Source organism: Eublepharis macularius, chromosome 1, assembly GCF_028583425.1.
Source record: "Eublepharis macularius isolate TG4126 chromosome 1, MPM_Emac_v1.0, whole genome shotgun sequence".
NCBI lineage: Eukaryota > Metazoa > Chordata > Lepidosauria > Squamata > Eublepharidae > Eublepharis > Eublepharis macularius.
In genome coordinates this window covers 202,287,888-202,359,976 of record NC_072790.1, presented here as the reverse complement: position 1 = coordinate 202,359,976, position 72,089 = coordinate 202,287,888, and the positions used below count along the sequence as shown (strand labels likewise).

Here is a 72,089-nt window from a genome sequence, read left to right as displayed (position 1 = left end):
TAGGGAAATAGTGAGAACCTTCTTTAAGGAGGGGACAGGATCTAGTCTAAGCAAGGTGGATCCCAAGGCTCTGAGAGGTATTTTCTCTTTCTCTGCTACTCCTTTGGCTGCATTCTTAGGTCCTGCAGAAGACAGCGATTGCAGAGGAGTCACGGAACTACTTTTACTGGCACTTGCTGAAGACTGCTAAGCTGAGGAAGATGACACTTTGTTCCGCCATAATATGGTATGAACATGGTTCCTTATGACACAAACAGAAGACTGTACTTATTCCCAGCATTTCAAAGAGAAGGAAGCAGATCATCTCACAGAAGCTGTTGCATCTAATTGAGGGGGGAATTAGAATGCAAATTTATGTATTGATTTTTTCCAAGAACCCCTTTCCCATATATAGGTGCTTCTGGGGCAGGAGGGCTATGGGCAAACTTTTTCCAGTGGGGGCAATCCAATTTGTTTATCATCTGCCTTGCACAAGAGGCCTATTTTTTATATCCAAGGTGGCAAGAAAACCAAAGCCTTTACTGTCATTTTACTCTGGTCTCCATACTCCTCCAGGCTGATATGTACGCCTTAGTTTGTAGCTATCAGCCGTCATAAAATATTAGTGATAATTTAAACGGTGATCTTCTATCTATCAGTGCCTATTCAACAAGCACCTTTTGCTATTAGCTGAGCAAAAGTCTAGGCATGATCCTCTTTTCACTTATTTGGATGAATGGTTGCTGAATCTTCTGTTTGCTTTTCAGGTTTGGTGTAGCATTCACGTACTATGGCATCACTCTAAATATCAGTGGCTTCAGCTTGGATCCATATTTGACACAGTTTATGTTTGGGGCCATTGAGATCCCAGCCAAAGTGAGTGTCTATTTTATCTTGGATCGGATTGGCCGCAGGCACTGTCAGGCATGGACTCTGATTGGGACTGGATTCTTCATTGCACTGAACGCGTCCATCCCTGCAGGTGAGAGGTTCATTTTGCCTGGTTTGTAGCCTTGTTAAGCATTTACTCCTAGCTTTATCTGTTATCCCATTTTGTCCTCAGGTGAAGGAAGAAGGGAAATCATCAACACAAATTTGAATATAACAGCAGCCTTGCAGACAGTTATGTACTTGTGGAGAGTCAATGGAATTTAAGCAGGTGTAACGGTTGCAGGGCTGAAGCCTTAAAATATATGCAAATACGAATATAGCAAATGGATCAGCTAAAGATCAACCGTTTTCTGACAACATTCTACCAAACCCTCTCTGATCTCCGTAACTAATTTTAAACTATTATTAGAGGATTAAGATTAGGAGTGTGCACTTCAAAAAATGCCTTTTAATTTTTAGTATTTCAGAAAAAGTATGATTATCATTATCCCAAAATTGAGACTGACGATATCATTTCTGGAATCCATTTCAGGTGATTTTTTCAGGTTTGAAATTATTGGGTATCAGAAGAGCTGGTCTGTCTCTGGAGGCAAGGTCTACCACTATAGTTTTCAATGGTTGGTTGACCTGGCACCCAGACTCCAGAAGCCTGATCTATTCCCACAGTTTGTAAGGGTGGTAGGTCTGGAGTCTGGAGGTCAGAGGTAAGGTCTACCACCCATTGAAAATCATTGTGAAAGACCTGGCATCTGGACTTAGCTGCAAGGTCTACTCCTGTTGATACCAATGGAAACCAAAATACGCCCCCATCTCAAAATTTGTATAGTTCCTGCATTCCTTCATCCCTTGACCTTGCTGTCCCCCCTCCAGATCTCCTCCATAAAATGAATGCAAAGTGATCATTCACTGAGAGTATCTGAAGAAGTGGGCCCTAGTGCCTGAAGACTTATACAGGAATAAAATGTTATTAGTAGTCTGTACGGTTTATTGTAATGACATCACACGACTTGTTCTTTCCTTTGTCAGAGCATGGGCATGTTCGATCTGCTGTGGCCATACTGGGGAAGGGTTTCTCGGAAGCTTCCTTCACTACAGTCTTCCTATACACAGCTGAACTTTACCCCACTGTACTCAGGTAAGGGGCTCAGCCACTAATTGAACCAACAGACCTCATATTACAGAATAATGGAGACAGAAAGAAACAAAACACACTTTCTCAGTTAAATGGGATTTTAGGGGTTCTTTTTTCATGCTACATTTTGTAATATATTGCATGAGTGGAACAGTCATTCCAGAGTCTTTAATGAACATGATAATTCATTACAATAGTAAGTTACATATCCCTGCCCTAGTTTGGATGTTATTGGGAAGTGGGTTTTTTTCCTCACAGGAACTTCTGTGCATCTCCCCAGTTTTCACTGCCTTTCCTATGACTTTTCCCAAACCTGCTTTGCTGCAAAGTTTTGGGAAAGTTCACAGGAGGTGGCACCCATGTGGACAGGAAAGTCTGGATCTCCCTAGTCCTGCCCACATTGGCATTATTTTCACTGACCCACCCCCAGGTTTTTTGTTTAAATTAGCAATTCAGTGTTGTTATAGTGTTATAACAATATGTCTGTCAGATTTTCCAGATTTCATTTTTTTTAAAAACATAGTCTCTTACATTGTGGAAATATGCCTTTTCCCATTCTGTCTCTAAAAGGAAAGGGGCTAAGGACTTTTTAAAAAATGAAAGCTGAAGATTTTATTTTAAAAAATCCTGAAAAGCCCCCCTGGTGGTGTCATCATCGTCGAGGTGGAGCTTGGGCTTGTGAGAGGGGCGTGTGGGAGCCAGGGCAGCTAGATTCCCATCCCTGCTCGTCTGTCAATGTGTGTTGTTCACCCCTTTGAGTTGATCAAAGATGGGGTCCTTGTTAGGATTCTGAAATGAGACATGTTAGCCACCAGCCATGGACTTCACTCTCCTCCTTGGGAGTTAGTGCTAGGTGCTCCCTCAGTGGTGCTACATGCCCTCTCCGTTCCTCTCCCACCACTGAAATGCAGCACTGTACTCTCTAAGTGCACACGGCAGAGACCTCTGAGACCGAAGCCCATGCTGTATGCCAGACCTAATGAACCATGGGGCTTCCTGGCTGGGGGTTATGTAGTGCTGGAGGGGAGGTTGTGACTGGGTGTGGGGCAGGGTGGTTGGCTACCACTGGGGTGGGAGTTGTTGGTTGCAGCTGCAATCAGAATCCTGTGCTCCACTGGGAATTTGGGGCAGGCCACACAGGTGGGGGGGGCGGCATTCGGCCTTTTCCTTTGCATGGGTGCTATGGGCTGTTCTGTAGTTTTTGATGGCACAACTTTCTGCTGGTTTGAGGGGGGCGGTCCTGGGCTGGGACACCTTAGGAAACTGACTGACTCTAGTCACACCTCAGGGTCTCTGCTTTTTCTTTTTTTTTTATATAAATTTTTTATTTTTCAAACTACAAAACACTACACAGCACTACACAAGACTATCACAAGGAAAGGGGAAAGGGAAGGGACAAAGGGGGATGGAAAAAGAAGAGGGGGGGATGACCTACAAACACTAAACACTACACTTCAATGTTTTCCCTTCATACTGTCATAATACAAAAATAGCTCCATAGGATAATGATGGAGTGGTTAATCATACAGAGAATAGGCATTTCAAATTCTGATTAAACTTTCCTCCCCCTTCTAGGTCCCGGACGCAATTCTCTCTGTGCAACCGCTGTTGCGGTGCTCTCCTCCTCCCCCCCCCCTCCGGCTTCTCCTTTTCTTCGTTCTCGGTGCAGCAGAATTCCGGGTTTTTCTCCTCAAAATCCTTTAGTTGATCTTCTGATAATATCTTATAGGCCTGATCTTTATATCTAAACCATATTCCTTCCGGGAATAACCATTTGTACTTTATTTCATGGTCCCTCAGAAGAGCTGCAAACTTTTTATACTTAAAACGCCTTTTCCGGACTAGAAATGGAACGTCCTTCAAAATCTTGACTTTCAAACCCATAAAGTCCAAATCCGCATTGTATGAGTTATATAGGATGGTGTCCCGAATCTTTTTAAATGAAAAGTCAATAATGATCTCACGAGGCAACTGTCGCTTTGTTGCATATTTTGAAGAAGCCCGACGGACCTCCAAAATGGCGCTTTTAACCTCTTCTTTAGTCGTCCTCGCGGGTATCGCCAATAGTTCCGAGACCACCTCCCATAGATCCTCATTGTCCTCCTCTTTCACATTTTGGAGACGCAAAATTGTCTGCGTTCGTTCCATCTGTAGCCCGATCAGCTGGTTCTCAACCAACTTCAGCTCCTTTTTTGTAGCCTTCACAAGTGACGCACTTTCCAGAGCAGACTTCTCTGCCCCCCCCGCTACTTCCTTAATGGTTTTCACTTCGCTTTCAATTAAGCCCACCCTTTGATCAGTTTCGTTCAGCTTGTCAACAAAGGGTTTTATGGCTTCCACCACCGCCCTGCGCACCAACTCTTCGAGCGACTCTCCCTTCAAGGTAGCCGAGATTGACTTACCGAGAGCGGGACTTTGCTTCTTTGCTGCCATTTTGGGGGGGGGGCAACAAAATTCTGGAACTCACCGAAGGGGAAGAACGAGTCTTCTTCAGATCAACCTCTCATTCATGAACGCTTGTAGAACAGAAGGGATTCGCTTGTTTACGGGCTTCCGCCTGTTCCTTTTATTTGCCGTTTCTCGTTGCCCGGCGGCACTCGAGGCGCCGCGCACGTCTGCCAGCCTCCATAGGGACAAACAGGCAATTCCCCCCCCCCCCGCATTGATTTCGGGGAGTTCTTCCCGCAGCGTCCCGGACCCTGGCTCCCTCCCTGGGAGTCCTGGGGGCTAATCCTTGCGGATCAGCCGCCCGGTCAGGGTGCCCGGTCGTTTCCTCCCGGACCGGCCGAGAGGAGCGTCCGGCATGGCTGAGAAAACGAAACCGAATCAGGGTCTCTGCTTTTTCTGATGGTCCAGCAACTTGCATAGGTGCTGCTCTATAGTGTTTCCATGCTGGAATCAATAAATAAATGGCACCCAGTGCTGGTCTTACTTGCAAACCTTTGAGATTTTACTAGCAAACCACTGGCGTTACTGGTGCCAGTCTTACTTGCAAACCACTAGTCTTACTGGTGCATGTGCATGACTGCATCCCTGGCTGATGATGTCACTTCTGAAATGACCTGGAAGTGACTGTGTCATACCAGGGCAGATTCTTTAACACTTGATCCAAAGTACAGTGAAAACACTATGTTTTGGGCTGAGTGTTAAAGAATTGGCCCTGACGCAATGCTGTTCCTTCTAGGTCATGCTGGAAGTGACATCATCAGCCAGGGATGCTATTATGCAGTTCCATTTCCCTGGACTACCTCCTCCCACCAATCAGCATAAATTGCCCTAAGCAGGCACCTGGCAAGGCTATCTCTCATGCTCTAATTAGATGAGCTACTGGGAGGTTTTTAATTAGATCTTTCTTAGCATTTAAATAGGGAATAACAGCTGTGTGGGATCCCTGACTTGGATTGGGATCATGGTGCAAGGAGAACAGGATCTAACTCTTCTCCACAGGTATTTTCACAGATCAAAACTGACACCTCCTCCCCAGGGGCTATCAAGTAGAGATGGGCATGAACAGCAATATGAACAAAACAAGGCCACAAACAGCCCAATCTGCTGTTCGCGAACAAGCTGTTCATGAGGCCCCATTTTAAACAAACAGGTGGTCGTTGCAAGCCTCGTTCATTGCTGTTCGTCTTGCTGTTCGTCAAGCCAGACAGTCTGGCACCTGCAATCAATTCCCTTAGCAACTTAGGCAGGGATTGTCTGAACTCTGTCTGAACTCCTGCTGTTGCCCTGGAAACCCCAATCCAAGCCCAATTTAGCTTGATAGGCAAGTCTTCTTTTCAAGTGTGGAGCTCCAAATTTGTTACAACAAGGGAACAAAGACCAGGGGGGAGGGGGTCTCCCAGCTCCGGCTTTGCAGACAGTGGAGAGGGAGAGACAGTTGCTGTTAGCATTTTGATAGAGAGAGTGCATTGGAGCTTGAATTTTCTTTATGTGTGGTGGGATAGGGATCTACTCCTTCAAGTTCCATGGCTGCTGCCAGGCTCTGGGCCAAGCTATTATTTATTATTGGTACCTTTCCTGGTGCCTGCTCAGGTCAGGTTTCTGGGCGTGGTGCAGTAGGGATCTTGACCAAACTTAGATGATGGCTGGAGGAGAGCCTGCTGGCCCCCATGAACAGCCAACCAGTGAATCCCTGTTCGTGGATGGCAATGAACAACGAACATCATGTTCATTTTTTTTCCTCTTTGTGCCCATCTCTACTATCAAGATGTGAATACTCAGAAAGAAGGAAATAAAAAGGATGAGGGGTTTTCTGAAAGAAAAAATGACAATCACCCTCACTTGCTTATCTTTTTCCTTTCTAGAGCAAACAGATTCAGTTCTGATCAGCAGTGTCATATGAGGGAGGAAGATATATGCACATCTGCCCCAATACAAATCTAGACCTTGGTCTTTTTTGCAAAGGCAATTTTTTGCTGCGTTTGGCCCCATACCACTTCAGGTTTTCTTCCAAATTCTGGACAATTAACTCCCCCTTCAGATTTCAATGCGGCATTTTAAGAGTTCTTTTCTGGGTTTTCTGCCTGTGCTTTTTCTGCATGGAGAGAAAATTTGGAAGAGAACCCTTGAAATGCTGCATTGAAATCTGAAGGGGGAGTTGATCATCTAGAATTCAGAGGAAAACCCGAAGAGTTATGGGGGCCAAATGTGGCAAAAAAATCGCCTGTGCAAAAAAGGCCCTTGTGTGGCTGATATTTCTATTTCTTTTTTTAAATCATGGGAAGATCCAGTAAAGGATTTCTTCCAGCTTGGCTGTTAGATTTGGGTATGTTGTCTAGAGTTGCCAGGTCCCTGGGGGGTGAAATTGGAGGATTGGGGATTGAAGGGGGGGTTGTTATGGGAGGGACACTTACCTTGTATCCAAAGAGCTCCCACATTGCACTAGGAATGATGTCTTTCCTGATGTAACACAGAAGTAATGGGCTGTGCAAGGGGCTGACTGATTAAAAATCAGCTCCAAACACTAAATTGGGGGCTGATTTTTATGCAATTCATCCCTAGAACGACCCATTACTTCTGCGTTGTGCCAGGAATACAATTCCTGGTGCAATGCAGGGGTGTTCTGGAGTGCGGGGGTGCCCTTAGCCCCCCACATGTTCCCACACCTCCCCCCCGTAGGCCAAATGAGAAAGGGGGTGGCGGGTGGAGGCTGGGGGGGGATTCCCCCCACACTAGGGGACTGGCAAATCTAATGCTGTCCTTGCATGCCCTTATGGGAGAAGGCGATGCTTCTTGCTTGTTTTTTCCCTTTTTCCCCCTCTTTCAAGGTACACAACACTTTTCAGAGAGAGCTTACAATTCAAATGTTGGGAGGACAAAGCAGGAAAAAGTACACAAAGGGCATGATTATGCGCAAATGTAATTGTGTATTTTTAAGTTTTGCTTCAGCTGAGAGTGAGAGCTAAAGGGTTATTTTGAGAGATCATTGAAAAGTTTAGAGAAATCATTTGAAGGGGGAAAGAGAGAAAGCGACAGAGATGGCCTCATATTTTGATTCATAGGCAAGGGAAGTCCGGCCAGTGTAGGGGGCAAAGCTAGACAACCCCAGCAGCAAGGTATTAAATGGGGGGAAAGGCCAAGTTCAACCCACTTGTAAGTATGGTTACAAAGGAGGCTTTTGTAGCATTGTAATGTTGGTTCCTCTTCTCTTGGCAGACAAAGTGGCATTGGCTGCTGTTCATTTGTGGCACGGATTGCCAGCTCCTTAGCTCCTCTGATCATGTTATTGGATGACACCTGGAGATACCTTCCTCCTATGATATTCAGTGCAGTGGCAGGTTTGTCTGGAATGGTGGCCTTTCTGCTAGCAGAAACTACCAACTGCCAGTTACCAGAGACTATTGAAGATGTGGAAGATGATGGGTGAGTGTCTAAGACTGATGATACAAGGGTTCCTGGAAAGTAACTTGAATTTCCCTATGATATCAAGCGGGTATCTGTTTATTGTTATCCTTTTCACTGTAGGAGGATGATCATATATATTGTATATGTAAAAGATCAATAGGCAGAACTATATTTTCAATTCTGTTTTTGAACCTTTAAGCAGTGCATTTCCATGGACAATCTATTCACTCGTACAAATTTTCACAATACCATTTCTTCAATTGTTTGCTTCAGTTGGACTGTTGATATTTTTGCACGTGCATGATTAACTTACAGAACAGAGTCAAATGGACATTAAGCTCACACTGGTTTGTAAATATTTTCCCAGTGAACTAGAACTAACAGGAACCATAAACCCAGTTGCCCCCAAACCCAACTGGAACTGATCCGTAAAGCCAAAAATCAGCAATTGGTTCAAAATAAGACAGAAGGTAGATGGCTAAAGTTCAAATACTTTGAAAATATATATAGCTTGGCCCAAAAATGTTTTAACCATTCCACTGAGAGTATTCAATGAGAGACTGTACAATGGCTGGCCATGCAGGTGTGATCCATTCCAGAGGTTTATTTGTCTATGTGAACTCTGGAATGGCTACTAGATTTTTAATATAAAGATTTTGAGAAGATGGATTCACAATATTCTACAGCCTGTTCTTCTCTGCTCTATCCTCAGTGTACCTGTTCTGTCCCCAGTTTCATCTGTTGGATTTCAAACTGGAGAGCCAGTTTGGTGTAGTGGTTAAGAGCAATGGGACTCTAATCTGGAGAACCGAGTTTGATTCCTCATTCCTCCACTTGAAGCCAGCTGGGTGACCTTGGGTCAATCACGGCTCTCTCAGCTCCACCCACCACACAGGGTGATTGTTGTGGGGATGATAACAACATACTCTGTAAACCGCTCTGAGCGGGTGTTAAGTTGTCTTGAAGGGTGGTATATAAATTGAATGTTATTATAATTATTATGTTTACACGGGGGCCTATTTTGTGTAGAACCAACATGTATAGATCCAGTCCACTCTGAGGGAGCAGATCAGACTTTCCATGGATATAAAAAAACTAAATCTTTTGCTTAGAAGATCACATGGGTCACTGCAAGCTCAATCTTCCACTGCATATACATCGTAAATGTCTGCATAGGCATTGCCTCTATCATTTATATGTTTTACCTTGGAGCAGAAATTGCATTCGATATACAATATTCACCTTGTGTTTGCCATAAGTAGATTAACATAAAGAAGCAAAGGTGGAGGCTGATTAAAAACATGATTGCTCCTTCAGGCCTTTCAGTGACCATATAAAGTTTGGTTCTCTTATTCTTTTCTTCAGAAATAAAATATCTCAAGAAGGTATGCGTGGAGAAATAGCTCTTGGCCCTATGAGTCCAATTAGCACAGATGTTCCTCTCTCTCAGCAACAGGAAGCCAGCAGTGACTGTGACATGAAAGTGCCTCCTAAGAACTCATTGCTAGCAAATGGGATGGATACTGGATGTTAGTAAGAACTGAATATAAGAACGGAACCATGCTAATTGCAGCTGATGTGCAATATCAGAATTGTGTATAACTTTTATTTTAAAATGTTCACTTTTAAAATTTATTATTTTGTGCATGTAATAGAATAAAGTAGTTGGACTTCATGAAGTCTTGTAAAAAGATGTATGTACGTGCACGCACACATGTATGTATGAACAACAGTGCTGTAACCAGGGTACCCAAGTCTTCTGCTAGACCTCCTGCCCTAGTCTCCCTGTTCTCCATTGCAACTCAACAAGGTGGCAGGGAAAAATGGAGAGGGGGGATTTGGTGTCATGCCAATGCATTGGTTGAACTGTAGAGTTTTTGGTGAATCTTAGAGTGTTGTGCCGATGTGATGATGTCACTTCTGGTTCATGTAGAAGTGACATTGTGGTATTGGCGTGACACTGATAAGATAGGTCCCTGCCCTTTGCAATCTCCCACTGGGTGCCAGTGCTGGGATGTTAAGCTTAGCTGTAACAGCCCTAGGAACTGGAGAGCTGTGGCTTCTCAGTTCCCTTTGCCATTTCACTTAATAACTTGGCTTGTGCATTAACCTAGTTTGTAAACTTGGCTTTCCTTGTCATCAAGCAGTCCAATTAGAGTAAAAAATGTATGCCGCCTAATTGCACCAATGGAGAAGCTGGTGAGGAAATCCTCTCAGCTCTTCAAACTGGGTGAGGGATAAGCTTTGCCTCCTCCCAGTTCCTAGGAGGGAAGAAAGAATGTGTTGTGGGTTTTTATATAAAGGACAAGCTGAAAAAATAAATGCTTTTGTCTTTCCTTTGTACAGTCTACCCTCCCCTCTGGATCATCCAAACAGTGTTGTAAATAAATACTTCCTAAGTAAGTTTAGAATTGTCTTATTTTTGTTCTATTGTTACCACAACATAGTAATACCAATGACACCTGTGGCTTGTGAGACCCTTCTGTTTTTTGAAATAGAAGAATATCACCGAGAATGCCCATTAACTGGGTACTCCTATGTATAGACCTCTCACAAATGTGCACCATTTGTCTCAGATTAACTCTGAGAGCAAAGCAAGAATATATTAAACATACACACTCTGAATGAAAAACATTTACTGCAAGGCAGGCCTGCAGTTCTCAGACAGCTACAGCACACACTAGGGGTTACATAACCAGAATATACAATCAAGAAGGTATCTCTTAAAGAAACAGTCCCTTTATTACAACAAAACTGTATGATACACCACAGATATAATGTTATGAGCTCCCTTCAAAACTGCAAGTAATAAATAATATGTGGTTGAATACCTCCACTTCTTAACTGTGCAGAAACATTGTTGGAATAACAATGAAAGTTTAACAGATCTTGAAGCTGAAATAAGAGCCCGAGTAGATAAAACATGCAAAGATGGATCAGGAGGCTAAAATAACCCCACCTCCCAACCTAACTGGCCATGCCCCACAAGAGGAGAGCTGCTGGCTTCTGGCAGTCATGGTGCGGCTTGTACCCTCCTCACAGCAGCACCTCACAGAGAGAGGGCCTTCAGCTTGTGGGTCTGGCTCTATACTCACCTGGCATGATGTGAGAACAACTAGCTTGCAGCAGCCCTGCTTCTTACCTAAAGTGGGCTGGGCCAGGTTGGGCTTTTGCTCAGCAGGGCTTCCTAACTGGACACTGGACAGCTGATTGTGCATTTTTTTAAAAAAATGCTATGGCATTAGCTACCACTACAGCACAAGGATCTTCGCAGCATGACTAAAGGTAAGCTGTGTGTATGCAAGAAAGTATTCTTTTAAAATGTTCATTTTAAAAGGCATTTTGTCAAACAGAGTTTCTGTCTGAAATGTTGAAAAGTTACTATTAGACTTATTCATTACCTCACTTTCTGATATTTTTAATAGCCCTGCCTCCTGTGGCAGCCATTTTGTGGTTGCGCTATCCCCGTGTCCACAGGCTCCAAAAGACTGGGGACTCAGGGGACTCCTGTCATCGGTTATGTGTTACAGGAAACCGCCAGGAGTCACTATGCCAAGATACCCAGGTTACAGAGCGTCTCTCTACACGAGCCATCTGACATGTGAAGAACACGTGTTGGGAGATGCAATGGTAGCTGGGAAGGGTAGTTTAAAAAGACAGAGCTGGTGGCAGGGCAAAGGCTTTGCTATACACTGGAGCTGCATGAAGGGGCTATGAAATGCCAGGAGGGAAACTTCAGCCCATTATAACCTCTTCAGGTCCAAGACCAGTTCTGAAAGGCAGCTCCAGCCCATTTACATTCTTCGCTGCCCTCTGGTTGTGATCCCACACAGTTTTAGACTGGAGAGCTGAAATTGACAGAGCCTTTGGAGAGGCAAAGATGAAATTAACAAACCCTCGGAGGAGTGATCTCTGCCAACTCTGTCTTTTAAAACGATACCCGCCCCCCGCCCCCGACTAACTTGATGAACATGTGCTGAGGCGTCCCGTGTAGAATTCTGCAGGTATATCACGCTTAACTGATGTTTCTGTGTGGTGTTGTGACAAAGCACTGAAAAGGTTGTCTCTGAAAATAAGCATTTTGAGCCATTTTGTTTTTCAACAACCACCTTTGCTGAGTGGGATCCAGTATGTCCTGTCAGAGGTGTATAATGTATATGGCAAAATGATATGAATCCTAGTTCACACGCCGCACTCCTGCCTCACCTGCCTACTTGCCTCAATAATTGTGATCCCACTCATACTGAACTTTTAGAATGTGTGTGTATGTGTGTGTGGGGGGGGGGGAAACCTTTGGCACAAGCCCCAGCTGCGGAAAGCAGATGCACGATCGACATTACAAAGTCCAAGATGAAAGTGAGAAAACTCACTGCCAATTGCTCTCAAGCTGCAGAAGATCTACCAGGGTTCCTTCCTCCAGAATCTCAGCCTCGAAGAAGAAGCAAGTGCCCTGGCAAAGATGAACTTTGAAGATATCTTGCAAGAAGCTGGGAGTTTTGGCAAATTTCAGATCTTTATGTTGTTTTTGCTCTGTCTTCCAAGATTCATCCTCCCCTTCCATTTCTTGCTGCACAATTTCCTGGCTGCCATCCCATCTCATCACTGTGCTATTCCACATCAGGAGCAATTTGCCAACCTCACCGAGGAAGAGGTTCTACTTATCAATATTCCAAGAGATTTTGAAGGAGCCTTCAGTTCCTGTGAGATGTTCTCCGAGCCTCAGTTTCATCTATTACTGAATGCCACTCAGGAGCCAGCCAATACCTCATCTGTCCAGAGTTGCCAGCATGGATGGGTCTATGATCAGTCACAGTTCACCTCCACTGTAGCCACCCAGGTAAACCTTCTTACATCCCTTCAACATTGGAACTATCTGAAAATGTAAAGCACTAGGTTAAGGAAATTAGCAGACATCTCTATTTGTTCACATGGGTACTTTCTAAAGAGCTCTTGGCAGTTTATTTATGCTTTGGGGATGAGTTTTCAACAGATCATTGCTCAGGACCAAACCTCTTGGGTTCAACAGTAGAGCCCACCTTTTCTGCATGGTCTTTGATTTATCCTTTTAATCCTCATTCTGAACTGCATTCTGAAAATGCATACATTTACTCCCTATTGTAATTTCTTCCTCCAATCAAGGGATTGTTAATTATAGGTTGTAAACAACCTGTGGGCAAGGACCTGCTTATTTCTGCTTATATAATTCTGTCAGATGCCATCAGCAGTGATGGTGCCAAATAAATGATGGTATAGCTTCATGTCTTCGAATGACTCAAGAGGGGGCATTAATAATGCTTAAACAGTCATACAATTGGGCTGAAAGTGTACTTGCATAGAATTATTTTTGCATGTGGCCTGTATTCATTATGAATGTTGGCTCTGGCTTCAGTTTCAAAGCTTTGCCCAAAGAGTCCCAGAATGAAAATTTTGAGAGAAGGTTGAGAATTCTTTGTTAAATATCTCTTGCTCATCCCAGGGTTTCATCATTGACAGCCATGGCAGTTGAACAGTTACCATTTTCTTTGTTGGGAAAATGTATATATTACTGAAAGAGTGGCTTCCCTTGAAGCTAGACCCTGGATGTTGAAAGACTTCTGTTAGCCAAATATACCCAAACAAACCCCCATAGCCTCTCCCCTTTTCATGCTTCTTTTACTCTTTCCCAGTCATCAACCAACCTATGTGTGTCTGTCTTAACATTTCCCTCCTTCCCTCCCCCTGGCAGCCTCTACTCAGGAAAACTATGGTCCAGTTGTGCTGTACTGGCTGCTGGGCCAGGCCCAGTTGCACGGCAGGGAACCTGCAAGGACTTGCAGGGGGCACGTAATTTCCCCTGTATCCTCTCATCCACCCTATTTCTTCTTTCCCCCTTCCTGGCTATCCCTGCATACCTCCTTTCCCTGCTTCCTCTCCTTTCCACCCACCCACCTTCTGTCTGCCCCCCCTTCAGCTATATGCATTATTTATTTCATGTATACTCTGCTTTTCTCCCCAAAGGGCTCCCAAAACAGCTTACATTTATCTTTCTGATAACCCCATGAGGAAGATTACCTCTGTGAGCTTCCATGGCAGAGTAGAGATTTGAATTTGGGATTCTCAAATCCTAATTTGAAATTCTAACCACAACACAACACTGGCTATTGTATGGTAGCTACGGATGAGCAGTAGCAAGTAGCTGGGGCTCAGTGAGTGGTGCAAATCAGGTGGCAGTGAGTTGTCTGGTGGTTGTTGCCAGGACTGGCTCCAAGAATTCCTCTCTCAAGGGACAAAACCACACTGGAAAGGGTGGATACACTGGCCTAGCGTGTTAGGTTTGAACATGCAAGTTTCAAATTCAAAAAACTTTGTTCAGCCAAGAAGCTCACTGGGTGGTCTTGAATAACCTTGCAGTGCTTGATATAAGTAGAAGATTACACATACACCCATCCTGAGTTTCTAAGACAGTGTAGGGAATTTGCTAAGGAGTCAGGCTAAAGTGAATTCCTGCTCAAAACAGAACCCCAGTTTCTCAGAATCCAGAGAGGGCCTATGTCACTCTGGAACATTTTAAGACCTTACTTAGCATAATCATATACTTCAATTGCATTAACTCCTTGATTTATTGGAAACATCTATACTTGCATGATAGTGTGTCTAGGACAATCTGAGGATGTCCCCAGGTCAAGATAAACCTTGCAGTAAATATACAGAGGTCACTCTAGACTCCAATGCACAACCTTAGATACAGAAATAATTTATTCTGGAGTCTCTCAAAAATTTCAGGGGTGGAATTCAGTGCTTTACCCATCTCTATAAATAAAACGTGAGGTATTTGTTCTGAGCCAGACTTTATTTTCACCACTTCATTCAGTAGATCAGTCATTCTTCTGGCATCCCTTGGAAGATTCTGTACTCAGTAGCTGTTCCGGAACAATCAGCTCCATTAACACCACCAGAAACTAATAGCTAGATGTGGCATCTATCCCATTCCTGAAGATACGGCCTATTCATCAATCATTACCAAAACTCACACTCCTCGGTACATTTTTAGTGCTATTGTCATACTGACACATCATTGAACAGTTTAAGAGTTAATGTTTTCTTCTTCGATGACAACTTTAGAGGCAAATAGTCTAGAAAACAGGGAGTCTTTAGAGAAATAAATAACATTCTATGTTTGTAATATTCATTCTGATTAAGATTACCATAAAGATTTGTATTCTGTCCTTCTCGTATGAAACTCAGAGTAGAGTTTCAGGCTTCAGTCCTAAGGACACTTTCCTTGGAGTAATCCCCTATGAATAAAATGGGACTTATTTCTGAGTAGACCTGCTTAGCCTTGCTCTATTAAACTACCTAAAATAAAGCAAGTAGGATGGTTATATGAAGAAGTAGTAACCAGACCAAGAGCTACCCTGTTGCACCAACTGATCATGGAGCATATGACTCTCTACAGCACTCTCTGGTATCATGTAAAGGATGTAACTTCCTGAGAATTAGGTCCCCTGGTTGATTATAAACTTCACATTTTCAAATTAAGTTAGAGGGAGAGAAGAACATTAACTAGAAATAACAATGATTGCCACTTATGTCTGGAAGGGCACCTAAGCCTTTAAATGATATGGAAATGTATTCCTCTTCACAAAGATCTCTTTTTCTCTGGTAACTGCCATTGCAGAACAAGCATAAACATTTTCAGTGAAGTTATAAAAATGTTTTTGGTCTTGGAAAAAAATGTAAAAACCTCCGCAACAATTGATAGTGAAGATTATCTTCAACAGAAAACCTACTATGTTACATATACTTGATAATAACTCACTCTACAAACACCTTGGGATCAGCCACAACAATCAAATCGCCTATTCAAGTTTAAAATCGTATTAATTATTAGACACTCATTAAAATAATGAAGAATAAGTTTACAGATAAGAATAAAATAAATGTAGTGGATACCTACATATTCCCAGCTCTGACTTATACTTTGGGCATAAGTAAGTAGTCTGATTTGATTTAAATTTTTTGACAGATTAACTAGCACACTCATTACTCAGCTCAGTAGACCAGAGGTGTCCAATGGGGTGTGTGTGGGTGCCATGGTGCCTGCTGGCATCTTTACTGGTGTCTGCCAAGTGTTTTTAGAGAGTAGGTGGATCCAAATGGGGGTTTTGCCCAGCAGGGCTTTTGAAGCCACTGGAGAGCTCATTGGCTGTGCACATTTTCAAAAGGTTGCTTCAGTGGCAGCTGCCATCAGAGCACCATTATCTTCACTCTGTGACTCAAGGTCTATGCAGGAAAATATTTTTAAAATATGTTCATGTTAATACATTGAAGAGCTACTATTAGTAACTCTTAGAAGCTGGTATGTTGTATATTTGCCCTATATCTTTCTACTATTCGAATTATGCCTGATCTTACATCCTGACATTTTGTGGCTGGCTTTGCCCCTTGTGGTAGCCATCTTTTTTAACAAGCCTGCCAGCTTCTTACTTTGCTCGTTTCGGCACTTCTTCTTCACAGCCAGTATTGTATTCAGCCAAAATATCCACTGCAATAACACAAGTGTCAAAAGCCACAATACATCATATTCTTCAATGTTGTTATGTTACACAATTTACATAAGGAAAATATACTCACATATTCTAATCCATATTTCCAATGATCTCAGGACTGTATCTCCTGCTAATTGCAAGTGATAGTGCTAAAGGCACGGGTACTCCCTGTTGGAGCCATATTCCTTAAATACTTTAAGGTGTTAATTCTGTTAAGCCTTAAAGAAAAGCTGCCCAATTAATTTCACTATTAAGACCATTAGGAAATAAACTGTCCATCCTGTGTATCCATTGGGCGTCTGCCCTTAATAAATCAATTTTGTTGCTGTTGCTGGGTTTTATAACTTCCAGTACAGAATAACGTAATTCCCGTTCACTGTCATGGCAATTGCAAAAATGCTCAACCAATGGGGCTGTCATATTTTTGGTTCTAATTTTTGAAAGATGTTCCTGTATACGTACCCTGATCGGCCGTGTGGTGCTACCTACATAAATTAAAGCACACACACATTTTATAATATAGACCACATTTGCAGAAGAACATGTCGAGTAACTTTTAGGGTACAGTGGTCGTATAGTTATTGGGTGAGCAAATGATGTAATAGGCACACACAAGTCACAGATGTTGCAGTGACCGCATGCAAAGTGTCCTTTTGGTAAACTTTGCTGTGTTTCTTTCCTTCTATAATCAGAATGTGCCAAGAGGTCTCTCAAATTATTTGTGCGCCTATAACCTATTTTTAAAGGTATATCACAGCCAGGCACATCATTTAAAATGTGCCAATTCTTTTTAATAATGTTCACTATGCCCCCGTGCCTTTAGCACTATCACTTGCAATCAGCAGGAGATACAGTCCTGAGATCATTGGAAATATGGATTAGGATATTGGATATTTTGGCTGAACGCAATACTGGCTGTGAAGAAGAAGTGCCGAAACGAGCAAAGTAAGAAGCTGGCAGGCTCGTTGCCAACCTCCCGGCCAATCTCCTGGTCAATCTAGTGGTGATTTCCAGCCTTTTGAGCCATCGTGCCTTGGACGAATATGTTGTCAGGAGGAAGCAGCGAACTATCTGCCTTCTGACCTCTTGCCACATCAGCCATTGAGCTTTTGGAATTAATTTTGAGATTGTTGGGGTTTGAAAAATATACTCCTCACAAAGTTACTGGACTGTTTGTTGGAAGGACTGTGAATGTGTCTGTATGAACAAATGGACTGAAAACTGTATAGTTCTCATTATATATTTATTGAGTTCACTGTATATATATCGAATTTGAATGTACTGAATATAGAGATATTAATTTGTACACCTTGTAGTGTGATCCTTGGGTTCCAAGGCTTCATTCGGACCCCTCAAGTTAGACAGACAGGTTATATATCCCAGTATCTAAAGATGGCTGAAAATTAACACACATACACGCCCTCTACAAACAAGTAATCACAACTCTAAAAACTGCTTTAGGATACTTGATTGCACTAGGATTGCCAGGTCCCCTTACCCTCTTGGCGGGAGTGGGGACGGACGGACCTGGCACTCACCTATCTGAAGTCTTCACATACCTGCTTTGTGCGCACGGACTCCTGACAGGCAGGCGCGGCGCCAGGGTTTCTGGCACCTGAGGCTGCCCCTATGTGGGCACACAGAGTGTGCGCGCCCATGTCCTGGACTGCGTAATGACATCACTGCGTGTGATGTCATCATGCAGCAAGCTGGCCCCATTGGCTGGTGGGCTGCTGGGACAGCACACGGAGGCTGCCCGTGCTCCTAGTCAGGCGCAGCAGGTGGCTGGGGAGGTGCACATGCATCCTCCCAGCCTTCCCGCTTCATTGTGCCGCATGCCTCCCCGGACGCCTGCTGTGCCTGGCCCGTGGCTGCTGCGCCCGGCCAGGGGCATGTGTTGGCGGCGACGGCAGTGCAGGGCGGGAGGGCTGGCAGGCTGCAGCAGCTGCAGGCCAGGCACGGCAGGTGGCCAGGGTGGTGCGTGAGCGGCTTCCCATCCCTCCTGCTCACCCATCAGTGCTGCCGCTGCCAGCTCCGTGGCGTGCGACCCTGCCCCCGGTGCCCCCTCCAGTGCCCCCTCCAGTGCCTCAGCACTCGAGACGGGGGCTGGATCTGCCTTAATGGGTGCACCGGCCCTGCCAACAGGCATGATGACATCACTTCTGGAAGTGACATCATCATGCAGGCTATGGTTGTCATTTGTATTCTGTATTTTAATACGTTGTTATCCACCCTGAGCCCGCTCGCGGGGAGGGTGGAATAGAAATTTGAAATAAATTTTTTAAAATTGTCAGGGAGACCTGGTGAGCCTAGCAGCAGGAGTGCTTTCATCGATCGTGACTCGAAGAATCCGGCCTGCACAAAGCATGAGAGCACTCCTGGCCTTCTAGCCTCCATATCAAAGAAAATATGAAACAGGAAAACCAAAGACCTGATTGGAAACATCCAGAAAGCCAAGAAATTGTGGATGTAACATCATCATTAGACTGTCTAAAAGCAGGTAGGCTTAAGGCAAAAAATGTGGCTTTTTGTCACAGCTACTGAAGGACTCTGTAATTGCAACAGATAAATATATAGTACGCCACAGATACAAAGACATGTAGAAAAATGCAGAGATAAACTAGAAACAACAGAATAGGGCAATTGCTGCAGTAGACAATATGTTGCTAGACAAAACTAGGTTTTGCTAATCATCCACTGCAAAAGCTTTCACACATAACACTGAAAAAATCTGAGAATTTATTTCATATATCTATTTCCTGCCCCTCCACAATCACTGAAGAATGAAAAAAATGCCAAAAACCACTCTTCTAAGTAAATCATATCTGGGAACTCAAGATATTTCATGTAGTATCCCTCACAGAAACAGAACATGTTTCAAATATCCTGAAGCAAAACAGAGAAAATATATAGGGCATCGCTTTTATTAAATACAGTACAAAATCTTGCCATTCTGTATTCATGCCATATAAAAGAGATCCCTTTAAAAAGACATATTGAATCATTACCAGAGTAAGAACCAGCAAAAAGAAAAGGGATAATAATAAAACTATTTTTTAAGCTCCTAAAACAAGAAGGTACTGAAAAACAGAAAAGAGGATTGGATCCTTCCAGAAAGCAAGGCGCCTTTGTGTATATGAACACATCTCCTCAGTTAGTAAGAAGGAGTCATAGGATACGATCCATTAAATAAAAGTAAAAAGGACCCTCCCACAGGTTTAATGGAAGACAAGAAGAAAGACATATGGCAATATACAACAAACCAGCTTCCTGTTACAGATTTAATCGCTATCATTTTATTTACTTACTTCATTTATACTCCACTTTTCTGCCCAATGAGGACCCAAAGTTGCTTATGTCCGATCATCTTGATGTTTTCTGGCAGTTTGTCTCATGTATCAAGCCATGCGAAGCAGCTTTGCACGTGCGTAAGTCATTTGTGCTACAGGCTCACATCATTGTAGCTTGCAGCTGTTATTTAGCTCAGGATAAGAACTAGCAGTGCAGTCCTACGCAGTATTACTCCAGTTTAAGCCCATTGAATTAGATGGGCTTAGACTGGAGTAACTCTGCCTAGGATTGCATTGCCAGTCATCTTATTTACTAGAGAAGGGGAAGTATGACCCAGGATCATTGTCAGGTCGATAAAATGATGAACAGGTACTATAAAGTGAGGAATTGCTCGCAGTTCAGCCCGTCTTTGCACCGGTGAGGTTAAATGCATTCTTTAAACAACCAAATTTAGACAGACTGCTTTTTGTTCCTGCACAGTCAGCAGCATCTATTCAAGAAGTCATTGCAAGAACTGATTGCAAGTTTGGTTTGGTTTATAGGGAGACACCAGAGGTACACAGAGTAATAAGCTGCAACTCAAAAATCTCAAACTGATTCCCCCCCTTATTACTATGTTCCTTTTAAAACTTGGAGGTGGTGGCTGAAGCAGCTGGGTGGAGGGTGGTGGCAGATGCACAAACAATTCAAAAAGGTCCACACAGGATATTGCTAGAGATATGCTATAGTCAATGACAGGGTAAACTCAAAAATTGTCAGGCTATTTAAGAAACTGAGTTCCTATAGAATGCCAATCTACTCTTCCATTTGGTACGCACCTTATTCCATTTGGTACACACCTTATTCATGAGGCCAGAATGGTCAAGAGTAGAGGCTGTACATAAAATAAAATTCAGTTGTATCTAATTCCATTATTATATACAGTCCAAGACACAAATAACGATAAATAAATCAGAATGACATCTCAGGGCTGGAACAATGCTTATTAATCTGTGCTACATAGAATTGGAATCAGCGTTATCCATTCCTCCTTAAAGAGGTCATCATAAAGGAATACTGATATATCTTTCAAACCTAAAAAAAATCTCTTAAAAGGATAGAGCAGTGATAATCTTATCAAATAAATTAAATTAACTACTATACTCATATTGTCAACTGTGGACATATCCCAAAGCCTTAATCATATAATCACTTAAGCCATTACAAATGTTAAAGACTTAAAGAGTACATTTAAGACAATCTCCTAATTCAAACATCCTGATTTTAGCATACTGCCAAATTAACATTAAAATACCCAGAGGGAACCAGGTCTCCAAGCAATACACAATTAACAAATGACTACCAATTAGGGTTGCCAGCTCCAGGTTGGGAAATTTCTGGAGATTTGGGGGTTATTGCCTGTAGAGAGCTGGGTTTGGGGAAAGGAGGGACCTCTACAGGGTATAATGCCATACACTCCACCCTTTAAAGCCGCCGTTTTCTCCAGGTGAACTCATCTCTGTCACCTGGAGATTAGTTGTAATTCCGGGAGATCTCCAGCCACCACCTGGTGGTTGGCAAACCTACTACCAATACTATTATAACAATGTCCCAAGTGACTCTAAAAATTTCCATAGCTCAGCAGCCAATGAGAAAGCCCAAGTGAGAATGGAGGAGCTACTAATAAATTATTCCTCCGCTCCCCAAACCTTGTCCTCTCCAGGCCACCCCCCACCCCCAAATCTTCAGGACTTTCTCAACCTAAGGAATTTATTCATTTAGAACATTTCTATGCCACCTTTCCACCCAAACAGGGCTCCCCAAGGTGGTGAGCAACAAAAACATTAAAACACTGGAACATTAAAACAGCATTTAAAGTAATATATAAAATAATTCAATAAAAACATACAAACACACAACACCAAAACCAGGGAGCAGAGCCAATAACAGCTGTAGATTACAACCAGAGCTTTGAACAGAATATGGAAGCAAACTGGTAGCCAGTGTAATGATCTTAAGCTTGGGGTAATGCTCTCTTGAAGGAACAACTCTATAGTTTGGAGGTGCTCTAGAGTGATCCAGCCAGACCTACTGCAGAAGAAGCTGTGGGCAGGAGTGCCTTTTACCAGCTTTGACAAGTTAGCCAACTGTGGCCTTTCCTGGGCAGAAAAGTTCTGGCCACTGTGGAACATGCCCTGGGTACATTTAGATTAGATTACTGCAATGCCCTCTACATAGGGCTGCCCTTGAAAAGCGTTCAGAAACTTCAATTGATGCAGAATGCTGCAGCCAGGATGCTGATGTCTTATTTTGCTGGTATCGTGAGGAGATGGATATGATCCATACGTTTCATACTGGAGTTACACAGGATGGTACATCCAAGCAATCTATTCTATCTTTCGTACTTCCCTATAAATAACAATTTTGGAGGGGAAATCCAGAAATTTAAACTTAAAGAAATTTAAAGATATATATCTTTAAATAATTCAATTTACATATAAGCCAACTAGACTGGCTCAGTCCACATAGGCAAGTACTCGGATTTCACTGCAGTGCTCTGTTGTGGTCTTTCAAAAATCCCTCTGTGTACCAGGAACTTCTTTCCTTTCTGATTCATTATTAGTTTCATGACTATTTGGATGCAGCCCATTAGCTTCTACATATTTACGACAGTTTGAGGATGGCATGCTAACTGTGATTTGCGAAAGATTAGAGTATTGTGGAGACTTCTTGGTGCTGAAAAATATATTTTATATGCATTATTGTGGCACTATATCAAGTGCTCTGCAGTTTGTTATGGTGGCCCCCTTCATATTTTTTATGCCATGGTCAGGTAATGAAATATAATTGTTTGGAATGAATCTGGGACAGAATCTAGCTGACCAGGACTGAAATCAGTACAGAAACCAGTTCTATAGAAATTTGATCAGAATCTGGATTTTTATGCCTTTTTAGATTGCCGTACTGGCTACCTAATAGTACTCAGTTTTAAAAGTAGGTGCAGCAAACTCATGGCATATTTGCAATCCTACAATCTGCTGCTGTACTAGTTTTATGTAGTGGGTACTTTGTACCAATTGAGAACTTTATATGACTAGACCGTAGGTCCTTTTTCTTCAGCAAGGAGATCCAGGAAACTTCTCCTATTGAATTGTGCTTTTGTGCAGGAAGTAAAAGTACAGGAGCCTGACCATAAAGAAAGATGGGAACCCAGTGCCAAAGATTCAGGAAGCAATCCAGTGCCAGTCAGTAGCAAGAAAAAACGTTGTCTCAAAACATCTGAAGAGCAGGAGAATAGTTCAGTGCTGTTCTGACTCTTGTGTTCCAGTGGGACCTGGTTTGTGAGCAAAGGAGCCTGAACCAAGCAACTGCCACCTTTTTCTTCATTGGTGTCACCATCGGGGCCGTGATATTTGGCTACTTGTCAGACAGGTAATTTATCTCCTTTCATTCCTTCATTTTAATCTTTTGTATTATCATCACATGACAATTTTCTTTTTTTCTCCCCTTCTGCAACAAACAGCTGCCACAGTTGCACTTCCCAGTGAGATTGTAAGCAATGGATTTGGGCTATTGTTTATTGGTAAAGCAACAACAGTTAATTTGGCCTAGGAAGACTATTTAACCAGGGGAGAAGATGAAGTCTGAGCATGGCATACAGTGGTTAGGCTGTTGCACTGAGACCTGGCAGATCCGGGTTCAAATCCCACACACTTGATAACCTTGGGCCAGCCATTCTCTCTCAGAGTAACTTAACTTCACATAGTTGTTGTAAGGATAAAATGGAGGAAAGGAGAGAATCCTATACACTGCTTTTGGGGGAAGGGTGGGATAAAAATATATTACATTAATAAAGTTCCAAAAAAGACTGATGTTACCAGGTATGGGAAGGGGAAGAAATAGGGTTGCCAGCTCTAGGTTGAGAAATTCCTAGAAATTTGGGGGGCGGAACATTTGGGGGGTGGGGTGGGGTGGGGTGGGAGTTCAGCAGGGATGTGATGTCATAGAGTCCACCCTCTAAAGCAGCCATTTTCTCCAGGGAAACTGATCTCTGTAGCCTGGAGATCAGGTTAATTATGGGAGATCTCCAGCCACAAGCTGGAGGTTGGGAGCTCTAAGAATAAAGCTCTATAACAGGGATTTGAATTACGATCAATGATGATCAACCAATGAGCAGTATTTTTAAGGCAGGCTTCATGCAGAGACAGAGGTCTAGTCTTCACATACTGTGGTGCAGAACAGATGAACAGATGATGCCACTTTTGACTACATGTGAGGAATTATGCTTACAAGTGCTCCTTATATTAAAAAAAACTCCCCACATTAAAAACTAACATAGCAGGTAGAACACTAAACCCTTTTCTCCCTGTTGTACTTGCCTTTAACTTGCAGGAAATCTGTTACCTGAAATAACAAGTCCTGCCTGAAGTGGTATGGTCATTTTTACCACCTTGTTCTGCCATGTATATTAACCAGGCCAGGCTGCAATGGGAAACTGGGTTGCTTAGTTTCCTTACCCAAACAAAACAACTGCCTCTGTCTAATAATGGGAATTTAGGATTTATTGGGCCTCCCTCAACTTTTCCAAAGTTCCCCTGAAAATTCTGCTTAGCAAAAGATCCCACTAAGCAGTTGCATGCATTTTTGTAATCTCCTTCTACTTTCTGGAATGAGTTATTATATTTTATCCTACCTTTCCTTCAGCTCAGGATAAATAAGTGATTATCTCATTTAATACTTGTAATAACCCTGTAAAATACATTACGGGGAGAGACATCAACTACACCAAGATTAGCCAGAAACTTCATTGGCTGAACAGGGATTTTCATTCAGGTCTCCTAGCCCTTCCATTCAACAGGGGGAGCTGCTACAAAGACCTCATCTGACTCAGAAAATGAAAATGCTGTTCAAGGTCAGAGAGCTAAAGGATGAGTCTGAACAATACTCTCAAGTTTTCTGTAGCTTTAGTAATAAAGGCTTAGTCCTTAAAGCTAGGCCCGTATGCCCTTTGAATAATCCAAGCTCTATTAAAATACTCAGCCTGAGGGCCAAGCTACACATGACGAATGACACTTGAACAGCAAGTGTATTTCTCCCTGTTCACTTGCCCTCCACTCAATCCACTTGCCGTTCAAGTGTCATTCGTCATGTGTAGCTTGGCCCTGAGCCCAACATTCTAACTGCTGCATTAGCTCTCTGCACCAGGCTAATGTTTCCAGCAGGCAGATTTACTGTGATGGTTAATCTTCACATTGTGAAAAGCTTCAGACGATGATTTCTGCAATTCAAAATGCTTTTAAAGGCACAAGAATAGACTAATTTCCTGCCCTGGTCAGTTGACCATCATTCTTACTGAAAGCCTGCTTGCTCCTAGCATTGACAACCCTGGATTGGGAAATTCCTGGAAGTTTGGGTAGTGGAGTCTGAAGAGGGGAGGGTTTAGGATGGGGAGGGACCTCAGCAGGGAATAATACGATACAGTCCACCCTCTGAAGCTGTCATTTGCTCCAGGGGAACCGACCTCTGTGGTTTGGAGATCAGTTGTAATTCAGGGAGATTGCCAGGCCCCACCTAGAGGTTGCCAACCTTACTTGTTTGTAAGATACACAGCACAAGCTTATCACAGTTTTTACCAGTGTGCTTCATAGTATCTTTAAAAACTTAAACAGTTTTGAAGCACTGTAAGTTAGCAGAATAATAAACTTAAATAATAGTTATTGGTTCAGTGTCAGAGGCTCATGAGTAGACATGGGCACAAACAACATTACGAATGAAAAAACCCACGAACAGGCCCCTCGGCTGCTCGCGAATGGGCTGTTCGTGATGCGCCACTCCAGCCGAACTGGCAGTCGGCACAAGCCTTGTTTGTTGCGCTTGGCTGCCGTTCTGGAAGCTAGACACTCAGGTGCCTTCAATCAATTGCCTTGGCAACGGAGGGGGGGAGTGTCTGAACTCTGTCTGCACTCCCTCTGTCGCCCCGGACACCCCAATCAAAGGCCAACTTATCTTGATGGGCAGGTCTTCTTTCCAAGTATGGAGCCACAAATCGGTAACAATTGGTAACGTGGGAGCAGACACGAGGGGGGAGGGAAGGAGGAGGGGGTTGTTCTGTGGCCATGGGAACTCCAATCTCATCCCTGCAAACCCTGTTCTGACTGCCAACCATAGGCCCCCTGTGTTTCTCCATGAGTCCTCAGCTTATAAAAGGGCACTGCGCTCCCAGTTCTGGTTTCACTTTCAGCAAGCAGTAGAGTGGGACAGAACTCTCAATAGCATTTTGGAGGAGAGAGTGGGAGAGTGCATTGGAGCTGGGCTTTTTTCTGTGTGTGGTGGGTGGGATAGGGAGCTATCCCCTCTGGTTCCAGGGCTGCTGCCACGGGGGGTGCTGCCGGCAAGTGGCCAGACCCCCTGTCTCCAAGAGGGGAGGTGGCACGCCTTCAGGACCAACACACGAGGCACAAGTGAACTGGGGAGGGTGGCTCCATTTGGGTTGATTGGGAGTTTCCTGGGGGCGTCGAATTTGGGAATGTATAACTCCGAGATCCATACTGCAATCTTGACCAAACTTGGGTGGTGGCTGGAGAAGAGCCTGCTGCACATTCCCTGTGAACATGGGCTCTCTAAGTGCTAAGGGGGCCGCCCTGGCACCGACAAACACCGAACACCGAACATATTCGGGAACGGGATATGTTCGGGTCCGGTTGGCTGTTTGTGTTCGTCATTGGGAATGAACACCAAACAGCCTGTTTGGGTTTTTTCCCCCATTTGTGCCCATGTCTACTCATGAGTAAGCTAGGACCAAACTGAGAAAAGATTATCTCAGATTATTTGTGGTATTCCCACAACACAGCAGTGATGAGGATACACTTACCAGTTCCCCAACTCTTGGTGGGCAACCTCCTGTCCCCATGCTGCATCTTCTGTGCATGCTCAATGGAACAGCAGGAGAAAAAAATGGTGTGTGTGTGTAATTTCTCTTTGTATGGGCTCTATGGGGCTTAGGAAGCAAACTTTCACACAAATTTAAGTTAAGAAAAAAATATTTGTAAAACATTTTAACAATTAATACAATACAACTATTTTTCCTTTAAATTAATAAGTGCAACCATACAGAAACTTTAAACCAACATTGTCATTGAAAAGGTAAACTGTTCAACTTGTCTGATTCCACTGAGTGAGAGAGTCTTTTTTCACTATCCTTCCAATTCAAAGCAACTGGAGCCCAGGCGTCTGTCCTCTTCTTGGAGAATTACAGCCCTGCAAAAAATAATACAATCCCAGTAACACCAACCAAAGACAATACTCAAACACCACTTTTAGTCATATTGTTCACATACAACATTTGATCACTTTATTCAAGGTGATAAGAGCATATTAATTATCATTCTGCACCCCAGCAACCAGCTTCTTTCTCAGCTGCCCAGCTCTAGCTACTGACTCCACCCTACTGGGCTAAACCAATAACCTCATAGGGGTCACAGGGGCAAAAGCCTGAATGCCATAACATCACTTCCAGATGAGCATCCAGAAAGGATGTCACAGTGTCTGTGATGCTCTAGGAACTTCCCAAAATATCTATAGTCTTTACCATAGAGATTGGGGAAATTCCTAACGTGACATGGACACTGTGGCATGATGTCAGTGTCATTGCCCATCCCCAAGCTCTGCCCTCCTGTGCTAGTGGCAACCCCAAGTGGAAAATGTGCACACATTTCCAGTCACATGCTTTTAGTTGCAAACTGTATGAATTATTCAGACACTAAAAACTGCTTGGGAATCTGACCTAAATTGCGTTACACTGAGTTTAACACCTTTTCTATTGCACCTGCCTGAAAAATCTTAACTCACAATACCGTTCACAAGCCCCTGCTCTGAAATCATTAAGTTATGATAACTTAGATGGAAAGTTTTCCCTGGAGGGATAGTATACATGGATACTTATGGTGCCTTTGTAGCAGTCTATGTCCAAAAATATGATTTAGCAGGCATTGCTCTGTATGCATGTATTTCTGTGATAGACAGTCAGTGTAATGTAGTGGTTAAGTGTGTTGGACTAGGATCTGAGAGATCCAGGTTCAAATCCCCACTCTGCCACAGAGGTTTCCTGGGTGACCTTAGGCCAGTCACGCACTAAGTCTAACCTATCTTTTAAGGGTTTTGTGAGGGGACGAGAGAGAGTGTTGCCAGGTCCCTATACCTTCCTAGTGGGGTGTGTGGCCCAGTCCTCACCGGGATGATGATCTTCCAGATGAGACTTCATTGCCTCAGTGGCAGGCATGCTTCCACGCTTTGCACAGGGCTGATTCAGCCCATTTGGGGGCAAAAACCAGTCCCCGCACAGTCCAGGAGCACTCCCGTGGCCAGCACAATGACATTAAACTGCTGCTGTTCAACTCTCTTCCATTTTAACTCATGGCCAGCCTCAGCAACCCTGCAAAGACAGGCTGCCAATCCTCAACTCTTAATCCTGCAGTAGTAACAGTAGTGTGTTTATATACCATTCTTCTAGACAGTTTAGTGCCTCACTGAAAGCAGTGAACAAAGTCTGTGTTATTATTATCCCCAAAATACAGCTGGGGAGCTGGGGCTGAGAGGAGTGGCTTACCCAAGGCCACCTGCTGAGCTCATGGTGGTAGTGAGAGTCAAACTAGCAGATTGCTGATTTGCAACCCAACCTCTTAACTACTGTGCTTGAGAAATTTGTGACTGGAGCCTCCAGATGTCTTTTGTTTTTTTAAAAAAGCAGCTGGATAGGGGGAGATGTTTTGGTTGCCTTTTTCTTTTACCAGAACTAACAACTCCTTTGTGGGGCTCATTACTCTCAAGGAACTGATGTGGGAGAAAAGGGTTAATTTCCCTCTTCCCTCAATGCTGCCTACCTAGCTTTTCTCACTAGAAGTCTGGAGATTTGAGTGTTTTTATATCCCAGATACTTGAAAGAGGTAACTGTTCATTACTGTGCCCATAATCTTCCTAACAACCAGGCTATGCTACACCGAGGACAATGTATGTACTTATTTATTTATTTAACTTATATATACTCCTTCTCCATCACATTTAGTGCTTTAAGTAGTTTACAGCATATGAGGCATATTTCTCCAGGGCAATTGGCAGCCCTGGATGCAACACACAATACATGCAGACCCTCACACAAGAATGCAAATGCCTACTGCCTCAATACACTGTGCATGCATTCCTGGGTGTATGAACACTACGGGACTGTGCTAAGTACTTCTGCATAATCCTGGTTTTTTTTGCATGGAGGAATGCAGACGAACAATTCTCTGCATTGCTTTCCTATCCAGTATTGCTTCTGCTAAGCCATATACTCTACATTTCTTTGGGGAGGGGGGAGTTTAACACATGGAAAAGATTGGAAAGGGCCTGTTCCAGGTTGGCAGCAGCTCAGAACTGTGTCTATTGTCACCTAGATAACAATTTCTCCACGGTGCAACAGGTTTGGCCGGAAGATCATGCTCCTGGTATCATTTGTCTGCACCCTGATTTTTGGGCTGGTGAGTTCTGCCTCGGTTACGTACAGTATGCTGGCAGTCACACGGACCCTGACTGGGATGGCTATCTGTGGGCTCTCTCTCATCGTTGTACCTCTGGGTAAGCACAGCAGATTTTGAAGATCTGAGAGGCTGCAGCATACAGACCCCAACGTAGAATCTTTTGTGGACAGTATAGCACAAATTCATGTTTTCACCTCGGAAGTTGCTGGAATCTAGTATGGGGTTCAACTTCCTAAGAAACTCTGCTTTTTGCCCTTAAAAGAAAAGAGAACAAAGGTTTTAGTTCTCATAGCTGCTGAAAGAAGTCTGGAAATGTATGAGGGTTGCACAGGGTTTCCAGAAGCCAGTAAAAGCTTTGATGGGCCTGATGCACTGTAAGGGGTTATTATAGCTCAGTGGCAGAACGCACACTTATTATTGGACCTAAATTCCCAGTTTCAAATCTCAGCAGGTCTGGGAATGGTCTTGACCTGAAACCTTGTAGAAGTTCTGCCAATCATAGTGAAGAGTATAAGACTAGGAGGACTTGCTATAAGGCCACCCTCTATCGTTTCATAGGTGAGCCTTGTCTCTGAAGTTGGTTCTTTTGTGGCTTTCCTTTCAGCTGTTGCGTGCAAAGGGTCACTGTAAGGCGGAGTCCTTTAAAGGTGATTGATTTTGGATTAGGGCACAGGCAGGTGGCAAAGACAGCTAGCCCCCAGACGCCAGCTGACCAGGCCTCTTTGAGTGCTGCCCCCATCTCCTAATATGGATGCTGTAGTGAATGCTTAGATAAAGCTTTGTAAATAACGCATCTGTCATCGGACTACCCCAGGGCCCAGGGTTCAGGTTCTCACAAAGGCAGTGATATGTGCATTGATGCTTGCTCAGCATTTATATTCAAGGCATGGAATGGGTGGACATACAGCATCGCTCAGTGTCTGGGGTCTTGACCAGTGTCTTCTGGAGTTTTGGAAACATGTTTCTTGCTCTGATTGCCTACCTGGTGCGGGACTGGCGTTGGTTGCTCCTCGCTGTCACTCTGCCTTGTGTTCTGGGCATTATCTCCCTGTGGTGAGTGGACATTAATGACATACACTTGTATGTGCATATGTTACTGGGGAATCTTTGCAAAACCATTAGGCTGTGGCAGGTGTGCGGGGGTGGGGGGAAGGCAGCATGTGCTGATGTCTGACTATATCAGCCTATAACGTTCTTGAGAATTTATGGCATATATTAAGATCTGTCTGCATGGGGAGATCCTGGTAGCTATGGTTTTACTCAGGAGGAGTCTTTGAAAGTACTTGATTGCAGCTTTCCCTATGTAGCTTCATTTATGAAGAAATAGACGGCACACTAACACACATGGTTTCCAGGACGGTCAAAGATCCATTACCCAACAAGGTTTGTGCAGAGGAGACCAAAGAAGAAGCCTCACCTAAAGTAACCTCTCCTGCTACTTGCAGTTTGCTTCCTGTAGAAAATGGAGAAATCCAGTACACATTAAGAGAAAGGTGTTAATCTGTATCCAACCCATTTGATATAAAAAGGAATTAACAATGCAACGGTTGGACTAAGTGTGATCAGGGTCTTGAATAAATGATACACACCAATGGCTCATGAAACTATTCTTTCACCAAAGAGCATAAATGTCAGGTTAAACTAGAACCTGGTACAGGGACAAAGAAAATACAGCCATTTAACTGCAGTGAACAGAAGAAATGTGTTGTTGCTGCAGCTTGGAACCCAGAACTGAACAGCTGTCTGCACTGCGCCAGTTTTGAGGCTAAGATACTGAACTTGGGTTTCCTCAGCAAAACATCAGAAGAAAGTTGTACATCTGCATGTAATGAATAATTTGCCCCCCTCATATAGGAGTCTTTGTCAGCATGCCTTTTAGGAAACACATCCAGTGACTCAAGTTTTTTTCATATGCTGGAGCAAAGTATAAATACATTTTCCTGCATTGTTTGTGAGACACTCCCTTTATATGATCAAGGAGACAACTGAGAGATGATATGATAACCATCTTCAAGTACTTGAAGGGCTGTCATATAGAAGATGACACAGCATTGTTTTCCATTGCCCCAGAAGGTCAGACTAGAACCAACGGGTTGAAATTAAACCAAAAGAGTTTTCAGCTAAACATTAGGAAGAACTTCCTGACAGAGCAGTCCCTCAGTGGAACAGGCTTCCCCAGGAGGTGATGGGATCTCCTTCTCTGGTGGTTTGCAAGCAGAGGCTAGACAGCAATGCTTATTCTGTGAACGTAGGCAGATCATGAGAAGGAGAGCAGTGCTAGTTCTCGTGGTCATTTCTTACATGCTCAGGGTAATGCCAATCGCCACTTTGAGGTCGGGAAGCAATTTTCTCCTGGCCAGTTTGGCCTAGAATACTGGAGATTTTTTGTTATCTTCTGGACATGGAGCAGGGATCACTGGGTGTGTGTGTGTGGGGGGGGATATTTGTGAATTTCCTGCATTGTGCAGGGATTTGGATTAGGTCTCTTCCAACTCTATGATTTTCTAAGTCTATGATCCCTTCTAGATGCAATGATTGTCGAATGTGGCTAATATATTAATTGATATACATACCATTCGGGGACTTGTTTTATTAAAGTGTGGGCAGGTGACTGTAAGATTTTGTGATTAAGCTGGAGAATATGGTCAGTATAGGATAACCCCAAATTCTTTCCTTTAATAGGTGGGTTTCAGAATCTGCCCGGTGGTTTCTGACCAAAGGGAAGCTAAAGCAAGCTCACAAACACTTGCAACGGTGTGCGAAGATGAATGGACAGAATGACTTTGGTGCCAAAATTAACCTGGAGGTGGGGTCTAAGGCAAAACTCATTTGAATAACTTCTAACTCCTGTTTGCAGGAAAATACTACACAATGAACAATACTTAGGTCACTGAAGGAGGATAGCCTCACTGTCCACTAGGATGAAACACACAACCACTCGATTGCCTTATTTCCTATCTCTGGGTAGTAACTGGTTTTTCTTTGACAGCCTGGGTTCAATGTTTCAGGTGATGAAACAGCCATGGGAGTGCTGCACACTGACTTGATTCCCCATTTACAGCCCAACCTTATGCAAACACAGGCATCCTAACATCAACAGGTTTAGGGGTCGCTAACTCTACATAGAACTGGGATCCTAGTATGCTAGGCTGTGCCAATGTACAAATGTACAAATCATACTGAATCAAACCATTGCTCCATCCAGGTCAGTGTTGTACTGTCTACTCAGACTGGCAGCAGCTCTCCAGGGTCTCAGGTAGAGTTCTTTCACATCACCCACTACCTGGTCCTTTTAGTTGGAGATGCCAGGGGTTGGACCTGGGACTTTTTGCATGCCAAGCAGATGCTCTGAGCTAGGCCAGTGCTGGAGTAGGTGTGATCATTTCTCAGTCTGTCCAGATAAAAACCACAGCAGTGAGACAATAGGGTCCCTGATGTTTCTGTGATAGTGTTCCAGTTCTACAACGATCATACCAAATAATATAGGAAAGTGTGTAACCATTGCCTGTCTCCAGCCTGATTTTGTTCCTCCATCTTACATTGTTCCCTCTTATCAGTGATAAAGATGAGTTGATGTCCAAACTACACAATACATTTGGTCATGAGTCAGGTAAGGGTTTTTGTGACCTGACTCGGTTTCCTTGCAGCCATGCAGCAGATGTGGGAAACCCACTTACCCAAATGCCACAGAGCACAATAAAGATCAGTACTGAGGCTCTGGGGAGATGGGTCTCCTTCCTCCCCAACAAGCCATTTCCTCAAGACAAAAATACTGCACAGGCATTCCTGCAATGGGGCAAAAGGTGCCCCCCAAATTAGGCTATGCAATACTTGAGTTGCTGTGTGGCTGCAGGGGAAATGATTTGTGCTGAGCGGTGTTTGTGATAATTTGGTTCTTTTAATCCAGACCAGTGTTTTAGTCTGACCTAGTCCACTCCAGGCGTTAGTTTGGGAAAGTGTGAGTGTGTTTGTGTGTACGAGCGAGCGAGCGAGCGAGAGAGAGAGAGAGAGAGAGAGAGGGCTGTACTGTGTGAGCAGAAATCCTTCTGCCCTTCGGTCCAAGCTATACTTTTAATATTATTTTATCCCAGAGTGGCTCATTTCCACCAGCACGACTTTCCCCACTAGCTGCTCTCCTTCATTCCAAGGTTCCTTCCTAGTGCCCTTAACACACCTCAGTTTCCCTCAGGCTTTCCCCACTCCCCATCCTGTTAAAAGTTGCAAACCCTGTGATCAAAAACCGGTCAAGTTCTGCCTATGTATATAGAAGCAGATCAAATTATATAAAAGCATGCAGAATTTGAATGGTAGATTCTGAATGCAGAATGTGGGTTTACTAATCAGTTTTTCAGTTTTTGTATTGCACAATCAAAATTGTGTGGGGAGATGGAATTCACGATTTATTGGCATGCCTTTGCTAGGCAAAAGAAGTGCAGCATTGAAAGCCAGCTTCTTTCCCTCAGATTCTGAGCAAAACAGCGGCGGCGGCGGCAGCAAGAGCAAAGTCAAGGGGAGACTCTTCCTACGTCAGCCTATTCCGAACACTGATGCTGAGAAGGATCTCCTTGTGCATGGGGGCCTTGTGGTGAGGGACAATCCCCACCCACTTGTAGGGTTTTTGTTCTTTGTGGGATGAGTCTGTTTCCTCTGCACATCCCTTTCTCTTTCCCCCATTCAGGTTTGGGGTGGCCTTTTCCTACTATGGCATGAGCATGAACATCACAGGCTTTGGCTTGGGAATGTACATGACCCAGTTTGTCTTTGGAGTCATTGAGATTCCTGCCAAGCTCATTGTGCTCATTGCAGTGAACCGAATTGGGAGAAAACAGTGCCAGGCTTGGTCACTCATCCTGGCTGGGTTGTGCATAGGAGCCAACATTGTCATCCCAACATGTAAGTAAGCCTTTATTTGAAATTATGTTTTTGTTTTAAAATATTTATAAGCCTACCTCTCTCTTGGAAATCTATAATGAGATAGAGTTATAACAATGAAAATACAATCAAAAGTTGCAGCGCAAGCTAGCCACAGGATTCATAAAACAGTTTTGTCATCTAAAAATTTCTGCTGCTGCTAGGGTTGCCAGGTCTCCCTGTACTCCTGGCAAGAGATGGGGGCCCTGGCACCTACCTTTTGGGTATCGCATTTGCATGCATGCAAAGCGCGTACGCGCCACTGGGTCTGTGCAATAAAGTCACTTCTGGGAAGTGATGTCATCATGCAGGCCATGGCCACCCCAGGAGCACTCCCAGGCTCCACAGGAGCCCAATTTGGGCCCGAATTGGGCCTGAATCGGCCTGGAACAGGCTACTGCCATGCGGGGAACACTCCCCTGCCCAATAGTGGCCCGATCTGGGCCATTTTGGGCCCGAATTGGGCTGAATTGGGCACGAAACGGCCTGGATCAGGCCCGAATTAGTCTGGAATAGGTCCAAATCGGCCTGGAATGGGCTGTGTGGGGGAGCACTCCCCTGCCTGTCAGCAGCCCAATCCAGGCCATTTTGGGCTTGAATTGGGTTGAATTGGGCCTGAAACGGCCCGGATCGGGCCTGAATCAGCCTGGCATGGGCCGCTGACACATTGGGGAGCACGCCCCTGCACTGCAGTAGCCCAATATGGGCCCGATCTGGGCCATTTCAGGCCCTGGGGAGCATGCTGCACTGCCCAGGAGCATGTCCATGAGGCCTGTGCTTCCCCGTTGGCCAGGTAAGCAAGGGCAGGGGGTGGAGGATCCCCCTGCCCCCAGCAGAGGACTGGCAACCCTAGCTGCTGCCCTTCTATGAGTCCCCAAATGCCCTTCTAGAAAGGTCAGTCTTATAGCTTCTGCTAAAAAAAGCCTCTCTCTTATATTTAGGGTGACCAACTGCTTCGTGGGATGTTCTTTACCAAGTGACATTATTTACCTCCGTACTTCAAAAAGCTTCAGGCGCCCATTTCTGCGCATTAAGCCTCTATTATAGGGACAGGAAATTTTTCTCCATGCCTGTTGGCAACCCTAGTTTATTAAGGGAGGCTTTGTCATAAAATGGGGGCTATGATTGAAAACAACTGTAATTGAGTTGCAGCTGACTGCATCCTGCTGCAAGAGGAGATGTGGCAATGGAGGCTACAGGATGGGTTCCTATAGGGAAAGGCAGGGCTTTTTTTCTGGGAAAAGAGGTGGTGGAACTCAGTGGTTTGCCCTCGGAGAAAATGGTCACATGGCTGGTGGCCCCGCCCCCTGATCTCCAGACAGAGGGGAGTTTAGATTGCCCTCCGTGCCACTGCGCGGAGGGCAATCTAAACTCCCCTCTGTCTGGAGATCAGGGGGTGGGGCCACCAGCCATGTGACCATTTTCAAGAGGTTCCGGAACTCCGTTCCCCAGTGTTCCCCCTGAAAAAAAGCCCTGGGGAAAGGTGATATGAAGGTTCCGGCTCAGGAAGGGATTTTCAATCACATTTTTATCCCATCCTTTCTCCTAAGGAGTGCACTACTTTATTCTAAACAGCATCATGAGGCTGGTCACGCTAAGAGACTGGCTCATATGATCAAGATTTGATCCCAGATCTCTGTTCAAATTTCAGCACTCTGGCCACTGCATCTACATATGGCTCTCCCTGAGTGCAATTTTCCAATAAGAAAACTTCCCAGTTCCAGTTGTGTGATACGAAAACTGACAATTACAAATAGAAAAATGTAATATTCTTCTAGATGAATACATGTATAAAAGAAGACTTAAACTAAGTGCTAATACTCTCCAATAATTATTAATTCACAAAACTGAAAACAAATGTTCTTTAATTAAAGCTGGACATGAAAAAAAACCTTTCCTTTTCCCCTAAAAATAAAAGTCATTAATGAAATGAAAATAAAACTATTTTGCGTTAGAAGGACATGAAAACCCGCTGGTTCAGATGAAGGCTGGTCCAAGTAGGCACATACGGTGTTTTCTACTTGCTAGCACCTTCTCAGGTCAGAGACAGAGTTCTTTTCAAGCCCTGCTCTGCGAGTCGTTTAAGCAGAGATGCTAGTATTAACCTTGGAACCATATGCCTACAAAGGCCTACCTAAGCATTTTAGACTTGTTGGGATCTTTTGATTGTCACACGTGTCAGACATCAAATAGGAAATCTTGTAAGCATCAAATACTGTTGAATGTATGAGGCTGCTGGTGGGCTTACTCTTGCCAGAATCAGCTCTCAGGTAGAGAAAATTCTTGCCCCACTCATGCTATCCAGGTTCCTTTAAGTGAAAATACCAGGCATTTTTTTTTAATTGTATCCCACAGAGAAGGGGAAATGTTTGTTCAGATATAAAATATCAGGTGTCAAATACTGAAATCAAATGTCAGTTAATGTCAAATACAGAACTCAAATATTTAGTGGATATTCAGCAAATACAAATTTGATATCAGAATGTACAGAGGAGAATTGGGAGCAAAATAATTTCAGCTATTTGAATTACTCAGATTAGTATACCAAAAATATTCAAAGTGTATACTAGTATTTATTCAAATTTAGGTGTCACAACATCTGAACACTGGCAATGATTCTGATTTAATGGAAATTCTTTACTGCTATCTATGCCATATTTCTTTTTCCAGCACTGGGGACGTTGCGCTCTGTGGTAGCCATCACAGGCAAAGGGTTCTCTGAAGCTGCTTTTACTATGGTCTTCTTGTACACACCAGAACTGTATCCCACTGTCCTCAGGTAAGAGTTCATAAGTAACTCAGCTGGTTTGTCCCAGTGCCCTCTAGATTCTATCTGGTGTGCAAAGCAAATGAATAAACGCCAAAGACTATCTCCTGACAATAAACTCCTATTGAGGAAACCTCTATAACCAATGTGTGTGTGTGTGTAAAGTGCCATCACAACACAACTGACTTATGGCAACCTCACTATAACCAATCAAGAACATTCATATTCTTTTTTCCAAGGCTCTGGCTCTCATCAGATGCCTCTACAGGCCAACATTTAGTGATACACAGTCACAGTAATCTGACTGCGTACCCACAAGAATAGTTAATTGAGGAATGAGATTTCCCACACCACATTCATCCTATTCCTTAAAGTCAGCTTTGAATTCCTCTTTGATTTTTGCTTCTAGACAGAAGGGGCTGGGATACTGCTCCTTTGTGGCACGTCTGGGTGGGTCTGTGGCGCCTCTCATCTTCCTGCTGGACACTGTGTGGAAGCTTCTGCCCCAAGTGACATACTGTGCCATGGCAGTGCTGTGTGGCTCCGTAGCCTTCCTCCTTCCTGAGACATTAAACGTCCGGCTGCCAGAGACCATAGAAGACATTGAAAAGCAAAGGTGAGAATAGATTAAATTAAAGCATTCATGGCCTTGGCAATATAAACAAAAAAATCTTGACAACTGTCAGCCTGTAGGGGAAGACTTTATGTTTGGGGGAGCTACTTAATTTTTTTCAACAGCCTTAGGAACTACCAGTCACAAATGGCAGCTTCATGGGAGAAGCGAGTCACAAAATGGTGGCGTCTACAAAAACTACAGCATTTCAGAGTAGTTCTGTAATGCTGAGTTAAGGAAAACCTTCTTCTGTTATTTTCCCAAAGCACTTGTTCCCTCCATTGTAACTTGTCCTGCAGGGGAAAAATATACAGTTAACTCTTATGTTTTTCATAGAAGAGGCAAATAACAGCTTTGATGCAGGGTGAAAGAGTCAATAGCATGCTCCTCTCGCATCCAGAACACAGTGCATATGTGCATGTGTGGCATGCAGGAGGAGGAGAGGCAGATGAGAAAAGGGACTGGTGCTCTTGTTTTCCCAAAAGTGCCTGTGTGCCTCTCTCTCCATCACTTGAAAGAGAAAGAGGATAGAAGCTTCTGTGGTAGCTTTAAAGGGAAGGATAAGCAAGTGACTACAGCAGTACTGGAGAAGTGGGAAGAGCTACATTTAACTGGAGAGTGACTGGTAACTCCTTAATATCCTTCTGCCCAACCCTGGTGTAAAAGATTATTCTAGTTTCTTGTTAATCTTCAGATGCCAGAACTGAATTGCACTGAACTCTCTCTTGCATGATGATACAGATTTTTGTTAGCATTCCAATCATACTCCTAAGAAAGTTAGGAAAAGAATAGAAGGACACAAGCACTGAAATTCCAGTATCAAACTGAAAGCAGATCTTTGGGGAGCAGGACCATGACTTGGATAGGGGGAAGTCCTCCTATTTCTGTATCTACACAGCATTGTTTCCTTGGCATGGGTTAATAATATCCAAATGGCTACATTCAGTTGGAAATAAAGTACTAATAACACTTCATTGGAATATTAGGCCCCTTGTGCATTCTTTGGCAGCAACAAAGATCCAAGCCAATGAGCCCCACACATTAGTGCTGTGGACACAGCCTTGTCCAGTTCCAGTCTTGACTATGAACTTTCAAGCTTCATAAGGCTGGTTCTGCAGCCCCATCTAACTCCCAGATGCCATTATCTACTGTGCTTCACCTTCCACTGACTCATCCCATGCACCTTCTTAAACCTGTATCATCCCTAGTATCTATTATTTCAATTGCTGCTCCATCTTGGCAATGTTGCCTGCAAACTCTTAAAACACATGCCCAAAGAAGATGGTGGAGGGCAGGAGACAAGCAGGCAGGTGTGGTAGTGCATGGGCTAGGGGAATAAACTATTTGTATTGGCTGGCTTAATACAAGAATTTAAAAATCTCAAAGTAGCAGGATAATCAGAGAAGAAGCAAACTGGCACATAGTCAGTGTATCATGCATTAGCAATAATTTAAGCTGGTTCTTGCTGCTCTAACAAGACAGAATGCTCATTTCTACAAAAGGTTTTAAGGGACCTGTTCTCAAGGAGACAAGTGGACCCAAGCATTCCATTCAGTCATGCTCTTTTTAACATAGTTAATAATATGGCCTTCAGTCCAGCTAAAGGAGTTAACGTTAAGCCCCGTTGCCACAACTCAGGAAGGGCAAAGTCGGACATTCTAAATGGTTTGGAAATTATTTAGGCACACATTCTCTGCTCTGATAATTAATGTGTCAAAATGCTACAAATGGGTGTTCAATGCATTTCCACCATAATATCCGTCTATCTTCACTCTATTTTGTTCTACTGGTTCCTCAGTGATACTGGAAGTTAGGACTGAATGAAAGACAATGAAACAGCAAAATTTACACAGTATGACTCTTTATTCCCTACAACTGAAGCAGACTGAACATATGAAGTTGCCTTCTACTGAGTCGGATCACTGGACCATCTACTCTAACTGTACTCTGACTGGCAGCAGCTCTCCAGGGTCTCAGGAAAAGAAAGGACTTTTCCAAACCCTGCCACCCTTTAATTTGAGGTGCTAAGGATTGAGTCTGATGCTTTCTGTATGCTCTGCCACTGAACCGCAGCTCCATGATGGTAAAGGAGTACCAAAACATCCCACAGCACCACTAAGAGAATAGATATAAAAATGGAACATGAAATACAATGTGGACAAATGCAAAGGAACTGTGTATAATTCCACTAGTATAATAGTTGCACATGTTATAGCCTCTGACAGAGGAAGTTGTAAACAGCCATAGTGGTCCACAAAAAATTCAAAATCAAGAACAAAATCCACATAGTACCTTTTATTACTAACCAATGTTTTGTGTCAGTTTGGTTGGTCCTAAAACAAGATGTTACATGGATTTTGTTCTTGATTTTGGATTCTACTAGAAGGGGAAGAAAGGCAGCATGGTAGAGCCTGATCTTGTTGGATCTTGGAAGCTAAGCAGTCAGTACTAGAGATGGGCACAAACAGAAAAAAAACAAACATGACGTTCGCTGTTCATTGCCATCCATGAACAGGGACTCACAAACAACCACGAACATGGCCCTGTTCACAAACATGTTCGTGGTTGGCTGTTTGTGGGGACCAGCAGGCTCTCCTCCAGCCATCATCCAAGTCAAGGTTCCTACTGCACCACTCCCAGACACCTGACCTGAGCAGGCACCAGGAAAGGTACCAATAATAAATAATAGCTTGGCCCAGAGCCTGGCAGCAGCCCTGGAACTTGAAGGGGTAGATCCCTATCCCACTACACACAAAGAAAATTCAAGCTCCAATACATTGGTTGTTGTGGGTTTTTCCGGGCTGTATTGCCGTGGTCTTGGCATTGTAGTTCCTGACGTTTCGCCAGCAGCTGTGGCTGGCATCTTCAGAGGTGTAGCACCAAAAGACAGAGATCTCTCAGTGTCACAGTGTGGAAAAGATGTAGGTCATTTGTATCTACTCAGGAGGGGTGGGGTTGAGCTGAGTCATCCTGTAAGAGTTTCCCAGCTCAGCTCAACCCCACCCCTCCTGAGTAGATACAAATGACCTACATCTTTTCCACACTGTGACACTGAGAGATCTCTGTCTTTTGGTGCTACACCTCTGAAGATGCCAGCCACAGCTGCTGGCGAAACGTCAGGAACTACAATGCCAAGACCACGGCAATACAGCCCGGAAAACCCACAACAACCATCGTTCTCCGGCCGTGAAAGCCTTCGACAATACTCCAATACATTCTCTCTATCAAAATGCCAACAGCAGCTGTCTCTCCCTCTCCACTGTCTGCAAAGTCCCCCTCCCCCCTGGTCTTTGTTCCCTTGTTGTAACAAATTTGGAGCTCCACACTTGAAAGGAAGACCTGCCTATCAAGCTAAATTGGGCTTAGATTGGGGTTTCCAGGGCAACAGCAGGAGTTCAGACAGAGTTCAGACAATCCCTGCCAAAGTTGCCAAGGGAATTGATTGCAAGTGCCAGACTGTCTGGCTTGACGAACAGCAACGAACGAGGCTTGCAACCACCACCTGTTCATTTAGAATGGGGCCTCACAAACAGCTTGTCTGCGAACAGCGGATTGGGCTGTTCGTGGCTTTTTTTTTAGTTTGTATTGCTGTTCGTGCCCATCTCTAGTCAGTACTTGGATGGGAAGAACACCAAGGAAAACTCTGCAGAGGAAGGCAATGGCAAACTAGCTCTGCTTCTCACTTGCCTTGAAAGCCCCTTGTTTGGGTCACCATAAGTCAGTTGCGACTTGGGGGTATTTTACATACACACAGAAGGCCACTCTGGATCATCCCATGTGGTAGCTGTTGCCATTAAGCAAAGCAAGTGAGGAAAACTTCGGGCTGCAGAGCAAGACAGTTTCCTCATGGATGTGGTTCCTGTGGAAATGGACTGGCTGTGTGTTTGGGGCGGGGGGGGGGAGGTTTCAACATATCTTTTGATCAGAATGCCACAAGCGTTTCTGAGAGTGATTGGCCATAACGCCAGTGCAAGTGGGATAGTTCCAATAACATAATCTTGTGGGATTTCCTGACTCCCCCATCAAGTGACTGCAAAATATCACCTTATGCTGAGAAAAAATTGTGTCGCAATCTACCTCTGTTTAATTTTCAGTTCGTTTCTGTAGAGAGAAGTGCCCTCATATTAGCAAACAGTACCATTCTTTTTCATTTGCTCTTTAATTGTAGTTCAGAAGGGAAGCAACAGCCACCTGGAGATGTATTCGAAGTCATGCCTCTGCATTCGTTACAGAAGTGATCTACTAAGGGATTCATGCTGCTAGCAATGGGAGAGCGGGGGCTGCAGAAGAGATGATCAAGGACCGTGTTGAGTGCAGGCTCAGTTTTTTATTTACAGCAATAAACAGCTACAACCTCATGTAGTGTCATTCCTCAGCGTGGGATTGAGAGGTGGGTGAAGATTATGGATTTCAGGAAATGGTGCTTTGTCATATAAACCATTAAAGGTTTGACAGGAGTGCCAGAAATGACAAAAAATGCTCTGTAGGGCATTCCCTAACAGATGGTTGGTGTATTCATTCACACAATAAAGCAAGTATAGCATATAATTTATTGTACGGCACATGGCTCTTGGGATTCTAGGCGCAGCAAACAAAGCCTGTAGAACATTTTCTTTCTTTTACATTTTTACACATCATGTGTGAAAGTACACAAAAGCTTAAATCTGCCCCATGCAATATAAACATCATTATATTCAAAACACCCTTCCCCTATGGAGCTCCGGATGGTGTACCTGGTCACTCCTACTTCCACACTTTATCACCACAACAAACTTGTAAGGTTGCTTGGGTTTAGGATTAATCAGCCAGTAAACCTTACGACTGAGCAGAGTTTTTAATATGAGTGCAAAGAAGTTTTTGGTGGTGCAACTCAGAAGCAAGTCTGCTACATCAGGACCAAACTAAATGGGATAACAGCATTTCTGTATGTTCTGTATGTTGGCTCATTCTCAAAGAAAGTAGAGGGGAAGAGCCAATTTTAAAAGCAAACGAGGAATGTAAAACCACCCACCTGTTGGTTGTTGTGGGTTTTCCGGGCTGTATTGCCGTGGTCCTGACGTTTCGCCAGCAGCTGTGGCTGGCATCTTCAAATGACCTGCCAACATCTTTTCCACACTGTGACACTGAGAGATCTCTGTCTTTTGGTGCTACACCTCTGAAGATGCCAGCCACAGCTGCGGGCGAAACGTCAGGAACTACAATGCCAAGACCACGGCAATACAGCCCGGAAAACCCACAACAACCATCGTTCTCCGGCCGTGAAAGCCTTCGACAATACACCACCCACCTGTTGTTTAGCTCTCCACAGCCTCTCTTGCCAAGCTCTTTTCTCCCAGACAAGCATGCCTCTTATAGGGTAGCTTGGCTGAAGAAAGATGTATACATAGAGGGGAAGGGCAAGAATGTAGGCCACGTACTGAGGAGAGAAATGAGGATCTTAGTGTTACTCAAATGGATCTCCTTGCGAGTTGGGGGAATTAACATGCAAGGAGGGACAGCGAGAGGAGGAGTAACTGGGATTTTCTCCAGCAATGTATGTGAGGATTGTCCCTTCTAGAGAACTCTTTTAATAACAAAGCAGATGTTCAATCAAAAGGGGTTTCATTGAAAATAATAAAGATTAATTGCACAGAACATACGCATAGAGCTAATTGGAAAGCAGTGAGGAATATTGGATAGAGTTTGAGGGAGTGGGTGATAATGACCATTCAGAAGAGGGAGCTACCAGTGCGTCAATGCAGAAAAGCTCAGATGGAAGTCTGAAGGTTGATGCTGAATCCAAGGGCATGCACGAGGGACAGTCCAATTATACTGTGGAATGTACCCTGGGACAAGATTACATCTTCTACCCCCAAAACAATAACTTAATGGTTGTCTCCGGGGTGAGACAATAAAACTGAGAAGATTTGATAAAGCCTTCCTGAGTGAAACTAAAGTTATCAACGATGATTGACGATCAGCGAGGGATGGACAGGTAAGGCTATCAGAGAACAATTACTGAAGAAAAAAAAAATTTCCCTAACCAGGGTACAACTCTAAGGAAGGAATGGCAAAAACAGAGCAGTATGCAACTGCAAGCAATAAAATATGCAGCACACCAATACACTTTAATTAGCCTACCTGCCTATGAGTTTCTATCTATTGGTAGCAAAAGAGTAAAGAGTCCAGTAGCACCTTTAAGACTAACCAACTTTACTGTAGCATAAGCTTTCGAGAACCAAAGTTCTCTTCGTCCGCTGCATGGAGGGTAAGAAGAAACTGGCCAAATATATATAAGTGAATAGCCTCTATTCAATCCAAGTCTGACTGAGTCAAATTTACATATGAATTCCAATTCAGCAGCTTCCCCTTGGATTTTGTTTTTGAAAGGTTTCTGTTGAACTATGGTGACCTTTAAGTCCTTGTTGGAATGTCCTGGTAGATTGAAGTATTCTCCCACTGGTTTCTGGATGTTGCCATTTTTAATGTCAGATTTGTGTCCATTTATTCTTTTACACAGAGGTTGGCTGGTTTGTCCCACGTACAGAGCAGATGGACATTGTTGGAACATGAGGGCATATATCATGTTGGAGGATGAGCAGCTGTAAGAGCCAGAGATAGTGTAGTTGATGCCATTGGGTCCTGTAATCATATTTCCTGGGTAGATATGAGGGCAGAGTTGGCATCTGGGTCTGTTGCAGGGTCTGGTATCTGTGTTGGTGACTCTGCTAGCTGATTCATGGTTGTTAGTGAGAAGTCGTTTAAGGTTGGGGGGCTGTCTGTAGGCAAGGAGAGGTCTTCCACCCAGGGCTTGCGAGAGAGAAGCATCGTTTTCCAGGATGGGCTGTAGATCACTGATGATACGTTGGATGGGTTTGAGGTGGGAACTATAGGTGACCACCAGTGGTCTTCCATTGTAAGTTCCTTTAGGTTTGTCCTGGAGCAGGATGTTTCTGGGTACTAGTCTGGCCCTGTCGATTTGTTTCCTCACCTCATTTGGTGGGTACTGTAGCCATATTCAGGCTAATGGAGAGGGTATCTATTGGTGGGAGATTAGAGGGGGAAATAAGCTGGTAGAAAAAGGGGGGGAAGACTATACTATGCCCGATCCTGGAGGAAGGGTGAGTCTGGACCAGAGGGAAGGTGGCTGACTGGGAAAGTTCAGTCCATGGTAGCAAGGAGTCCAGAGGGGAAGCAAATATCCAATCCAAAACCCACTTTTATGGTCACATTTCCACATATATTTAAGCTACTGGGTGAGCACTTCACTAATAATAAGATGGTAGAAACACATATTACCTCATAAGAAGAACCCTGCTGGATCAGACAGAATCAGACATTCTAGACCAGAGTTGAGTTTTTAACAGTAGCTGCCCAGATGCTCCAGGAAGCCGACAATCCAGCTACGAAGGGAACATCTTTGCCAGAGGCCACTGCCTCTCATCATGTAGGATCCATTTAGTTTTTCATGGCCAGCAGCCATTGATGGATCAATCCTCTATTAATTCAATTAATCCCCTTTTTAAAGTCTTCCATGCCGATGCCCATCATCATATCCTGTGGTAGCAAATTCTCTATAAGAACTATGCATTGTGTGAACAAATGCTTCATTTTATTTGCAAAAATAGGGGCCAGGGACTCAATCTAGTGAACCGGAGAGGCTATAGGGGCAGGGGGTGGGATTTGCAGAGCAGCACCAGCAGGTTGGGGAAAGGGTTCAGCAATGCCCCTCCTTCAGCTCCTCTTCAGTATTATGAGACAAATGTTGCTTGGAGACCCCCATATATCTCTCTTTAGTTATTCCTATGTTAGTCTCAACACACATAGCTCTGTCTTAATAATGATGTTGATGAATAGGAAAGCATTGTTTTTGAGACGCTGTTTGATCTTTGACAACAGATTCATGCATGCATGCCATCATTTGATGTCAAGTGATGAATTGCTTGTGTAAACTTGTCAATTCATTGCAGCTAGGCTAGTAATTACTGCAAATATATACACAGAAAAAAATCTATGAGAAATAGCCAAGGCAGTAAAAATGAAAGATTCCCTTGCAATCATTCAGGTGCCTGTTCAACATCAAGCTGCTGTAGTGTAGCGGTTAAGTGGTGGGGTTGCAAATCAGCACTCTGCTGGTTCAACTCCCACTACTACCATGAACTCAGGCCCAGCGCGCCCATTGAGGCCAGGTAGGCAGTGGCCTGGGGCGCAAGGGCAGTGGAGAGGCGCCGGAGGGGGTGTCGGGGGCGGAGGCGAGCGCAGCGGAGCTGGAGTGACTGGGCTGCAGCTGCTGCTGCAGCCAGCCAGCCCCGTGCTGCCGCTGCCGCCACATGTCCCAGCTGGGTGCAGAAGCCGCGAGCCGCTGCTGGGGCGGCGTGCAGAGCATGGAGCAGCTTCTGCGCGCCACCCCTGCCATCCTGCGCTGCGTGATGATGTCATCACATGATGACATCATCACGCAGCCCGTGGTTTGTGCGCGTGCGCTCTGTGTGCATGTTCACGTGGCTGCAGGCACCAGAAACTCTGGTGCCAGCCCTGCATGAACTCAGCAGGTGGCCTTGGATTAGCCACTCCTCTCAGCCCCAGCCAGGTTATGTGGGGATTATAATACAATTTGTTCACCTCTCTGAATGGGGTACTAATCTGTCTAAAGAATGATATATAAATACAGTTACTACTACTAAATGGTGTAGAAATATCTGAGGATCTAGAAAGCATTGTTTCACCAATGTTATAGATTTGTCTACAATTGTTGATGGTATCAAACAAGACAGGCTGTGGATAAAGTTCTGGAATTCAAGCACTGGCAAAGACGCCAATTCTGGTTCAAGCTCTATATTGCAATTCAGTTATACACATTAAACTGAGAATAGTGACGCAGGTTTAAAAAAGATTACCCTGTTGAGTATATTGTTTTTTAAATAATAATAACAATTTTCAGTTAAGCCCTACATTTCAGACAAGCAAGAAGTAAAACCCTTCTGAATTACAGGCTAGACCTATAAACTCTATTTAACAAAGATAATATTGTACTAATGTTCAGTGCTTTTTTTAAAAAAAAACACAGCCTTAGATGCCTGCTGAGTGATTACAGGGATTTATGTTTTTTTAAGTAGCTGAAGATGATTATTTTTGTTTCAGATTAATCTGTCAGTGGAAAGCAGTCACCACATCATAAGTGGTTCGTATATGGATAGGTAATTGGGCAAACTCAAAATTTTAGATATCTGGAATAATATTGTAGAAAATGGGCACTTTGAATCTATATCAGGGCCGGATCAAGGGGGGACAGGGGGGTAGCCTGCCCCTGGCGCCGCCAAAGAGGGGGCACCGGGCATGGCTGCCAGCTGCCTGGGAGGCTGAGCGCAGGGTTGGGAGACCCTCTCCAGCCCCGCTGATGGGGCAGCTGGCTGGCTTGCCATGCGCGCAGGACCTCCCAGCCCTGCGCTCAGCCAACCGCGTGGCAAGCCAGCTGCCCCAGCGCATGCCCTTGCCGCCGCCAGCTCCGTGGCTCACTGTGCGCTGGGGCGGCCAGCTTGCCGCATGGGTGGCACAGGGCAGTGGGGCACGCTAACTGCGCGGAGGGCCTCCTAGCCCTGCGCTCAGCTGGCCACGCAGCAAGCCGGCCACCCCAGCACCTGGTGAGCCGCAGAGCTATCGGCAGTGAGAGCGTGAGCTGGGGCAGCTGGCTTTCCACGCAGGTGGCTGAGCGCAGGGCTGGGAGGTCCTGCACACCCGGCAAGCCAGCCAGCTGCTCCAGCACACACCCGCGCTGCCGCCAGTTCCATGGCTCACCGGACACTGGAGCGGCCGGCTTGCCGCGCATAGCTCCTGCCCTGTGTGATGATGTCACAAAAGTGATGTCATCACGCAGCGCCGGGGGCGTGCACGCTGCATGCGCGCGGAGCACCCAGGCAAGGTTTGCCCCACGCGCCCACGCGCCTGGATCCAGCGCTGATCTATATACCTAATTCTGAACCTGGCCACAGAATGTGGATCCAAAAATTTGTGAATTTTGCCCAAGGACAGACAAGGGGTATGTTTCTGCAAACTTGGGTGGAGGGAGGCAAGGAGGAGTGGTGGCAGGAGGTTTAGAGAGGAGGGAGAAGTGGCAAGGCAACATGATGATAACAACAAAAGGAAGGAGAGGGAGGCGGTAGTAATAGGGCAGGAGGGGAAAGTAGTATAGAGAGGAAGCAAGGGACAAGTATGTTAGGCACACTTTCCTCTTGTTAAGGGAATTTTTTTAATTTTAAGGTCTTTAGTTATAAGCTTTATAAGTTTAGCTTTTTCTAGGGCATTATGGGAGTGAAGCTTAGCTGCCTACTTCCTTAAGTGCCCTTTTCCCTACTTTCACTATTTCTTTCTAGGAAATGCAATATAGGCAAAAGATAAGTAAAACAAAAGAGGCGTTTGGAGTTATGACAGGATATAGCTTCCAATATGCTTGGACATTATGGCTTTGATGTGTCAGCATTCTCTTATCAAATCATGGTTGTACCCCTCTTAAAAGATAACAAGAGGTGCCAGATGGGCTAAATGACACCCTTCTAATCTAAATGCCCTGCCACCTTTTTAGAAATCACTGTCTTAAGATTATTTTTTTTATGAAAACTATCTTGTTTTTGTAAACAATTTTATGACGAGTTTGTAAGAGGGTATAAGAATGGGTGATTTCTTTGTGAGATATGCACATTGTCAGATCTGTCTGGAGTGCATCAGTTTGAGTTTTTTTCTCTAATAAACCTTTCCTTTGCTTTTGCCAACACTTGCTGCCTTGGTTAATTAAGATCTAGTGGCTTGGATAGGGGACCCCCATTATTGGGACCAGGGATCTCCTCTCACATCTCTCCAAGCCCTCCATCAGGTGGCTGGCAGTGGCAGGAGAGGCTTGGAGCAGAAAGCATACAGGATACACTTTCTACTTCAAGCCTTCTCACTGCTAGCCAGCCAACTGGGGTTCCAGACTTAAAGAAAACTGGCTAGAGGGGGAGGCTTGGAACAGTAGACATGTCTAGTAGGCTTTCAACTCCAGGTTCCCCACGACTGCCAACTAGCTGATGGAAGGGCTTAGAGAGGAAAGTGTTGGTGGGCTTTCTGAACCAGGTCCAGTTCCCCTGACTCCCATCACCTGCTAGGCAGGAAAGTTTGTCATAGTGGGAGCCATAGGGACCAATGGAGAAGGCAAGAATGGGATGATGCCCCCTCTACTGCAAGTCCTCTGGTGTCCCTTGCTTGTAGCCTTATAATAGGTGCATGACTGAAGTCCACAGGAACCACACAGGCCACCTTAGACTTTATCAAAGGGAAAGCGACCATTTTAATCTCTCTGTGATGGCAAATAACCATAAGCATGATATCAGGTCTAGAGATGGCCACGAACAGGAAAAAAAATGAACATGATGTTCGTTGTTTGTTGCCATCCATGAACAGGAACTCATGAACAACCACGAACATGGCCCTGTTCACGAACATGTTCGTGGTTAACTGTTCGTGGGGGCCAGCAGGCTCTCCTCCAGCCATCATCCAAGTCAAGATCCCTACTGCACCACTCCCAGAAACCTGACCTGAGCAGGCGCCAGGAAAGGTACCAATAATAAATAATAGCTTGGCCCAGAGCCTGGCAGCAGCCCAGGAACTTGGAGAGGTAGATCTCTATCCCACCACACACAAAGAAAATTCCAGTTCCAATGTGCTCCATCAAAATGCTAACAGCATCTGTCTCTCCCTCTCCACTGTCTGCAAAGTCCCCCTCCCCCCTGGCCTTTGCTCCCTTGTTGTAACAAATGTGGAGCTCCACACTTGAAAGGAAGACCTGCCTATCAAGCTAAATTGGGCTTAGATTGGGGTTTCCAGGTCAACAGCAGGAGTTCAGACAATCCCTGCCTAAGTTGCCAAGGGAATTGATTGCAGGTGCCAGATTGTCTGGCTTGATGAACGGCAAGATGAACAGCAATGAATGAGGCTTGCAATGACCACCTGTTCATTTAGAATGGTGCCTCACAAACAGCTTGTTTGCGAATAGCAGATTGGGCTGTTCGTGGCTTTTTTTGTTTGTATTGCTGTTCATGCCCATCTCTAATCAGGTCCCAGAAAGTCTCGTCAGTATACCTCATTTCCTTGCTCAGTGCATGGAAAAGGAAAGAACATATTCCCTGACTGCAAAGATACCATTGCACCAACCACAATTTTGCCCTAAATGGAAATAATTAAACACAGAATGTTGTGAAACACTTAGTTCAAGTGTCTATGAAAAAGGGAACGCAAGATACACACAGAAATCTCTGGTTTGGCTTATTAAAGCAGCCCTCGGAATACTGAACCTGGGCTGTTTCCACACTACTCACCTTCAATCGGAACGCCACGGAATGTTGCAAACAAAACCCGGAAGATAGCGTTTTCTCACACGAGTTTTGCATAATATTGCACAAAACTCACTCAAGAAAATGCTATCTTCCGTGTTTTTTTCACAACATTCCGCAGCGTTCCAATTGAAGGTGAGTAGTGTGGAAACGGCCCAAATCTGGGAAATGGTGCTGTAATGACTGCCTCCTCCCAAAAGCTTGTGTGTGTCATTTCAGTTCTTACTACACAGAAGCTGTGCAGGCAGATCAGGCGGTGGGGAGGGATGTCCGGCAGCATATTTTCCTTAATGGCAAGTCTTTATTCATCATACAACCAATTGGATCCAATGGGGAAAGACTCAGCCCTTAACGTTAACTCCATTAATGGGAAGGGGATGTGCACAGCATGCATGAGTGCATTTTTTTCTTTAGCACTTCCTGGGCAATGACGTTGGTGTTACCTGAATTGGTCTCCTTGCAATAAAAGAATTGTGGGGGGAATTAGCAGCAAAGAAGACAGCTATGCAAGAGGCGGTAACTACAGGATCTTTTCCATCAATTTTACAGAGTCCCTTCCCAGAGAGCAGATGAGGCTGGTGCTTTAAGTTTCAAAGAGCAATATTTTATTGAAAGAGGAAAATGCATGCACATACACACAGGGTAAATAGTAAAAATGGTTACACATGCACGGAGTCCTAGGAAGCTAGTCAGAAGTTGGAATAGAGGGAGGGAGGGCAAAGTATATCCACCTATCCTGAAGAGTAGTCCAGTTCCCAGGGAAGAGGGCAGCTTCAAACGTCAGCATTCTTGGCCAGAATATTTTTATCAATGATCTGGATGAAGGAGTGGAAGGGCTGCTCATTAAATTTGCTGATGATACCAAATTGGGAGCGGTAGCAAACACCCAAGAAGATAGAATTAAAATTCAACAAGACCTGAATACTCTGGAGAAGTGGGCAGCTGTGAATAGGATGCAATTCAACAAAGACGTGCACATCTGGGCCACAAAAATGGGAAGCACAAATACTGGATGGGGGATACACTTCTGGGCAGTAGTATATGTGAAAGGGATCTTGGGGTAAGAGTGGACTGTAAACTGAATAGGAGCAGTCAGTGTGATGTGGTGGCAAAAAAGGCTAATTCAATCCTGGGTTGTATCAAAGGGGCCATAGCGTCGAAATCACAGGAGGTCATAGCCCCTCTCTATACTGCCTTGGTCAGGCCACACCTGGAGTATTGTGTGCAATTCTGGAGGCCTCACTTCAAAAAGGATGTGGACAAAATCGAGAGGGTGCAGAGGAGAATGACAAGAATGATCAGGCGTCTGGAGACTGAGCCCTACGAGGAAAGGCTGAGGGCCTTGGGAATGTTTAGTTTGGAGAAGAGGAGGTTGAGGGGGGACATGATCGCTCTCTTTAAATATTTGAAAGGCTGTCATTTGGAGGAGGGCAAAGAGCTGTTCCAGTTGGCAGCAGAGGGTAGGATGCAAAGCAATGGGCTAAAACTACATGCACAAAGGTACCGGCTGGATATGGAAAAACTTTTTCACGGTCAGAGTAGTTCAAAAGTGGAATCAGCTGCCATGGGAGGTGGTGAGCTCCCCTTCACTGGCAGTTTTCAAGAAGAGGCTGGATGAATACTTGTCTTTTTTCTTTTTTTCTTTTTTTCTTCCCTACATTAACTAACAATACAGAGGGAAAGAAGGGGGGGCAGGGGAAGGAAAGAAAAAAAAACAGCAACATATAACAACACTACACTACAAATAATGCTTTCCCTTCATACTGCCATTATTAAAAAATTAAAACTTTGTAAGATATTGATGGAGTGGTTGACCTTGCAAAATACAGATTACAATCCAAATTAAGTCTTCCTCCTTCACCCTGGGCCTCGGACGCAGTTCTCTCTGAGCAACTGCAACCGCAGTGCTCGTTCCCTCCCCCCCCCTTCAGACTTCAAATCCTTTTCTTTTTGCTTGGTGTCTTGCTGAAATTCTTGATTTTTGTCCTCAAAATCCCTTAGTTGATCTTCTGATGTTATCTTGTAAGCTTGATCTTTGTAACTAAACCAGATACCTTCCGGAAATAGCCATTTATACTTTATTCCACGTTCCCTCAGAAGAGCTATGAACTTTTTATACTTAAATCTTCTTTTCCGAACTAAAAATGGAACGTCCTTCAGTATCTTAACTTTATTACCCAGAAAGTCCAGATCCGCATTGTATGAGTTGTATAGGATAGTGTCTCGGATCCTCTTAGATGAAAAATCGATGATGATCTCGCGAGGCAGCTGACGCTTCATTGCATATTTTGAAGAAGCCCGACGGACTTCCAAAATGGCGCTTTTTACCTCTTCTTTAGTTGCCCTCGCGGGTGTCGCCAATAGTTCCGAGGCCAGATCCCGTAAATCCTCATTTTCCTCCTCTTTCACATTCTGGATGCGCAAAATTGTCTGTGTTCGTTCCACTTGTAGCCCGATCAGCTGGTTCTCCACCAGCTTTAACTCTTTATTCGTTGCCCTCACGAGTGACGCATTTTCCCGAGCAGACTTCTCTGCCCCCCCCGCTGCTTCCTTAATGGTTTTCACTTCGCTCTCAATTAAGCCCACCCTTTGATCTGTTTCATTCAGCTTGTCAACAAAGGGCTTTATGGCTTCGATAACCAACCTCTTCACCAAGTCCTCGAGCGACTCTCCTTTCCCCTGCAGGGCAGCCGAGATTGACTTGCCCAAAGCGGGACTCTGCTTTTTCGCTGCCATTTTAGGGGGGGGGACCGCCGACCAAATTCTGAAACTCAGCGAGGGGGAAGAACGAGCCTTCTTAGCTTCAGATCCCACCACTCCTTCGCGTGCACTTGTAATAACAGAAGGGATTCGCTTACTTACAGGCTTCCGCCTAGTTCTGCTCTTTGCCGTTTTCCATTCGTTATAGTGGTGTCCTGGTATTGTGTGGTTTCTTTGTTTTCCATGGCCCGGCAGCACTCGAGGTGCCGTGCACATCTGCCGGCCTCCATAGGAACAAACGGGCAATTTACCCCCTGCATCAATTTCAGGGGGCTCTTCCCGCCGCGTTCCGGACCCTGCCTCCCTCACTGGGAGTTCTGGGGGCTAATCTTTGCAGATCAGCCACCCGGTCAGGCTGCTCGGGCGCTTCCTCTCGGACCTGCGGAGAGGAGCGTCCGACATGGCCGAGAAAACGAAACCGAATCGCTGGATGAATACTTGTCAGAGATGCTTTAGGCTGATCCTGCACTGGGCAGGGGGTTGGACTAGATGGTCTGTATGGCCCCTTCCAACTCTATGATTCTATGAGAGCAAGAGGCTTGGAGCAACCTCAAGGGAGCAGCACTTCGGATCCAATAAGTGTGAACGATTTGAATGGGGCCAGGGTACTACTCTTATAGGGTAAAATGTGTCCTGAGGTGGGATAGCTCACCTAGCTGTTAGAACAAAGACTCCAACAGTCAGTTCCTGGGAGTAACAAAAGGTTTGAGTTCCTTGATTGGTAGCTGCTGGGGCGTGTGAAAGAGAATACAAAACCCATCCTGGCACTACACAAAGGGCCAGTTTGTTAATGAAGTCCACCGGAGCTAAGTTGATGAATTGAGTTGGGGAATGTACCTTCCCAGGAATGAATTATAAATACTTATGAATGCTAGTTGATTTTCTTCTCAATCATGGACCAGAGATCTCATCACAGAAGGAGAGAAAGGAATGTGTTAAGTGGGAGTAACTCTGTGAGACCTTTGTTGCGCTGGATTCCTTTAGAGGCTGGGGAGACTGCAAAACTAATCACTACTAGTCTCTCCACATTTATATGGGGCATTCCATTCATGCCTGGGTCTCCCAGGCAGGACTCAGCAACTGTTAGCTGGAATTCCCCTGGCTGCAATCCAAACTGCCATATTAATCCAGGGGGCTGGTGACATTTAATATCACAGGTAGCCATATTAAATGGTGCCATGGCCACTCACTGTGACTTAAGAAGTCCTTCAAAATAATGGGTCGAAGAATAGCAGAAGGAATTTCATCTTGCCCAGAAAGCCCTCTGGCAGACTTTTTGGACTTCTCTGATTAAAACTATTAACCCAGTGTTAAATGATGGGGAGGTAGCTGGCATGTACATTGCACATGCACACGCACTTACCCCCAGATCTTTCCAGATCAGTATTCCATGTAGAAGGACTGCTCTGGTCAGATTTTTTTTCTTTTACTTTCTGAGACAGCAATGGGACTATCTTGTTTAGTAAAGCTCACCAGTGTTTCTTCTTTGTTTTCATTCAACTCTGGGTTAATGGTTTTAGTCACAAATGGCGACTGGCAGCCAGCAATCTGTCCAGTCTCCCACTTTTATTGGTAAAAAATAGTTGGGGGGAAAGGGCCATCCTCCCTCTGCTTACCTTCCCGTGGAGGAAAAACCAACATGTAACCCTCCCTTTCTGTGCTCTTTTACGCACAGCACAAGGACATGCTGGTTTAAACAGGAAGTCCTGAACTGCTTCATTATACAAACAAGGCACAGGGAAACATGGGATAACAGCAAGATTTAAAAGTAATAATTTATTGACTTTGCTATCATAAAGAAGCAATTTTTTTAAAAGGAAAGCAGAACGAGCATGAGAGCCCCCAGGAATGTGTCTCTCAGTCAGCTGCCATGTTGGTAATCCAAGAAGAGCATACATTCGTGCAGGCTCTGCCAATGCACGTGCAGTGGGCTGAAACTCATGAATGAAAAAGACCTCCTTCCCACGCATTTTCAAAGCTGTAATAAAATGCATTGGTTCAATACAATACGAGTGACTGTTTTTTCTTAATACACAACTTATAATAAATTATAAATTAACTCACCAATGCTGCCGCTTGGGCAATCTCAGGCAGCATATGGCGCACCCCTCTTTACTTGGCCGTGCACAAATAATTGGCGCAGAAAGCCGACGCTTAAAGGAGCTACGCACCAAGAACACCCTTACAGTATTTAAAGCTATACAGTTCCAAGATGTACAGTCATACATGATACAAATCAATGACCAAAATACATTGCTGATTAATCCAAACCAAAAATATATCAGTTACTAAACAGACCAGCAGGATACATAATGCATCTATAGGAAACAAGATAAATTAAATTCATGGTTTAACCCCAGTGGTTGCATGTATGTATTGTATTGAACCAATGCATTTTATTACAGCTTTGAAAATGTATGGGGAGAAGGTCTGATGACCCCTGATGCAGTCTGGAAACAAGCGTTTAAAATAACCGGTTCCTTGTCGGGTCCTTAGTCCTTCAAGTTGTGTCATCTCCTTGTTCCATCTGTCAAGAAATATGAAAACAACAACATAAATATCTACAAACAGTAACTATTTTGCACATTTCAGCGTGGATTTGATTGGCAATCCTCTATTGAACTTTCAGCACTTTGTGGGAGCCAATCCTACTCCCATTATTGGTCGGATTTTGTGTCTTATCATCACTTTGTAAATTGGTGTGAATTAAGTATGAAATTGTAAAAAATAATTGTCTTATATGTACTGCACCACTTTAAGAACATTTCACATAATATAATTTTGAAGAGAGTATTTAATGGTACATTGTTTGTTCCCTTAGACGTGGTTATCCACCTGGGTTTAGGCGCAATCTTAAGCAAGTCTACTCAGAAGTAAGTCCCCTTTTATCCAATGGGACTTAATCCCTGGAATCATGGTTTTTTTTTTTTTTTTTTTAGGATTGCAGCCTTTGCCACTGAAACTGTTACTTTCTTAAAAGCAATCCCTAAATATGTAGTTGTGGCTAGCAGTCTGGCTTCCTGTTATAGCCAATTAGAGTAACAATCACTTCCATGTATAAAAGGGGGTGTGACACAGTTACTGCAGAGATTGAACAATAGCTGGTAATTTCAAATGGGCAGGATTAAGGGCAAGGCTGGCTAAATTGCTCTGCAATCTGATTAACTCTTTGAGTGCTGGATAAAGCTGTCCTGCAATTTATGTGATTAAACAATTCAGTGCTGGGCAGGCTACTCAGCAACTTGATTTGACCCGACTAAATTAGTAAGAACCCATACTTTTGTGCTGTGAAACATCTGCAGTGTGATCTTAGTTGCAAATTCTATGCTACTGTGAAAAATCCTATGCTATAGGATAGCCAAACGTGCTGCCACTACACAAAAACTGAAATGGCCACAAACAGGAGAATATGATGGAGTGTCTCAGAGACAGATAAGATTTAATTGCTTCTTTCATTGGACTGAATGGTGAACTTCTTTTTATTATACTAGTGGAATAAGCTTTGGTTAAACACACTGTGTGAACTTGCCCTCTGTCTTTGGTGTTCTCTCCTCCAAAGGAAAACAATCTTGTAAGAGGCACCTTAGATGTCTCCACTCAGGAACATTGTTTGGGGGGGAAGTACAAATCAATATTTTAGAACTTTATTGAATTTGAAACGGATATCATTCCCTCTATTTATTCAGTACGGGGGCCTTCATTCCTCTGCAAGCCATCATTACACATCATTACATCATTACATTGGAGGATTGAGTCTAGCTGAGCAATATATTGTTCAATGAAAATTAATGTGATTGCAAATATTACTTAAGGGAAACTTAATTTAGGAACTTTCAGCAATCTTCCAGCTCTCTTTCTCTTCCTTTAAATTAAACCAAGACAGAATTCCAACTCAACTTCATACAACTGAATGCCAAGACAGCTTATTATTTTTCTGATGTGAGATAGAATGTGGTGCATTGCAGGCTTTCCCCTCTATTTTCATTAAATATTTGAAGATATTACGAGAAAAATGGCATTCTCTTAATGCAATTGCTGAGTAACTTGAGGAGGGAGAAGGACAGAAAAGATGCAAGACAACAGTAGTTTTGAGGGATGTGCATTTGGATATTTCTGGTCCAAATATATACCAGCAAAACACCTTATTGGTATTTTCCAGGTATATTCAGGTATCTGAATTGATATTCGGGATTCTTGGGAATACCAGTATCTGGGTCCTGAATATTTCAGAAATATTTAGGAATGCCTGGGGCTGGGATTTTAAGGCCCCCAGGCCTGTTCCTTCTCCTCCATTTAACTAGTTTCCCAGGCAATGGGACTGCAAATTAAGGGGAGCAGTAGAACTCTCTGCCCAGTCACAATTATTGTCTCATAGCCCGTATTTTTCTGAGCATGGGCAAAGAGGATAACAAGCAAGCCTGGCTGCAGCTTGACTCTGTTTCAGGGTGAGATCTCTTGGGCTGCTGCTGTGCCTCTGGCTGCTCTGATCTGTATGTACCCTGGATTTATTGTGCTGCTGCCTGCATGGAAGCACCCTCTTCTCAGTCTGTGCCAGCATTGGTTTGCTTTTTGTTTTAAAATATTATTTCAGCTTTTTCTCTTATTGTTTTCCTGGTGGGATTCTGCTTTGGTTCTGAGGTTTGACACTGATGCTGGTGGGCTTGCAACACTGTCCCTTGCTTAAGTTGGTTTGGCATGGATACTCTGGTTTGCCATTGGCTACACTGGGCTTACCACATTGGCCTCTGGTTTTTCTAGGTGTCCTGAGCTCAGGAGCAATACCCTCAACCCCCAACAGCTGCAAGGCACCAATGACACATCCCAAGGGACTGACCCCTTCCAAGAAGTGGCAAAGGGGGGGGGGCGCAGCTGCACCTGCTGATGCCATCAGACATCTAGCAGCAGCAGATAATAATTCTGAACCTCGCCATTGTGCAGCAAGGGCCCACAGAGGCCAGGGCAGGGCAGCAATGTCATGCCCAACAGCTAATAGCTGGGGCAGACAGGAGGACACCTCCCTCCAATCTGATGAAACGCCATTGACCACCACTCTTTGAGTGCGGTCCTCTAACCAGTTCCCTATCCACCGAACTGTCTTATAGTCCAGTCCACAGTCTTCCAGTTTGCCCATCAGAATGTCATGGGGGACCTTATCAAAAGCTTTACTGAAATCCAGATAAATCACGTCAACAGAGTTCCCCTGATCCAGTAAGCTGGTCACTCGATCAAAGAAGGAAACCAGGTTGGTCTGGCAAGATCTGTTAGGAACAAAACCATGCTGACTTCCCTGGATCACTGAGCGGCCCTTTAGATGCTTACAGATTGATCCCTTTAAAATCTGTTCTAATATCTTCCCAGCAACAGAAGTCAGACTGACCGGCCTGTAGTTTCCTGGGTCATCCTTCTTCCCTTTCTTAAAGATTGGGATAACATCTGCTTTTCTCCAGTCTTGTGGCACATCCCCAGTCCTCCAGGAGGCCTTGAAGATGAAGGACAGAGGTCCTGCAAGTTCTCTAGAAAGTTCTTTCAGCACTCTTGGGTGCACCCCATCCGGCCCAGGGGATTTGTATTCATCCAGTGCAGCCAGATGCCTCTCCACAACCTCTCTGTCAGTGTCAATTAGCCACTCAGGTGTCCTGCCACATTTTCTACTATCTCCAGATGTGCCCGAGTTCTTCAGGGAGAAAACAGAGGCAAAAAAGTCATTAAGCTGTTCTGCTTTTTCTCTGTCCTGCATCAGAGTTTCTCCATCTACTCCCAACAGCGGTCCAATTGCCTCTTTTACCTTGCATTTGCTTCTCACATATCTGTAGAAATTTTTCTTATTGTAGCGAGCCCTCCTGGTCAGACCCAGCTCGTACTGAGCTTTGGCTTCTCTGATAGCTGATCTGCAGTACTTAGTAACCCTCATATACTCCTCTTTAGAGGTCTGTCCTTCTCTCCATTTCCTGAACATTTCCTTTTTCTCCCTTAGCTTATTCTGGAACTCTCTGTACATCCACATCGGTTTCTTGGAGCCCTTACCATGTTTCCGTCTTGCTGGGATAGTGAGAGCTTGAGCTTGCAAAAGCTCATGTTTGAGAAGGGCCCACCCTTCACTCGCTCCTTTCCCTTCCAGCACACTCCCCCATGGAATGACTCATCAAGCCTCTGAGTTCATCGAAGTTGGCCTTATGAAAATCTAACCTACGAGTCTGGCTATGAACTTCCTTGGCCCCCCACAGCAACTGGAATTCAAGGAGGACATGTTCACTTCCCCCTAAGGTCCCCACCACCTTCATCTCATCTACCAATTCTTCCCTGTTGGTTAATATCAAGTCTAGTATGGACGAGCCCCTTGTAGCTTCCTCCACCTTTTGAAAAAAGGAAGTTATCAGCCAGGCAGGTCAGGAAATTGCATGATTCATGACACTCTGCTGAGCCTGTCTCCCAGCACCCATCGGGGAAGTTGAAGTCACCCATAATTACAAGGTTCTGATGTCTGGATACTCAAAGTGGGCAGCATCCATTTCTTCTTGCTGGTCAGGTGGTCTGTAGCAGACTCCAACAATAATACCCTTTGTCCTTCCTCCCCTTATTTCTACCCATATGCTTTCCACTGGGCTGTCCGCCCCATTCTCCATAACTTCTTGACAATCAAGCCCTCTCCTCACATACAATGCCACTCCACCTCCTTTTCTACCCTTCCGGTTTTTCTTGAACAACTCATACCCATCCACTAGCACATTCCAGTCATGGGAATCATCCCACCAAGTTTCAGTAATTCCTACTATATCGTAGCCCTCTGTTTGCAATAGAAGCTCAAGCTCTTCTTTCTTATTACCCATACTTTGGGCATTGGTATATAGACACTTGTAGCCTTGTACCTTTGTTTGACCTGTCCTACCCAGGTGGGTCCCCACTGTTTTCACTTTGTCATTGAAATCACCATGCCAATCGTCCCCTTCCCCTTGTGGCATCAGTTTAGAGCTCTCCTGATGAAGTTCTCCAGGTTCGTTCCAAATATTTTCTTCACTGCCCTTGAGAGGTGAAGCCCATCATGTGCTAGAAGGCCTTCTCTAAGAAAACCTATCCCATGGTCCCAGAACCCAAAGCGCTCCTGCCGGCACCACCATCTCAGCCAACGATTCACCTCAAGTATGGTCCGCTCCCTGCGCATTCCTCTTCCTATGACTGGAAGGATAGAAGAGAATACCCCCTGAGCCCCCAATGTCTTCAACTGCCTTCCAAGAGCTTCATGATCCTCTTTAATTCTTGCGACAGTATTCACAGCCGTGTCATTCGTTCCCACATGAATCAGCACAAATGGGTACTTATCAGCAGGCTTTTTTTTTTTTTTTTTTTTTTTGAAAAATTTTTATTGGGTTAGAATCCATTATTTCCACATTTACATTCAATTTTCCCCAATTTTTTCATCTCTAACCCCCTCCCTTTCCCCCCCCTTTTTGTTGACTTCCAACAGCTTTCCAACCCTTTGTCCCCTTTCCCTTACTTTTATTAGCTTCCTCTATCTAAAACAAATATATATTCTCCATTATTCTAAGCAGTACATCCTTAACTATTTTTAACATTATATGCCCAAACTGTAAGCCTTTGTTTCTATCTTAGATAAACAATTTATCCCAATTTTTCAATTTCAGGTATTTCTATATATCATAAACCATATAGATCATACATTCGTTTATATCAAACAATTTGACTTATTCTCTATATATATTACTCATTCTATCTTTTTATAATAGTTCTATATATCTCTCCTCACGTAGTCAATCAATTTGACCCATCTATATCTTCAGACATTCAGTTTGGTACAAAACTTGTCAGAAAAAAAAGAAAATATTGTTAGTTAATCGCTCCTTATATTTAGTCCTTATAATTAATTATTTTCTCTATGTTCTGTTTGTTAACCTACATATATCTATATATATGTCAATCTATTAATCTGACTGCTTATTAATTCACATTTATCTCTTCTCCCCCCGGTAAAGTCTTCCCCCTCTACTTCAATACTTCAGTAGTTCTCAAACTGCCACAGTTTTCCTCCCACCTCCCATTTCTTCTCCAGGTATTGTTTCAGCTTCTCCCAGTCTGTGTTGAACTGCCCTGAGTCCAGATCTCTCAATTTTCTTGTCATCTTGTCCATTTCAGCCATATACAGCAATTTGTAAGTCCAATCTTCCATAGTTGGCACTTCTTGTACTTTCCATTTTTGCGCATACAAAAGTCTAGCTGCTGCTGTCATATAAAATATCAACGTCCTGTGTTGGGCTGGAATTCCCTCCATTCCCAAGTTCAGTAGCAGGAGTTCTGGGTTCTTATTAATTTGAAATTGTAAAATTTCACTCATTTCTCTTATTATTTCCCCCCAGTACTGCCTGGCTACCTCACACGACCACCACATATGATAGAGGGAGCCCTCATGCTTCTTACATTTCCAGCATTTATTAGAAGTATTCAAATTCCCTAGCGCAATCTTCTTTGGTGTCATGTACCAACGATAGATCATTTTATGAATGTTCTCTTTGATATTAATACATGTCGTTGTCTTCATTGTAGTTTTCCACAAGTATTCCCATGCCTCCATTGTTATTTCTTTATTAAAGTTTATAGCCCATTTCACCATTTGTGTTTTAACTATCTCATCCTCGGTATACCACTTCAACAGTACTTGGTATACCTTGGATATTCTTTTCTTATCTTCTTTAAGAAGGGTCTGCTCTAGTTCCGAATTCTCTATTCGTATACCTCCCTTTACAGAGTCCGAATTATATAAGTCTCTGATCTGTCTATACTGGAACCAATCGTAGTTAGGTGATAGTTCCTCTTGTGTCTTTATTCTAAGTTTGGATGCTTCAGTTTTAGTTATTTCTTTATACGTTAAACATTGTTGTTCATTATCAACAGCTCTCGGGTCTATCACCTCATATGGAACCACCCACAAAGGGGTTCCTTCTTGTAGATAAATTCTGTACTTCTTCCAGATTATGTATAGACTTCTCCGAACAAAGTGATGCAGGAACATCGAGTTGACCTTTACTTTGTCATGCCATAAATATGCGTGCCATCCAAATATTTTTTTATATCCCTCTAGGGCTAATAGTTTCTTATTCTTTAATGTCATCCATTCTTTCAACCAAACTAGGCAGATTGCATCATGATAAAGTCTCAGATTGGGCAGTTGCATTCCGCCTCTTTCCTTTGCATCTTGTAAAACTTTCACTTTCACTCGAGGCTTCTTGCCTGCCCAAACAAAATCTGATATTTTCCTCTGCCATTTTTCAAATTGTTTGGAGTCTCTGATGATTGGTATTGTCTGTAGCAAAAACATTACTCTTGGTAACACATTCATCTTAACTGCTGCAATCCTACCCAACCACGACAAATTCAATCTATTCCATTTAATCAAGTCTCTCTCTATCTGAGTCCATAGTTTTTCATAATTGTTTTTGAATAGATCTATGTTCTTTGCAGTTAATTCGACTCCCAAATATTTCACTTTACTTGTTACTTCACAATCCGTTGTTTCCATTAACAATTGTTGTTTCTGCTTAGTCATATTTTTGCATAATATCTTTGACTTCTTTTTGTTAATGAAGAAACCTGCCAAGTCTCCAAACTCCTTGATCTTATCTATCACTCTTGGCATGTTCTCCAATGGGTCCTCTACAATTAACATTATGTCATCCGCAAATGCTCTGACCTTGTATGAATAGTCCTTTATTTTTATTCCACGAATTTCATCATCTTGACGTATTTGTATCATCAGAATCTCCAATACTAAAATGAACAACAATGGAGATAACGGGCAACCTTGTCTTGTTCCTTTACTTATCGTCAATTTCTTGGTCAATTCATCATTCACCACAATTGCTGCAGTCTGGTCTCTATAAATTTCCTTAATTGCTCTGATGAATCTTTCTCCCAATTGTAGCTTTTCCATAGTGGCAAACATAAAGTCCCAGTTTAAATTGTCAAACGCTTTTTCAGCGTCAACAAAGAAGAAACCAACCTCTTTGTCACAACGCTTGTCATAATATTCAATAGCATTGATCACTGTCCTTAAGTTGTCTCTTATTTGTCTGTCTGGCAAAAAGCCTGCTTGTTCCTCCTCTATGACTTCCGAGAGCCACCCCTTCAATCTCTCCGCCAATATCTTCGCAAAAATTTTGTAGTCATTGTTGAGTAGCGATATAGGTCTATAATTTTTCACATTAGTCAGGTCTTGGCCCTCTTTTGGGATCAATGATATATTCGCTTCACTCCAAGTTTCTGGAATCCTTTGATCCCTTAAAACCCCATTCATCACCTCTTTTAGGAATGGTGCCAGTTCATTAGCCATTGTCTTATAGAATTTAGCCGTAAGTCCATCTGGCCCTGGCGCCTTTCCTAGATTTGCAGATTGTATTGCCTTACTTATTTCCTCGTCAGTTACTTCACTATTCAACTTATTTCTCCAAGCTTCCGAGATTTCTGGAAGTTTGGTTTTCTCCAAATATGACGCTATTGATTCTTTGTTTACTTCTTTTTTATTATACAGCTTAGCGTAAAATTTATAAAAGGCTCTACTAATGGTAGCCTGCTCCAAATACGTTTTGTTATCTTCGCAAATTTTATTTATTATCTTCTTTTCCCTTTTCTTCTTCAATTGCCATGCCAGGTACTTCCCAGGTTTATTAGCACCCTCAAACGCTTTTTGATTCAGTCTTTTGAGATTCCACTCCAATTCTTTATTGCTCATTGCTGTTAGCTGTTCTTGAAGTATTTTAATTTCCTGGTATACCTTCTTTTTCCCTGGTCTCTTTTTTAGCTGTGTTTCTTTGGCTTTTATTTTCTCCTCAATCTCTTGTCTTTTCTCCTCTTTCTTCTTTCTTGCTCTACCATTTAAGTCCATTAGTATGCCCCTTACAACCGCCTTGTAAGCATCCCAAACTTTATTGGTTGGTACTTCTTTATTCACGTTGTATTGTATAAAAAACTTTGTCTCTCTTCTCAGTATTTCCATATTCTCTCTTTCCTGTAACAAGTCCTCATTTATTCTCCATGCTTTCCTTTTTCTCTTTTTTCCAAATTTCCACATAATTGGGTTGTGATCTGAGCCTACCATAGGCATTATTTCTACCTCCTTAGTCCATAATGCTAAGTCTTTTGAGGCCCAGATCATATCAATTCTTGATAATGTAGAATGCCTTGCAGAATAAAAAGTAAACTGTCTGCTTTTAGGATATTCTCTCCTCCATACATCTTCAAGAGTCTCTTGTTGAATCAACTCAAAAAAAAGCTTTGGTAATAGTCCTCTTTTCTTTTGTGCCGTTGTAGTCTTTTTGTCTAGTTCCAAGTCTGTCACTCCATTGAAGTCTCCAGCAAGAATTATCTGGTCGTATGCAAGATCGTCTAAATGCTTCCTTAAATCCTCAAAGAAGCTTTCTTTTGCACCGTTAGGTGCATAAAGTCCGACTACCAACACTCTCTTTAAATTCCAAATACATTCCACTGCTACAAATCTAGCTTCCACATCTCTCATAACAAATTTTGGCTGTAGCTCCTCTTTTATGTACAACACCACTCCTCTTTTTTTCTTGTTGGAGGCCGCTACATATTCTTTGCCCAATTTTCCAGATTTTAAATATTTTACATCCTGCTTTCTTATCAGCAGGCTTGATGAGTTTCGGCAGCCAGTTAGTAATATCCTGAATTCTGGCCCCCGACAAGCAACACATCTCTCGGAATAGGGGATCTGGCCTAGAGACATGGCGTTCCATAACCCTGAGCAAAGAGTCCCCAATGACTACCACCTTCCATTTTTTCCCACTTCCGTGTAGCCACATGTCCTCTGCACACCCTCTTCCAGATCTTTGCGGTTCTCTGCACACCCTCTTCCAGATCTTTGCGGTTCTCCTTCCACTCTCATCTCCATCACTTCAAAACGATTCTTGAGCTCAAGTGGACCAGAGCGTCTTCTGGACATCTTCGGGTTTGTACCATAGATCTGAGAGGAGGCTCAGAAGGGAGATCAGCTCTTTTTTCTCCTCCTTGACTTTCCTCATCTTGGCTGTGCAGAGCCCCCAGGCTGTTGTCAATAAAATCCTCTCCCTCCTCGATCTCCTGAAGGGTAGTGATCCTCTCCTCCAGGCTCTGAACCTTTTCTTCCAAAAGTCTGACCAGCTTACACTTCTGGCAAGTGAACTCCATCTTCTCTTCTGGGAGGAAAACAAACATGGCACACTCCATGTAGGTGACTGCGAAGGGGGCTTCAGTAGACATGATTGCCTTCCAAATATATACCTAGAGTACCGGCAGTACCAGTATACCAGCAGAATTTTGGGTCCCCCAGGCAGATCCCCAGGCTAAGAGCCACAGGCCAAGAGCCCTTTGGCTCTCACCCTTCGGCTCGCGCCAAAGACTCGTGCCTCTGGCGAGGAGGAGCCTTTTGTTTCAAAAGGTCACTTCCTGCCTAGCCCAGCAGGGCCCCAGGACACTAGGGGGCGGGGCTTGTAACCAAGAGCAACAGCAACCAGCAGCAAACAACAGCAATTCACTCAGCCCCCAACAGCTCCACACAGAACTTAACCAGAACCACTCTCTAGCACTCTCCCGCTTCAAAGCTATGCATGTAAATGTGATAAATCATGTTTGAGGATTGAGTTTAATCAAGTGGTGACTTATTTCCAAATAAACAATGCAATCCTAAGTGTATACACCCAGAAATATTTCATTTTGACTTCAATGGGACTGACTCCCTAATAACTGTGTTTAGTATTGCAGCCAAAGACTGCAAGGAGCAGCAATAGTTAGTTACCTGCTGTTACCACCCTGAATCACAAAGATGCACCAAGAAGAGCTGTGCATAAACTGCTAAAATTCTACAGCTTTCTACAAATAAACTAGAGTATTTTTCAAGGAGTGTGTTTTCATACTCCACCCCTTGTGCCTCATAAAATTAGCCTGATAACAAATGTCTATGTAAACTTCAGAGGTATAGTGCAAAACACTGCAGTGATATGTTAGCTGAAAGAACAAAGCAATTGAAATTCTAATTGTGTAGACGCTGTATTATACACTTTATTATATCCTGAGCTGTAATTAAAAAGCAATTCTGTTACTTGTAAAGCTGATTAATAATGACTTTCCTTGGGAATTTTACCAACACCACACAGCAGAGGGCAGCAAAATCCTACCTTTGATTTAAACATATTTTCTAAACCAAAGCATACCTTGTTGTAGAGGATCTCCCTATTTCCAAATGATATCATATCCTCCAAATACAAGCAAGAAAACGTTGCTGATTATATAGACATTAACAATAAATGTTAAAGGTTAATAAATGTGAAAAAGCTTGACCTCGTGATTAACCCTAAGAACCTTCAAGTCGCTGGGTAAATACTGCATAGGATTGCACTGTTGGAAACGGAATCCCATCTGTGAAGTCTTAATGCTATTAAGAAGGGAAACAGGATGTGGGAAGCACTGGGAAGGATAATGTTCCAATGGTCACACTAGCCTCCTAATCCTCTCATACAAGGAGATTTTCCTAGTGCAATATCCATTAACTGATTATCCATTCACTTCAGAACATTGGGGCACTTTTTTTTTTTTTTTAAGAGGATATTGTTAATGTTCAGACTCAAGTTTTTAAATATACATGGTACCTTTCTCCAGCTGATGCCAAGGGTTTTCCTCTCCCTGTACTTCAGTGTGTGCCTCTTTCTCTCCCATCCCTCCACATGCTACCCAGATCTACAGCTCTTTTCTTGGCTCAGTGATAAGAGCAATTGGTTTTTTTGTTGCCCTTGGGGCTTGTCAGTTTGAATTACTCTTCTGCGGCTTTAAGCCAATCAAGTGATTTTGGAGCTTCTTCATCTCACTTATCAATGTAATTCTTTGGGCAATTCCAGACACTGGTGCAGCCACTGCTCACAACCCAAAGATAGGGTTGCCGGCTCTGGCTTGGGAAATGCCTAGAGATTTGGGGAGGGAGCTCAGTGGTGATGTGGTGCCATAGAATCCACCCTCCAAAGCTGCCATTTCCTCCCGGGGAGCTGTAGTCTGGAGATAAATAATCCCAGGAGAACTCCAGGTTCTACCTTGAGGTGGGTAACATACAGCATGTCAGGAATTGGCAGGGTCTGCAGTCCAAATGAGGTCTGAAAATCCCAGACTTCTTTGTAGTTATTGGGGAAGTTCTCCTTTGCCTCTTTCTAGCCATTGCAATGGGAAGCAACTGTGTATGCCCGCCTGTGCATTACAAATCTGTGCAGTCAATGCTTGACTGCAAAGCCGCCTTATAGTGAGTGAGACCATTGGTCTTTCAGTGTTAGTATTGTCCACTCTGACTGACAGCAGTTTTTCAGGGGCTCAGATGGAGGTTCCCCCAGCCTTCCATTCTGAGATCATTTTCATTAGTGATTCTTGGGAACTGAACTTGGAAAGAGAAATGATATAAAGGGTAACTATGAGGGCCAGCACATACCTTGAGTAAGGGGCAGTCTTTAAGGTACATCTTCAGAAGTGGCTGGAACCTGGTAAAACTTAAGTACTGAAGTTAGGGCAGGATTTCAGCAGCAGAGTAAGATTCTGGTCTCATCTGCTTTAGGACAAAGGCAATATATGTTGTTTATGAACGAGAACAAATGCTCCTGTTGCTCCCTAGTTCATTGCAGATAAATGGCTGTTCATATCCTTTAGATGCTGCAGTAATAACAAACAGTAAATAATAATGAGGACTGTCAGCAAATTGCAAGCTCTGTAGTCTGTGTGCCAAGCAGTGTCAGAGCCAACGTGTAAATTTTTTTTAAAAACCATCTATCTTCCAACCATCTACTCCTATTTTTTTCTTTAGATCAATGTAAAGGGACTTGATTTTGGTTTTAAAAAAATCTGATTACTTTATCTGATTGGCATGGGGAATATGGAAAGCATTTGAATAGCTGAAGACTTGGAAAGTGTATTTATATGGAATTATGAGGACACTATATGGCATACAACAAATTCAGAAATCCAGGGATGGTTATACCTTTCCCTCCTTCCTCATTGCACAAATGCAACACTTCTTACCCTCACCTCTACTGCTTCTCTATCTGCTTTTATCATCTTATTTCTTAAATTAATGTAGAAATCAGAGTATCAGATGCTACAAATCACCTTTCACAGATTTACCTTTATAATACTGTATGCTTCCTCTGCCTTTATGAATATGGCTGACATAGATGTCCTTGCAAACCTTTTGAAAATATATTTATTATATACTATAAGATATTTGGCTCTCAAGATGGTCAAAAGCATACTTTCAATTGTGTCATTAAAAAGTAAACTGTAAACAAAATAACACTAGCAAATAAAGCAGAACCAAATTAAAAGCAAATTTAATGCACTAAAAATGACTACAAGCACAGGAAAATGAAACTGTCTTCAGCTGTCACCTAAAAGCCATCAGTTATGTACCAATCAGACGGCTTACAGGGAAGGAGTTCTCCACAACTGAGGTGCCACCACATAAAGGTCCATGGTAGCAATTCAATTTATCTTCCAAGGCAGGGGGACCTAGAGACAGGCTTACAATGAAGATCATAATAATAGGCCAGGCTTATACAGATACAGGTGGTCATATTTAATATCCCGATCAAGACCACTTAAAGCTTTATAGATCAAGATCAAAACTCCGTATTGTGCTCAGAAACAAAGTGGTATCCAATGAAATTCTTGAAGATATGATATACTCAGTCTTAATTTGTCTCTCTCTCCCTCCCTTTTGCATAGAAACTGAACCATTTGTCCTATGCAGACAACAGAAGGACATCTTTGACTGATGATGGGAGATATGATGGAGGGTGGGTATTATTGTTACTTCACATCTTTCTTAATGGACAATTAAAAGCCTTTTCCAGGACGGAGCCCACAACTTTTGGCCGGAATTCAGCCCTACAGATAGGCTCATATTTCAAGACCTAAGAGAAATTTATATAGATTATACCCCTACAACATTGGGTTGATTCCAACATTAGCCCTTCGCCTATAATATAAGCTCAGCCTTATATTAAAATAAAACCAATAAATTAGGCCTGTTATTTAAACATTTATGCATGCAGACCACAAATTTGCATTATGCTCTAAACATAAAGACATTATACTGTAAGATCACATATTGGGCTGCACATCCTAATTCTGATAAGATTTACTTGGAAATAAGCCTGACTGATTTCAGGGGGCTTGCTTTCAAGTGAAGTGTGCAAAAGGACCACAAACGAAGGAGTAAGTCCCACTGAACACAGAGGAACTTACTTACAAGTAAGTTTCAGGTAGGTGGCCCTGTTGGTCAGCAGTAGAAGACCAAGATTCAAGTTGAGTAGCACCTTAAAGACCAACAAAATTTCCTGGGGTGTAAGCTTTCAAGAGTCAAAGCTCCCTTCGTTAAATGCAAGTAAGAATGGAGATTCCTGAGTAGACATGGGCACGATCTGAATTACGATTTTAAAAAAAACCCAGTTTTGGCATTTGCGCCATTGTGACTCAGCTAATCGGTTCTGTCCATGGCAACCGATCCAGCAGTCGGGGGTTTGCTTGTTCAGGACTTGATCGGATATATCGGTTTCTGTTCGGAATTGCAGACACTCTTGCGCCAGTAATTTATTCCCGGGGCAACGGAGCCAGGGGAATGAGCTGTGTTTGCCCTCCTTCTGTCGCCCTCGAAACACGAATGGAAGCCCAGCTTTCCTTGATTAGCAGGCTTCCTTCCAACCACGGAGCAGCAACCCAGGGGAGGGAGGGGGAAGGGGGTGTTCTGAAGCCATGGGCACAAAGGAAAGGCAAAAGGCAGCGCGGGAGGCTGGGAGGCCACCCACGCCGTTTGTCTTTCCCCAGGACAAGGGGCATGTGGGCAAACCAGCCGCCCCTTGTCCTGGGGAAAGGCAAAAGGCAGTGCGGGTGGCTGGGAGGCTGCCTGCGCTGTTTGTCTTTCCCCAGGACAAGGGGCACATGGGCAAGTCGGCCACCCCTTGTCCTGGGGAAAGGCAAAAGGCAGTGCGGGTGGCTGGGAGGCTGCCCATGCCGTTCGTCTTTCCCCAGGACAAGGGGCGCGTGGGCAAGCCAGCCGCCCCTTGTCTTGCGGGGCAGGTGAACGGTGTGGGCAGCCACCGAGCCACTTGCGCTGCCGCCAGCTCCGCAGCACACCAGGACAGCCAGCTTGCTGCGTGGGGGGGGGGCGACCCAGGAGTGCGCGCGCACACGTGCAAGAGCCTGACTATGGTTGCCCTGGGCGCTGGCAACCATAGATCCGGCCCTGGGAATGTCCCCTCCTTGAGGGGAGGTGGCTCATTGCCGGGTTAAACCCCCCCTACTCTAAGTGTGTGTGTGTGTGTGTGTGAATGTTCCCTCCCTCCCTGAAGGGAGGCAGCTCATCGCTGCCTCCCCCTGCCCACCGGGCCTGGTGGCCGCTGCCACCAACCACTGTTCCTATATTGCTGGAAACAGCGGGGCACCCTCCTGCTTTGGCCTTCCTGATTCTGGATCGGAAATGGGACTTGATCGGTTAGAATCGGTGGCCTGGGTTCGGCAGCGGCCCAGATCCACGAACGGCTTAATCAGTATTTTTTTTTGGATCGTGCCCATTTATATTCCTGAGCCTTTATATCCAACTCAAGAAGTGGAAGGAGCGTTGCAAAGAAGACTGTCAGGATGCAAAGGTACAATACAAAATGTAATCAACTTGATTAGAGCAGGGAAGAAATGCTTAAGAGTAGGAAATTAGAAAATAGGTCTGATAAAGCTAAAAGGTTTGGTGAAAGTCTTTTCAGTTTTGGATGGAAGAGGGGTAATTTTTACTTTTTCAAAAACTGCTCCTTAGACAACAAAGAAAAGAAAAAGAAAAAAAATTACACAGAAGAACATTTTTATGGGACTGGATAGAGGTTATTAAATGTATCTGTATGATTCAGAAAGGTGATCAAGTCATTAAGAAACTGTGCTGTGCTGGCTTGACTGTGACTGATTCATATCAGATAACTGAACAAGACTTGGAAATCCATGGGTGCTTGTGCTCCTTCTTTCCCTCCCTTGTTCCCAAGATCAAAGGTTTTCCACTTCTTCAGAAACTGCATTTTGTCACCATTTCTTGCCTCCAAATCAAAATGCCAAACCATGGTTTAATCCTTATATGGAATCCCGGTTTGCAGGCAAAAGAACAAACCACTGTCATTTTACTGAATTTCATGACATGCTGCAGTTTTATGGAAACCAGGAAGTCTTCAATTGCTGTGTACAAGGGCAGAAAGGAGAGACGGACAAGGACTTCTGAGGTTCATTCCTCAGGCTAAACAAACCATGATTCAAGAATTAATAAAAGTATTCTAGTGACAAAGTCTGAAATCCTGGTATTTAATTAAAAGCCAGCATTGACTATGGTGCTGTATGGATACAAGCAAGGGTGTCACTCTATACTTGTGCCACTATTGTTAAGGCAAGGCCCTAAATGCCTGGCATACAATTAGAATGGTTACTGCATTCAGTTTAACACTGGAAGTAGGATTCCCAGTCCCCCAGTGAGTACCCCCCAGCACACCCTCCCAAGACACGCCCCCATCCCCTGGTTTGGAGCCTGGGGGACCTGGAAACCCTAACTGGAAGAATTGCATCAGAATTTGGCCCCTTTGTCAGAGCATGATTGGTTTAGTGTGCTTTTGGTCCTTTGTACTTCTAGTCAACTAGTCCAACTTGGTGTTTCCTGGTGACTTTTCTTTGTGATAAGCTGATGTTAAAGGCATAGAAGCAGGGGCAATTAAAAAGGTGGCCAACCAATTCTAAATGCTTACTGCTTGGAACAGTTATTAACTACTTTACAAATTATATTGAAATCATAGCTCTATTTTCAGTGCCCAGGGACGGCCAATTCCTGCATTATCAGGGGTCCGACAATGGCTTGAGTCAAATGCCAGAAGTACATTTTGCCACCAGTAGCTGGTAATCCCGTCCAGCAGTAAAAGTGTGACAGTTCTGGCACACATTCACTCAGGCAAGATTTTCATATTAAACATAAAAAAGAGTAAATATAAAACAATGAAAGTGTGGAACATCTCTATCTTACCTTTTTGGGGAAACGGTCTTCTTTTTTTTCTGAGCAAAAGTCTGAACAACTTCCTACCACATCTTGATTAAAATTTGATCAAGCCTTGGAGACCAGATAAAATTACCCTGAGAGCTGGATTGTAGCTACCAATTGGCTGTCCTGGTGCTGTGTAACTTCCTGGTGACCACTAATAGTGTTTTTAGAGTCAAAGAGTTCAATAATTGTGAAGTCTTACTAAATAGCTGCTGAAGGGTCCCTACCAATTTTCCCAGGAGGGTATGAATGCCTGTGCCCGATTTGGCTGCAAAAAGCCATTTGAAACCTCTGGAAAGCTGCACTGTGATGACAAGTGAAGTAATTAATGACATTACTTTTAATAGAGCCTTCGAAAAGTGCTAAGTCAGTGACATCTGCGGCAGAGCGGTGATGATACCTTCAGGGAGATTATTTTTAACATAGCGATACCTCAAAAGGCAGC

The 72,089-nt window shown here is 43.8% G+C and overlaps 1 protein-coding gene and 1 pseudogene across 3 annotated transcripts; both read left to right on the top strand.

The window, feature by feature from the left end:
- The window catches only part of LOC129325031 (solute carrier family 22 member 7-like), a 20,609-nt pseudogene extending 11,223 nt beyond the window's left edge, over window positions 1-9,386 (top strand).
- Window positions 9,387-12,261: 2,875 nt separating this feature from the next.
- On the top strand, window positions 12,262-41,814 carry LOC129335824 (solute carrier family 22 member 7-like). 3 transcript variants are annotated; one of them, XM_054988637.1, is made up of 10 exons: window positions 12,262-12,689; window positions 22,979-23,082; window positions 29,108-29,262; window positions 30,050-30,218; window positions 31,848-31,971; window positions 33,629-33,750; window positions 33,844-34,058; window positions 36,747-36,855; window positions 37,253-37,459; window positions 41,625-41,814. In XM_054988637.1, exons 1-10 carry the CDS (start codon window positions 12,312-12,314, stop codon window positions 41,692-41,694), a joined length of 1,653 nt encoding a protein of 550 aa, XP_054844612.1. In that variant the 5' UTR covers window positions 12,262-12,311; the 3' UTR covers window positions 41,695-41,814. The 3 variants fall into 3 exon arrangements, with proteins under 3 accessions (XP_054844612.1, XP_054844620.1, XP_054844627.1); XM_054988645.1 differs by lacking the exon at window positions 37,253-37,459; XM_054988652.1 differs by lacking the exons at window positions 29,108-29,262; window positions 30,050-30,218.
- Window positions 41,815-72,089: the final 30,275 nt, after the last annotated feature.

What these genes read in the sequence shown, in the direction of transcription:
- LOC129335824 (XM_054988637.1), top strand. Translation starts at nt 12,312, where the DNA reads ATGAACTTTGAAGATATCTTGCAAGAAGCTGGGAGTTTTGGCAAATTT. An exon ending in CCTCCACTGTAGCCACCCAG is followed by an intron (nt 12,690 to 22,978) that starts GTAAACCTTCTT and finishes CTTGTGTTCCAG; the next exon opens with TGGGACCTGGTTTGTGAGCA. An exon ending in CAACATTGTCATCCCAACAT is followed by an intron (nt 34,059 to 36,746) that starts GTAAGTAAGCCT and finishes TTCTTTTTCCAG; the next exon opens with CACTGGGGACGTTGCGCTCT.